This window comes from Hordeum vulgare, chromosome 7H, assembly GCF_904849725.1.
Source record: "Hordeum vulgare subsp. vulgare chromosome 7H, MorexV3_pseudomolecules_assembly, whole genome shotgun sequence".
NCBI classification, from domain to species: Eukaryota; Viridiplantae; Streptophyta; class Magnoliopsida; order Poales; family Poaceae; genus Hordeum; species Hordeum vulgare.
The window spans coordinates 246,549,164-246,621,252 of record NC_058524.1 but is presented as its reverse complement, the minus strand read 5'-3'; the positions used below and the strand labels follow the sequence as shown (position 1 = coordinate 246,621,252).

The 72,089-nt window shown below is 45.9% G+C and overlaps 2 protein-coding genes across 2 annotated transcripts; one reads left to right on the top strand and one right to left on the bottom strand.

The window, feature by feature from the left end:
• Positions 1-14,278: 14,278 nt before the first annotated feature.
• Positions 14,279-53,375, top strand: LOC123411735 (phosphatidylinositol-3-phosphatase myotubularin-1-like). Its single transcript, XM_045104700.1, has 19 exons — positions 14,279-14,522; positions 14,828-14,899; positions 26,971-27,045; positions 27,283-27,351; positions 27,492-27,561; positions 27,901-27,950; positions 28,156-28,427; positions 28,520-28,593; positions 29,356-29,419; positions 29,508-29,573; positions 38,823-38,922; positions 39,016-39,147; positions 39,233-39,396; positions 40,475-40,559; positions 40,965-41,192; positions 41,697-41,756; positions 41,847-41,911; positions 52,053-52,332; positions 52,467-53,375. Exons 1-19 carry the CDS (start codon positions 14,304-14,306, stop codon positions 52,956-52,958), a joined length of 2,637 nt encoding a protein of 878 aa, XP_044960635.1. The 5' UTR covers positions 14,279-14,303; the 3' UTR covers positions 52,959-53,375.
• A 681-nt stretch (positions 53,376-54,056) lies between these two features.
• LOC123411736 (NADH dehydrogenase [ubiquinone] iron-sulfur protein 5-B) lies at positions 54,057-55,619 on the bottom strand. Its single transcript, XM_045104701.1, has 2 exons — positions 55,358-55,619; positions 54,057-54,387 (listed from the first exon to the last, which is right to left on the bottom strand). Exons 1-2 carry the CDS (start codon positions 55,505-55,507, stop codon positions 54,277-54,279), a joined length of 261 nt encoding a protein of 86 aa, XP_044960636.1. The 5' UTR covers positions 55,508-55,619; the 3' UTR covers positions 54,057-54,276.
• Positions 55,620-72,089: the final 16,470 nt, after the last annotated feature.

Below are 72,089 nucleotides of genomic sequence, written 5' to 3'. Positions count from 1 at the left end.
AAGCAAGAGAACCGGCAAAGGAAAACGGCAAAGGGCAAAAGAAAACGGCAAAAAGGCAAAAGGAAACGACAAGGGAGAAAGGCAAATGAAAACGGCAAATGTGAAGTGGGGGAGAGGAAAACGAGAGGCAACTGGCAAAAAAGGTAAATACAAGAGATGAGTTTGTGACACCTACTTGGATAGATCTTGACTTGATCTCTCCTCCCCGGCAACGGTGCAAGAAATCCTTCTGCTACTGCAACAATAGACCTTCCCCGGCAACGGCGCCAGAAATCCTTCTGCTACTGCGACAACAGACCTTCCCTGACAACGGCGCCAGGAATCCTGCTGCTACGGCTACGCCTATAGGGACTTCCTTGGCAAATATGCAAAGGATTTCCCCGCGGCCTTGGAGCCTTGCATTGGTGTTCCCTTGAAGAGGAAAGGGTGATGTAGCACAGCGGCGGTAAGTCTTTCCCTCAGTTTGAGAACCAAGGTATCAATCCAGTAGGAGGAGCATTCAAGTCACAAGTACCTCCACAAACACAAAGAGCTTGCACCCAACGATATGAAGGGGTTGTCAATCCCTTATAGATTGTTTGCAAAGTGAGAACTAAAAGCAAAAAGTAAACAAAGCAAAGTAAAAGTGAAAGTGGAGATGATAGTTGTGAATAGACCCGGGGGCCGTAGTGTTCACTAGTGGCTTCTCTCATGAAAGCAAGTAGACGGTGGGTGAACGAATTACTGTCGAGCAATTGATAGAACCGCGCAAAGTCGTGACGTTATCTAAGGCAATGATTGTATCTATAGGCATCACGTCCAAAACAAGTAGACTGATACTTTCTGCATCTACTAGTATTACTCCACACGTCGACCGCTATCCACCATGCATCTAGTGTATTAAGTCCAAAAGAACAGAGTAACGCCTTAAGCAAGATGACATGATGTAGATGGACAATCTCAAATCTATGATGAAAGCCCATCTTGTTACCCTTGATGGCAACAACACAATGCGTGCCTTGCTGCCCCTTCTGTCACTGGGAAAGGTCACCACACGGTATGAACCCAAAACCAAGCACTTCTCCCATTGCAAGAATCATAGATCTAGTTGGCCAAGCAAAACCCAAGACTCGGAGAGACTTACAAGGATATCAAATCATGCATATAAGAAATCAGCAAAGACTCAAATATAATTCATAGATAATCTGATCACAAATCCACAATTCATCGGATCTCGACAAACACACCGCCAAAGAGGATTACATCGGATAGATCTCCATGAAGATGATGGAGAACTATGTATTGAAGATCCAAGAGAGAGAAGAAGCCATCTAGCTACTAACTATGGACCCGTAGGTCTGAAGTGGACTACTCACGAGTCATTGGAGAGGCGATGATGTTGATGTAGAAGCCCTCCAACTCCAAAGTCCCCTCCGGCAGGGCACCGAGAAGGGTCTCCAGATGAGATCTCGCGGAAACGGAAGCTTGCGGCGGCGGAAAAGTGTTTTCGTGGATGCCCTGATTTTTTCTGCGATTTTAGGGAATTTATAGGCCAAAGAGCTAGGGCAGGGGAGCGCCAGGGAGGCCACAAGCCTGGTTGCCCGGGGCCCCGTGGCCACGGCAACAGGGCTTGTGGGCTCCCTGTGGGCCCCCTGCCTTGGCCCTCAAGCCTCTCGATCTTCTTCTGTTCTGGAAAAAAATATTTCGGGGATTTTATTCCGTTTGGACTCCATCCAAAATCAGATCTGAAAAGAGTCAAAAACACAGAAAAAACAGGAACTAGCACTTGGCACTAAATTAATAAGTTAGTCCCAAAAATGATATAAAAGGTATATAAAACATCCAAAGTTGACAAGATAACAACGTGAAACCATCAAAAATTATAGATACGTTTGAGACGTATCAGTGGCCTCAACGTAGTAGTTGGCATCGTCGGGGTAGTAGACGTCTTCGGCGGAAAACACCATCTCGTCAGCTTCATCATCTGGTCGCAGCAAATGTATCAAGGGGAAAGGGGGGAGGAAAGCAACGTGAGTACTCATCCAGAGTACTTGCAAGATTAACATCAGAACTATGCTAAGTATGCATTAGTATCAAAGGAATGGGGTTATATGTGGAGTGATTGTAGCAATGCGACAATAGAGAGAAGGGACTAGCCCTATCGAAGACTAGCATATTCAGCGTCTTGCAGCATTAGAAGAGAGTAGAGCAAAACACACATATAGCCATATTGTTGCAGAAAATTTAATTAAGTCATGCCCAAAGATTCTTCCTCGACTCCCTGCGAGAAAGCAATCTCGGAGCCAAACATTCCAATTAAGTAACAGTTCTAGTTGTATTAGATCGGGATACAATTCTAAGTCATCCTCTAACCGTGGAAACGACTATTTGAATAGTCAATTTTCATCCCTGCACGGGTGCACCAAATTACCCAACACGCTTGATAAACTCTGGCCGAACACACTTTCCTGGGTCACGCCCGGCCTCGGAAGATCAACACGTCGTAACCCTACCTAGGCTCAACAAAGAGGCCAGGCCACCGATCTAGATCCTAAGCGCGCACGGGTCATGGGCCCATCACCCTTTGCACTCCCGCATGATGCGAGGGTGGTCGAGGTCAGTCCTAACACCTCTTATACAAGAACGATGCTTACGTGGACCACTCGGGCGTGCGCCCCTCCATTGATGACGTCTGAAAAGCTTCGGCTGATACTATGACGTCGAGTACCCATAACTTCTCCGACATGAAGGTTAGTGCGAAAAGGTCTATGACCAACTCAGATCAAATAACCAAATCCCATTAGTAATTTAATTAACACTGTGGGGACGATCAGCAATCCACGATGTGTTGTCCCATCGCCCCGTCTCGAGGATGTGTGGCAAGGGCCAAGAATGCCCAGCCACGCCTCATCACATCCACGCGGGAATCCACCCGCAACACACCTCATCATGTTTCCAATAGTAAGGTCAATTAACTGTGTGGTTGAGGGGTTGCACGATAGAGTCGTTATCGGAGGTGGTGAAGGAGGAGTCACCCTCCGTAAACCACCGCTGGTTAACTACACTACGGAGCTCACGTCAAGAGTATGTATGGAGGTGTCACCCTCAGTACTCGATAGTAGCTGTGCAGCATTGTACAACAAGGGGGTGTGAAGTGACATGATGGGTCTTGGCTCGTCGATCAGTTGATCGAGTCTTCGACGATAAAGTAGGGGCAACTGGGACTAAGGGCTCAATGGGGGGCACTTCTCCACCTATACTAAGCATTTAATATATAGTAGAGTATAACATTAGTGTATCAAAAATAGGCTATGTATGAGAATAGTAGCTATCCGCAACAGTAGCAAAATCTAATGCAAGCATGAAGGAGAAAGAATGGGCGATATAGGAATGAACAAGGGGGTTTGCTTGCCTTGTTGCTCTGCTACAAAAGGTTGGTCTTCAGGAGGGTAGTCGTACCCGACAGCAGCGTCAGGGTTGGCGTCTACCAGAGAGAAGAGGGGGCAGAAACAACAAACAACAACAAGCAGGTGCATCACTATGCATGACATGGCAACATGTAGTGCTAGGCATGAGCTAATGCCGTACTAAACGCCATGGAAAGATCGGAAAAATATTTGATGATACTTCCCTCGTCTCTCGCTACTACCAAACACGCGAAAATGATAGAAAAATTCCATGTTAGCTATGCTAGGGGCACATGACACACGAACGGAGAGCGTATGCGGGTTCGTCTCGTTTTTCTAATTGTTTTTCATGTACAAAATATTTTCATCTAGATAAGTATTATTTTATATTATTTTTTAAAGTTTTATTACTATTCAAAAATTAAATATATTTTTTACTTAAAAATGCATTTATGACATCGACATGATGTCACGCTGATATGAGGAGTGAGGAGTCATGTTTGAGTGGTCAAACTAACCAGTAGGTCCTACGTGTCATTGACCCAGGTTTAATTTCAATTAATTTAATTGAAATAGAGCTAATAAATAGGATGGGTCCCACATGTCATACCGTGTGATTTAATTATCAAAATTAACTTAATTTGATTAGGTTTAATTAACCTAATTAATTAGGTAGATTAATTAATAGTTAATTTAACTAACTAATTACATATTAATAAATAATTAACTAGTTAATTAATCAATTAATTTCATATTAATTTTTTATTTTTTATTTTTTCTATAGTCTTTTTTTTTATTACACGGGGTGGCCCCATGTGTCATCCTGTCGGGGGTGGGGGTAGTGGGGATTAGCCCCACTAACCATATCGGACTAGCCAGAGGCACGGGCACGCCAGGGGGGCTCGCCGACGACCGTGGTGACCTGCGGCGGTGGAGGGGTGCAATAGGGAGCGGGGGTGTGGGGCATGGCGGGCACGCACGACACCGTGTGTGGGAGCGCGCGGGCGGCCGATGGGCATGGCTTGCGGGCGGGGGCGAGCGCGGGCTGGGCGCGAGTGGGCTCACGGTAGGCGGCCGGAGTGGGAGGGTAAGCAGGGGTCGGCCGATGCGATGATGGGGGCTGGGCGCAGGGTGCGGGTGAGACCGCGGCGCGAGCACACGATGGGGTGAGGAGCGCGACGCGGTGGGGCTCGTCGGAGTGGTGTCCGAGGAGGGGAGGTCGCCGGAGTGGTGTCCGAGGAGGGGAGGTCCCCGGAGTGGTGTCCGAGGAGGGGAGGTCGCCGAAGTGGTGTCCGAGGAGGGGAGGTCGCCGGAGTGGTGTCCGAGGAGTGGAGGTCGCTGGAGTGGTGGCCGGGGAGGGAAGGTCGCTAGAGTGATGGTAGAGAGAGGAGAGGGGGTGGCCTCACTATCGGTTGTAGGGGGAGGCAGCGAGCCCAGGGGCGAGGAGGCCGACGAGGGGGCAACAGCGGTGGCCGGTGAGGTCGCCGGAGGCCGGGGGCGCGTCGGGGTGGGCCGGATCCCGCTCGGGCAGGCGTGGACGAAGACAACTGCCAGGGGGGTGGGTCTCGGGTGGAGTGGGGGGAAATGGGGGGTGGTTGGTGGATTAGGTTAGAAGGGGGGTTTATATCCCGTGGATTAGGTGGGCGAGTTGAGGCAGCTACTTGGGCCGAGGCCCAACAAGGGGGGGCCTTCTGTGTTACTTTATTTTCCCTTTTTAATTTTCTTTTTCTTTTTATTCTTTTGTGTTTTTGTTTTATTTTTAAAACCCTTTTGATCTTTGTAACATGTGAAACTTGGTCGAATATTTATGTGGCAATATTAGGGTGTGTCACAAGAAGTTTGAGATTTATTAGGAGTGGTTTGAAACTTTAATAATTTTAAAAATACATTTAAATCATTGTTTTGGCCTCCGATAAATTGTTTTAGAGGCACTAAACACTTTACAAAAATGTGGTTGCAAAATTTAGAAATGCTTAGGGAATATTTAAAACCTATTCATGATTTTAATTCCCGGTTTGCAAGAACTTTTAAATCCACTTTGAAATGAATCTGAATTGCAAGAAAATTGAATTGGAGTTTGATTCGAGTAGTGATCATACTTCGATTAGCAAAATGGATTAGCTTAATCCTCATGTTACTGTAGCTTGATTACAAGGATTATTGTAGCATAATCCGGGGATGTCACAATATGTAGAGAAACAGGCAATCCAAACTTCAAATGATATAAGTGAAGCACATGAAGCATGCTATAAAGCCATACTCAAAAGATATAAGTGAAGTGAAATGAGCATTTTATAAATCAACCATGGACTATCTCATACTAGCATGGTGCATAAAATAAAAGTGAAAACTAAACACAAAAGACGCTCCAAGATTTACGCATATCACGTGAATGAAACGAAGACGAAAACATACTGATACTTGTTGAAGAAAGATAGGATACCTTCCGAGGCATCCCCAAGCTTAGATGCTTGAGTCTCCTTGGATATTTACTTTGGATTCCTTGGACATACCTAGTCTTGAACTCTTGCCTCTCCTCCATCTCCTCATATCGAGACCTCCTCGAACTTCGAACACTTCATCCACACAAAACTTAAGAGAAAACTCATGAGATCTGTTAGTATAATAATGCAAATTACTACCTTAAGTACTATTGCAAACCCATTCATATTTTGTTTTTGCATTATATCTAATGTAATATATCTTCTCCATGGCTTATACCACCGATGCAATCGATATTTTCGTCAAAACTAGCAAAACAATGCATCAAAAACAGAATCTGTCAAAAACAAGATAATCTATAGTAATCTGAACATTGACGATACTTATGTCACTTCACAAATTCTGAACAATTAGGAATAAATAAAAAATTTGCATAGCATTATTTTGTAAAAATTTCATAAACTTTCGAAGTTCCAGTAAAAAATGTAAATTCACGCACTAGAGCCAAAGTTTCTATTTTTTCACCGCACATACCAACAAACAATCTAATCATCCTAAAGGCAAATCTTGGCACATTATTTTTATAATACAATGGATTTGTACAAGGGTATAATTATTTTTATGAGAAACTCATGAAAAATTCTACATTGTTTCCATGAGCATGAACACAAGTGTTCAAGGTCGACCCTCACTTCTCCAATGCATAACCTTCAAATCGCTTCTCTTTTTGAAAAAGTTTTAAGTTCCACTTTATACTTTTTGTTTTGTTTTTAAACCTTTTAAAAGCACTCAACAAAAATAAATGACTCTTTAAAACTTCCGGCTTGTCTCCGTGGCAACGCTTTCTTTAAAGCCATTAAGCTAGGCATAAAGTGCTCAAGTAATGGATCCACCCGGATCCCAAGGTATATCAAAGCCAATTTTGATTAACAATGATTTGTAATTTAGTAGTGAGCAAAAAGCAACATATATCATGCAATGACGAAGTCTAACTCTCTTCCTATGCATCGGCATGTCATAAAAGAACAATTTATGCACATTAAGTAAAGGCCAATACATAACATAAGCAGTTTCTTGCAATTTTATCGTGTTTGAAACACAAAGAGGTGGAGATGTAGTTCCTCTCTCATCATAATTGCAAGTAGGAGCAGCAAGCACATGCATATTATATCCATCAAAATCATCATGTGTAATGGTAAAACGCAACCCATCAATATAATCCTTAATAAGAGCAAACTTCTCCGAAATAGTATAGTTGGGAGAATTCAAAAGGATAATAGGACTATCATGTGTGGGTGCAATCGCAACAACTTCATTCTTAACATAAGGAACTATATCAAGTTCATCTTCACAAGCATAACTCATATTAGCATCTTGGCCACAAGCATAGCAGCATGAATTTCATCAAAAAGGGACATTTCAGAAGAATCAACGGGATCATAACAGTTATCATAGCATATGAGTTAAAGAGTTACTCTCATTAGAAGGTGGGAACGGGTAGCTAATCTGCTATTCCCCCTTTTGTTCTTCACTCTCCTCATAATCTTTTTCATCCAATGAGCTCACAGTTTCATAATTTTCTTCTTCCATAGACTCCTGTAAAATATTAATCTCTTCTTGGACATCAGAGGAGTCCTCAATATATAGTTTAACATAAGCATTAGAAGCATAGTTTTCATAGCAATATTTAAGCATGGCAAAATTTTCAGATTTGTAAGGAGCAGCATCATACTTTTCAATCAAAGAAGCAATTTCATAAGCACCCTTAAAAGCAACAAATTCTTCAATTTGTTCAACATCATAATAACTATGAACACCTTTAGCATAAGAAGGTAAGATTTCATTATTACTAAACTCACATTGGTAGGGAAGGTGTTTCTTAGGGTCTTTAGAACAACAAGTAAAACCATATATTTCACATAAATTCCAAGCATAGCAATGCAAAGTATTAATATGATGCCATAAAAGTTTCCCATTTTGAGATAAGCGGTGTTGCAGATAATAAGCATGCTCATCTAATGATTTTACCTCAACTAAACTAGTTGGGGTTTCAACACGAGCACATAGGGATCGAAGATGATTCAAGTAAAAAGCTTCAGCAGTATGATAGATTTTGGGTGGATCTTCAACCATTGGTTCGGTAGGTACATCTATTTTTTTTGGTATTTTGCGTTTACTACCCATAACTAAAGATATAAAACAAGAACAAAATAAAAACTAATTAGTGATAAATCAAACAAGCACACACAAGAATATTCACCCCACGCTAGTGCTCCCCGGCAACGATGCCAGAAAAAGGTCTTGATAACCCACAAGTATAGGGGATCGTTTGCAGCCCTTTTCGAAAAATAAGAGTATTCAACCCAACGAGGAGCTAAAGGTAAAACAAATATTCCCTCAAGTTCTATCGACCACCAATACAACTCTACGTAGACTCAACGTTTGCTTTCCCTAAAACAAGAATACAACTAGAAGTACTTACTAGGTGTAACAGATAGATTTGCAAGATAATAAAGAGCAAGTATATAAAGTTAGGTGTTGTTTTGCAAGAAAATAAAGAACGTGGAAATAAAAGTTAGGGGTTGTTTAGTAGAAAGTTTTTTGTGTAACACAAGAAAAATATTGTCCATAGGCAATTGAATATAACATGATAGATACTTATCATGTGCAATGAGGGAGAGCATACGCTAACACACTTTTCGTACATGGATCACATGCACTTACGATTGGATCTCTAGCAAGCATCCACAACTACTAGAAATCATTAAGGTAAACCCAACAATAGCATTAAACATCAAGTCCTCTTTACTCCCGTACATGCACAACTCCCTTACTCGGGTGTAAGTTTCTGTCACTCTCGCCACCCACTATAAGAGAATCATGAACATATTGCAAACCCTCCAGCGTGTATCCTTCACGTGTTCGCCTCACGGAAGGCACCTTAGGACATCACCATATCAACACACAACTCATATCAATAACATCATAACACAATTAACCCGTAGGACAAAACGGATCTACTCAAACATCATAGGATAGCCACATATCATCGGGCAATGGTATGTAGTGTTGAGCACCATGTTTAAGTAGAGAGTTACATCGGGAAAAGAGGTGTTACACTGCTGCATATAGGGGGAGAGACTTGGTGTTGACGGTGAAAAAATTGTTGATGTAGAACGTCGACACGCTACTTGCCCCGATGGCACTCCGACGCCACCAGGAGAGAGGGGGAGAGAGCCCCCTCCTCCTTCTTCTTCCTTGGCCTACCCCCTAGATGGGAGGAGAGATCCCCATCTGGTCCATGGCCTCCATGGCGGCGGAGGGGCAGGAGCCCCTCCGAGATTGGATCTCCCTTTCTGTTCTCTTCCGTTTCGCGTTCCTATTTTCTGGCCCTTCACCGTTTTTTAAATCCCCGAAGATCCATAACTCTGATCGGGCTGAAATTTTTTACATGACTTTTTTCCACAAATTATCTTTCTTGTGTCCGAAGAAGAGCCCCAATTGACTCATGATGTGGCCACTAGAGGGCAGGATGCGCCAGAGGGTATGGGTCGCGCCATGGTGGGTAGTGGAGGCCATGGGCCTCCGTTTACGTTGATTCCACCTCCCTAAAATCACATATATTCCAAAATAATTCTCCATAAGTTTTTATCGCGTTTGGACTTTGTTTGATATGGATATTTTGCGAAACAAAAAACATGCAACAAACACGAACTAGCACTTGGCACTGGATCAATATGTTAGTCCAATAAATCATATAAAATGTTGGAAAATATATGTGAAAGTTGTATAATATTGGCATGGAACAATAAAAAATTATAGATACGACGAAGACGTATCATAGATCATTGCAATTGACAAAGAAAAGAGGGAGTGGAAAAACCGTGTAGACTTGAAAGCTAGAACTTGTAGTTGTAGAAAGTGGCAAATTACAGGCCAACCTTGCATACATGCATTGTACTTTATTACATCAATGAGAGGGCCAACCAATGAGTTTGACCAGTATGTGCACCCATATTATTCAATGGAAATGTTCAATAAAACATATGCTGACAACTTGCCTCCAATGGAGGGAAGCAACAACAGGATATTGTTGACACTGGGTTTAAGCTATGTGCTACCATACAAAACATGCCCCTTGTAGACCTAGAAAGACCAGAATTAGGGCAAAGTCAAAAGGTAAAGGACTTGGTGGCTGAAGAAAACAATGTTCTAGATGTGGCAGACTTGGTCATTTTGGCAGTAAGTGCAAAGAATCAGTTGACCTAGCTTTTGGAGAAGAGGATGAGCACTCGGGTGCTAATAACGCACCAGATGAACTTGATGTATCTACACCTGCACCAGCAGATTCACCACACTATCATGATGCAGCACAAGATCTTGATACAGTTGTAGCAATAGAAGAAAGTGCACAAGATCTTGAAGTTGGTGCACCTATAGCTCCTGGAAGTGATGCACCAACTGTAGCAAGGGTTGCAGCAACTACTGCGAGGTAAACTTCTATTTGAACTATTTTCATTAATTTTCCTCTCATTACTAACTAATAAAGATTTTCTTGTTCCATTTCAGCCCAACGAAAAATTAGAAAAGGGCAGCAAATAGAGGTGCATCACGCAGGAAGAAGGCGAAAGGCAATACACTCTCAACTGGTGGTTCTGTAACTAGAAGCAGCCATCTTAGCAGGTCTTCCTCTCCTAAGGTGGCAACTGGAGCTAGGAGCACTAGGAGCAAGTCCAGGCTTTCTTCCAATCTTGGATGCAAAACTAGGAGCAAGAGGGGAAACTACTTGTGAAACTGTGGTCATTCTATTCTGGAACATGTGTGTAATGCTTTTGTGGAGTGTTGTATTGAACATGTGATGTTGTTGTTGGTCATGGAACATGTTTGCTATCTTGTTGTTGGTCCTGGAACATGCTTGTTATCTTGTTGTTGCACTGTATTGCTTAGTGATGTTGTTGTTGGTCATCGCATTTTTTACTAGCTGTTGTTGACCATTGCTTATTACTAGTTGTTGTTAATCATTGATTATTACTAGCTGTTGTTGATCATTGATTGTTCACAACATCACATGCACAAGATTTAGTTCACATCATCACTTCACAATATTTAGTTCACAACATCACAACATCACAAAAGTCACAAGATCAAATTGATGCCCACAAGATAGATATAGTTCACAACATCAAGCTAAATTCAAAGCATTTAGTTCATAGCATCAAGCTAAATTCATTACAATCTCACTGACTAATATGCATTCTTTGAACCAAGCAAATAGGACAGAATGAAAATGCCCACAATTATCATCAGAAATGCCCATGTTTCAATCTGGTCATGCATCTTCTTCAACTCTGACTTTAGCTTCTTCTTTTTCTCCTTGAGATGTGTCACCTTCTTCTTTAAACGATGAGATTTGAGCCAACTTGCTTCTAGACCATCAACCAGTGACTCAAATGCACGCCCAACAAGATCTGGAGGAGGAGGGTCAACCCAAACAACCCATTCACATTGTTCCAGAAGTTGCAGCAACAAAAAAATCATCAAAATTAAATCTTTGCACCAATTTAAAGCAAAGTAGATACATCTCCCCGTGCTTGCTCCTCCCTAGGCCACACGATGAGCGGGAACAAGCCCGTGCCCCGAGCATCGATGCTTGGATAGATCCTTAAGGTCGTAATAACTCGGATTCGACATGTCAAACTTGAACAAGAACTGCACTATGCCGACCCCATCAACCTAACAACGAAAAAAATCCCGAGTTTGAGTTCAAACCCTAATGAGAAATGCACAAATCCACAAATCCCATTTTTTAAAAAGGTTAAAAAACTTACCTCCATAGTGAAATATGAGCCCGAGGACGACATGCCAGAGGTGCACGTCCACATCGCTGGACTCCTTGAGCTCCACAGCGTTGTCGCTCGAGCGTCGCCGGTGAATCGGCTTGCTCCAGTTCCTGAGAAGAGAGAGAGAGAGAGAGAGAGAGAGAGAGAGAGGACATGGGGTCACGAGACCACATGTAAGAAACAAGGGGCTAAAATATACAAGAAACACCCAGATACCTGTCAAACCTCATTGACCCGACGAAAACGACCCAGAGGGGGGGGGGTCTATGTAAGGTACACAGACGAAAGAGGGGTGTTTTTGAGCATACCCAAAAATTAGGGGCAAATGCGAGGTGGTGGCTCAAGTCAGGGGGATAAATGGAATTGTCCCTTCTTATAATAGCTAAAACGCTCCTAAGGATACACATGAATCTCGTCAAGTAAATTTCATCACGATTCATTAAGTTACAATTCATACTTTTATAAGTGTTGTGTGGATGGTCCCGAGCTAAGATACTGTTCTAACTTGAACAAATGCCTATTCATGATTATACCCTCCATACAAGCATGCACAAATATAAGAGAAGTAATTAAGATAAATCTAACTATACCATTAAACAACAGGGTCCAAAATAGCTCCTCCCGGAACCATACATAGAATGGGGTTTAGGTTTCTATCACTCCCGCGACCCAATGTACGAAATAATTCCACAATGCCTTCTTTTAGACCGAAAAGTAACAAAGTGTCAATGTAGTCAATGTTCACATAACACAACTAGAGGAAGAAGAACACAACATATCACCGAAACATTGAACTGTAATCAACTTCACATGGTAATTAGCAACAATAATTCCTCATGTCCTAAGAACAAATGAAACTACTCATAACACATCATATGGATCATGATGAGTATGTATAAATATATGATGAACAATCTGAACTCAACAATCTTTCACCAATAAATCTCCCATGCATCAACTACAAGGTGTAATCAACACATATAAGTACTTCGAGTTACCATATTGAGGTTTGATACAAAGATTGAACACAAGGAAACAAATTTAGGGTTTGAAGACGAGATGATGTTGGTGAAGATGTTGATAAAGGTGATGATTTCCGCGATGAAGAGAGTGTTGGTAATGATGATGGCTTCAATTTTCTCCTCCTGAAAGGAAGTTTTTTTCGTAGATCGCTCCGTCGGAGAGTAAAAGTGCTCCGCCAAAGTCCCGTCTTGCAGGCAGTGGCAAAAAGTTCCAAGGATTTTTTATGAGTTTTTAGGGAAAACGTGAATTTATGGCAAATGGGCATGAGGAGACGAGCCACCAGGACCCCACACGACGAAGGGTAGGTCCTAAAAAATCCCTAGCTGATTTGGATCTCCAAAAATGTGGGTTTTTTGGTTTTTCAGGTCCAAATTTTCAGTTGTTTGGCAATTTCTCTCTCTTTACATTTTTGTAATTTAAGAGAGAAAATATATTAGAATTGCATCATAACATGAAATATATAATTAAAACATGATAAATTATGATTGAAATAGTGACGTAAAATGGATGTATCAAAGCATGGGTCCATCAAATGGTGTGTCGAGTGCGCGAACGATGTGGGACCATGGAGCTGATCTATATCATGCGTTCGAGCCATCCGATGATATCTGACAACTGAGAAACTCAGGAGGAGGAAACTTGGAACGAACTCGTCCATCGGTCTGTGCCTCCATGAAGGGACGAATGTGGGCTGCAAGCCCCAGGGCCAGGCCCGGGGCATGGACTTTTTTAGTTATTACCTAGATATTTTTGAATGGACCCGTGGCTTAGCCCAAAACACAACCAGGGCCTAGGCGAGCCTCTCCATCTTCGCACTCGCATAGAACCTAGATCGTCAAGACCTAGCCACACACGTGAGCAAGTAGCCCCCGCCGTTCGTAGATGACAACATTGACCCCCTCCGGTCTGCCGCTCCCCGGTTGTCCCAGGTCCGTCCGCTGCTCGCTCCGCCCGCTCGCCGCCTCCCCTTTGCACGCGAGCTTTGCTCCGGGCTCTGGCCTCCCGTGCCCTGGTCTTCACGCGTCCGCCACGCCGTGTGCCGCAACCACACTAAAGGGACTGTCAGATTCATAACTCAGGACTGGCCGAAGTGGCTTCCGGATTGGTAATGGACAGACTCACACACATGATAATATGTAAATGTGCATTGTGCTACTGCCTTGCTCTTGCTGTTAAAATTTTATAGATTGAACATTTTTTGTTCTGCTAGCTATAATGTTTGGATTTGCTACTGCACTACAGTATTGTTTATCGTTGTTGTTGCGTCAAACATTCAATTTTTCACTTAAAATGTATTTGAATGTGAATGTTGTTGTTGTTGTTGCTGTTAATATCTATTTTGTTAATATATATTTTGTTCGCAGTTTTTCTCATCTTTTTATCTATTTTGTTGTATCTTTAAGCATTGAGTTTAAGTTTTAATATTTTGGTGCAACTGAGCCATATTTAAGATACTCTTTTGTTTTTCTTTCGCGACGAAATCTTTTTTAGGTCCGGGGCTTCCTCCAATCGTGGATCCGCCACTGCCTCGTGCCTCCATGGTTCGTAGGTTGCCTGACGCCACCGCACACAAACACAAAACGTGCATTCCACAGAGACCGCGCCGTCACGAATGCGAGACGGTCGCCTCCCCCGACAAGCCAACGCCAAACCAAAGCCCACGCGAACGCAACACCCCTTTCTCTCTCCGCCCCTCTCCCTCTCTCCCTCTCTCCTCTCTCGCGCGCGACGACAACGAGAAGCCGCGGCGCTGTCGGGTACCCGCCGCTCCCGCTCGCCGGAGATGGAGGCCTCTGGGAGCTGGGACGCCATCGACTGGAACCAAATCGAGGTACGGTTGCACCCGCCCCCGTCCTCACACCTTCCTCGGCCCCGCGGCCCCTCTCCTTGTACCACCTCGGCCGCGCGCCCGACCCCTCGGCGGGAGTCCGGGCCGTGGGGCTTCCGATTCCCACGCGGCGCGTGTGGCCGCGTCGCGGTCACCGCACGCTGCGAGCGCGCATCGCTCCATTCCTGGACCCGATAAGAACGCGCATGTGCCTGCACCCTTCCGGCGCGAGTTCGTAGGGTTAGGTTGCTGTTGTGGCTGTGTTCTGATGTTCTGATGCGGCTCTGTGCTTTTTCTCTCGCTTTAAGGATCCGAGGTCGCGGAGGTCTTCGCAGGGCATGGAGGAGTTCCTGCTCGAGGACGAGGAGGTTTATGCCCAGGTTCGTCTCCATCCCACAAGTTTAAATTCCTCACCTGTTCGGTGGATTTCATTTTCTGCGAGGTTGGTGAATTCCGCTTCGCGACCTATTGTTATATTTTGGTAACCATATGCAATCTTATGGTATTCGGCGAGCCCAGTGGCGTGGATTGTCATTAACTCTGATATGTATTGGTTGTGGTGGTTCTAGATTAGCCCAATGGCATTGCACATATCTCGAATTCTATACAACAAATGGGCTAGTATACCGTGCAATATTGCTGTACTATATGATTTGTTGCGGTGGGGTAGTAAAAGTCTGATCTCCCATCAACATAGGTAAAGACTTCCATCAGATAATGTGTATTTTCTTTTATTTTGTAGCCTCAACGGGTTCTACACAACTTATTTTTTCAGTTAACACATATATATGTAATAATGTGCCTAAGCTGGATGCAAATTTACACAGGAATAACTTGTGTTTAACACAAATGGAATTTATCACAATAAGCAGTGCTTCCTTCAATAATAAAGTATTATGTACACGAACAATTGATCTACAATAAGAACCGAGTACAGTTGGGCATTTCATTGTCCTAAATGGAACAACCTAACCAAAATACCAAATAAGTTCGTATGAGAAAACTCATAAAAAGTAACTTGATTCTAATTTTGTTGAATATACCATTCATTAGGCGGAACCTGTTAGTTGACCGAACATTCATTAGGCGGAACCTGTTAGTTGACCGAACAATAAAATCTGATACTAGGTCATGGGTTAAGGCCAGCATAGCAGGTCTACAGGCTGTCATACCTCCCACAGGGGAGACATGGAAGTCTCCTGCCACCGGTGAGCCGGCTATCAACTATTGGAATTCAGAAGGACAGAACGTGTGCAGTGGGGATATGAGAAGACTCAGCCAGTTGAGGAGTTATGGGGACGTGCAGCATCTCCACGAGGGGTTTTCACGTTGAACGAAGGGTTTTCCATCTCCAAAACGTATCGCAGCAGTATCCCACGTGTATCAAACATTAGTTTCTTTAAAAAAATCAATAAATCAAAGGATACTCACAGGATATGTGTCGGGCTGTATAGGGGCAGTATCTGGCCGGGTACACGTGTTTTCTGAGATATCTGCACAACGTAGGGCTGTGCTTCCAGCATTCATGTGCTAGATACTGGAGTTAGATCGCAATTAATGCATTCCAAAAGATATGGAGGTTGTACAACAACATATAGCAGGTCCAATGTAGTAATGTACATAGTTGGCTATTTAGTGTCCGAACTGGAAATTCATATGGTCGGAGTGCATGCATGTGTTAATCGATTTGCGAGCTAATATAATCAGTATACAGAAATAATTATGGAATGCCTCTAAAAATTATGTAATAAATGTGAACAACAGACAAATGAAGTGTATTGAAATTGTAGAATCGGGAGGGGGAGAGAGGAGTACCTCCACAAGGGACAAGGCCTCTAGTCTGGTAGCTCCCATGAGTTTTCCTGTCTCGTGTGTGTGGCGGCTCAGACTGAGAACGGGATGGCTTGGAGCCTCCTTCTAGGTCAGTCCCTTTACATGGGCTTGGGCCCTAAGAGATAAGTGGATGGGCTGGGCCCATACTGGTTCAACACTCCCCCTCAAGATGGGTGGTAGATATCTATCATTCCCATCTTGTCACATGCCAAGTTACAATCCTTTGTTCCCAACCCCTTTGTCAAACAATTTGCAAACTGCTGCCAAGAGCTGACATGAGTAAGACTGATGATCCCGACTGTTAGGAATAAGCAACTTGTATTCCCATGAGGCCATAGGCCGGTATATATACATGTACAGGTGATGGACTATATGCAGGAAACCCCTTATATATTTGGATAAATACAAAAGGGTACATGACTTATATTATAACTCTAACACCCCCCTCAAACTCATGGTGGATGAACCACACTGAGTTTGGAGAGATAAAAGCCATGTTGTGCTCTAGTCTGGGCCTTCGTCAGGAAATCCGCCAACTGTAACTCGGAAGGCACATATTGAAGAGCAACAACCTGATCCTGCACAGCAGCGCGCACATAGAAAGCATCAACACCAATATGCTTGGTGAGCTCATGCTTCACAGGATCGCGCGCAATGCTAATAGCACCTGTACTGTCAGATAAGAGCAGAGTCGGTGTAGTGACAGAAACACCAAAATCCTGAAGTAACCACCGTAACCAAGTCACCTCTGCCGTCAAAAGAGCCATCGCTCGCAACTCAGCCTCTGCACTCGAACGGGAAACTGCAACCTGTTTCTTCGTCTTCCAGGCAATGAGAGAACCACCAAGAAAAACACAGTAAGCAGAAAGTGAACGACGATCTGAAGGATCACTAGCCCGCGTAGCATCCGAATAGGCCTGAAGCTGTAAAGAACTGGAGCGAGGAAAGAATAGACGGTGAGATATCGTGCCCCGAAGATATCGGAGAACACGGAGGAGATGGCTATAGTGGACCGATGTGGGAGCAGAGACGAACTGACTCAGAATATGAACCGGATAAGAGATATTCGGACGAGCGACAGCTAGATAAACAAGACTGCCAACAAGATGACGATAACGCGTCGGGTCAGGCAGGGGATCACCATCAGTAGCAGAGAGGTGATCATTGAGCTCCATAGGAGTCTCAACAATGCGCTCATCAGTAAGAGCAGCACGAGCAAGAAGATCCTGGATATACTTTTCCTGGGATATAAAGAAGCCATTAGAGGTAGAAGAGACTTCAATCCCAATAAAGTATCGAAGAGGTCCAAGATCAGATATAAGGAACTGCTCACTAAGATGGGCCTTGACAAAGGCAATATACTCGGGGTCATCCCCAGTGATGACCATGTCATCAACATAGAGAAGAAGAAGAGTCCGACCACGAGGAGAAAGGTGAATAAACAATGCTGGATCATGAACACTGGGTGAAAAACCAGCGGCAGTCACCACAGAGGCAAAACGCTCAAACCAAGCGCGTGGGCTTGCTTAAGGCCATAGAGAGAGCGACGAAGACGACATACCATGCCATCAAGAACAGAATACCCAGGTGGTGGCTGCATGTACACCTCCTCACGCAGCTCACCATTAAGAAAAGCATTCTTAACATCAAGCTGAGAGATAGACCAGTGGCGTGTAGAGGCCACGGCAAGAAGTGTACGAACAATGGTCATATGAGCCACAGGAGCAAAAGTCTCGTCTTAATCACGACCATGCTCCTGCTGAAAACCACGAGCCACAAGACGAGCTTTGTGACGCTCAAGAGAACCATCGGAGCGAGTCTTAACCTTGTAGACCCACTTACAAGTGATGGGACGGACTCCGGGAGGAAGGGAAACAAGATCCCACATACCAGTGCGTTCAAGAGCAGCAATCTCCTCTGCCATCGCAAACTGCCATTCAGGATGAACAACAGCCTGATGATGAGTAGTCGGCTCAAGAACAGCAGCACCAACGGTGGAAAATCCAAAGCGATCAACAGGCGGACGAGGACGAGAACGCAAGCCATAAGTAGGCTGAGAAGAGGATGACGACACATCCACAGAGGCATCCACAGAACGTGAACGACGAGTGTAACACTGAGGAAAAGATGGAACAATGGAAGGAGGAATCGCCAAGATAGAATCGGGGAGTGGCGACGAAGAAGTCACCGGAGATGAAGGTGTAGAATCCGGTGACATGCTAGACGAGGAGACCGTGGAAGATGGTGGCGACAAATCGACTGGAGGTGGAGAAGCAGAGGGATCAAAACGAATAGGCAAAGGCTCGACGGGTGTGATAGGTGTGTCAGGAAAAGTGAGGAAAGAGATATCCTCCACTGGAGAAGTCGAGGAAGATGGGCGTGGGTAGAAGGGACGAGACTCATCAAAAGTCACATCCCGAGAGATACGCATCCGACGATCGATAGGATCCCAACAACGATAGCCCTTATGCCCATCACTATAGCCTAAGAAGACACACTCAACAGACTGAGCGGTCAGTTTGGTGCGTTCGCGGGGGGCAAGAAGAACATAGCAAACGCAACCAAACAAGCGAAGCATCGAATAATCGGGAGAACGATCAAAAAGACGCTCGAAAGGAACACCACCCTGTAGAGCAGCAGAAGGCTGGAAATTGATGAGATAGGTGGAGGTGGAGACGGCCTCAGCCCAAAAATGAGGCGGGCGAGAGGCAGCAATCATCAATGCACGAGCCGTCTCAAGAAGATGACGATGCTTGCGCTCAGCCACGCCATTCTGAGCGTGAGCACTAGGACAAGAGAATTGAGAGAGAGTCCCTTGCTCAGCAAGAACACCACGCAACATCTTAGAGATATACTCGCCAGCGGACTCAGCACGGAACACACGAATGGGAGAAGAGAACCGAGTATGAACCATGACAACAAAACGCTTATAAATGGACAACACCTCACTATGAGAAGTCATGAAATAAAGCCATGTGTAACGAGAGAAGTCATCTATGAAAATAATATAGTACTTATGACCCCCTTTCGAAGCGAAGGGAGCCGGACCCCATACATCGGAATGAACTAAATCAAAAGGACGCTTAGACACTGACTCACTATGTGGATATGGTAACTGAATCTGCTTGTCAAGACGACAACCCTGACACTCTAAAGAGGCATCTCCTGAGACAGACCCCAGAAGACCTCGACGAACTAACGACGACAAACGAGAACCACACAGATGACCAAGTCGATGATGCCACTGCTGGAAGGAACCAGTAGCCGAGGCGACCAAAGCAGAAGAACTGGCGGCAGAGTGGGCAGCGGAAGGAACATGAAGCCAGTCCAACTCCCAAAGACCCTCAGAATCACGGCGGCGAGGACCAGCCCCAACCAGAGTGTGCGTGCGACGGTCCTGGACAGAACAAGAGTCAAGGTCAAGGACGACACGACAACCAGAATCAGCAAGTTGACCAGCGGAAAACAGATTCATGGTAAGTCGAGGAACATGAGCAACATCAGGAACAAAATGAGTGGTAGTAGTGCCTGTACTAACGACAGGAAGGGGAGTACCATCAGCGATGAGGACATGAACAGGAGAATCAAGCGATCGAAGAGAGGACAGAGTGGAAGAATTAGAAGTCATATGAAAGGAAGCTCCAGAGTCTAGAACCCATGGGGATGTACCTGACTGTGTAAGGTGGTTGCTCAGTGCGGGGAGCCTCAGTCACAGAACCAGCAGTACCCGTCGAGGAAGAACCTGAAGCAGCGAGCAGACGCTTAAGTCTCAGAATATCCTGCTCAGTCAAAGCGATGGCGGAAGCTGTCGAGGTAGATGACGAAGTCTCTGTAGATGATGATCGCGCCTTGCGCAAGTGTTTCTTCTTCGTGTAGGAGTGGGACTCAATATGACCATCATTGTTGCAGTAGCCACAATGTGAACGTGGGCGACCCGAGCCTCCAGAAGGAGTGCGCAAGAGCGGCGGAGCACTCGAGCGAGAAGGTGTCGGTGCAGCAGGTAGCGTAGAAGGAGACCGAGCAGCGAGCACCGAGGGAACATCCAGCAAACCAGCACCACGTAAGCAGTCTCCTCAGCACGAATCTCAGAAAGCGCCTCCATGAGAGAAATACGGCCACGAGCAAACAACTGAGCACGTCGGGGCTCAAACTCCTTACGGAGCCGAGACAGGAACTCGTAGACGCGATGAAACTCCAAATCGGCCTGCACAACCTGGCAACAGGGGCAAGTGCGACAACCAGCACTACGGAGAGAATCAAGCTGGCGCCAGATAGCAGAACTCTGTGCGTAGAAGTCATCAACACTAGAGTCACCCTGCTGAAGAGCATGCTCCTGACGGACCATAGAGAGGTATAAGGTATCACCCGAGGGCTCATAGCGCTGACGAAGGCGAGTTCACATCTCAAACACGGTAGGAAGGCCCAGAAACTCAAAGGCAAACTGAGGCAGAACGATAGAGTGAGAACAGCTGCAGCACGAGCATCATCATCAAGCCACTGGGTGTAAGCAGACAGAGCACCATGATACGTCTCAAGAGCCTCCTCATAAGCCAAAGCCTTCTCATCATAAGTACGGATAGCGGCTTCATCAACAAGCTTAGCCGTATCCTTTGCGGCCTGAGAAGCATTCGCAGGAAGAGCCGGTGGGGTCGGCAGAGTGGGAGCCACGGGAGGAACCGGGCATGGCGGACAACAGACCTCGCCAGAAAGAAAACCCCATAGGCGGATGCCATGCATGTGAATGCGCATGAAGCCAATAAACTCGGTGTAATTAGTACCATCAAAGATCACCGGACAACGAGGAACAACAACGTAGCCGGATGAAGCAGACATTTTTTTTTAGTCAACGAACCGCGTCAGACAGCAGGACCCGATTTGGCGATGGGGGAGCCGCCTCGATCTGGGAGAGCAACGAGACCTCGATCTGGAATCGCTCTGGAGGGCCCCTGCCTTGATCTGGAAAGCCTCAGACCAATCTGGGCCAGGGGCGGCGCGATCTGAGAGGAGCCGCGTGAGGGAGCGGCCTTGAGCTGGGGATGGGAACCGCGTCCCAGGAGAGGGAGCGGCCTCGAGCTGGCGCTGGCGATGGGAACCGCGTCCCAGGAGCAGACGATGTACACAGGAGCGGAACCAGGAGCCGCCTCGATCTGGTGAACCGCGTCCCAGGAGAGGGAGCGGCCTCGAGCTGGCGCTGGCGATGGGAACCGCGTCCCAGGAGCGGACGTCGTACACATGAGCGGAACCAGGAGACGCCTCGATCTGGCTGTGGCGATCGCGAACCCACGACGAAGCGAGCGGGATGAGACGAACGGGACGAGGCGGGGAAGATTAGATCGGGAAGAGCACGAGTTGCGCGTGCAAAAAGAACCTAGGCTCTAATACCATGTTAGGAATAAGCAACTTGTATTCCCATGAGGCCATAGGCCGGTATATATACATGTACAGGTGATGGACTATATGCAGGAAACCCCTTATATATTGGGATAAATACAAAAGGGTACATGACTTATATTATAACTCTAACACCGACATCAAGTTTCTCCTTAATGAAGAAGCAATCAATTTCCACATGCTTTGTCCTATCATGTTGAACTGGGTTATTAGCGATGGCTATAGCTGATTGATTGTCACACCACACCTTCAAGGGTCCCTTCCTCAGAAGTTTCAACTCGCTTAGTAGGTACTTCACCCAGAGCATCTCACACAACCCTTGGGATAATGCTCTATACTCAGCTTCTGCTGTTGATCTAGACAGAACCGATTGTTTCTTGCTTCTCCATGACACCAAATTTCCTCCCACAAACACACAATAGCCAGAATTTGATCTTCTATCATCTTGACAACTGGTCCAGTCAAAGTCACTATGGCCATCCACCTCAAGATGTCCACTCTTCCCAAACCACAACCCTTTACCCGGAGTCCCCTTCAAGTATCTCAGGATTCTGTGCACAATGTCAAGATGCCCACTCCTTGGTTCATGCATGTATCTGCTCACCACCCCCATAGCATATGTAATGTCAGGCCTGGTATGGCACAAGTACAACAACCTTCCAACCAATTTCCGATAATCTTCCTTATTCACTAGCTCTCTTGATTGTGCTGTCACTTGCTGATTTTGTTCAATTGGAGTAGGGGCAGTATGACATCCCATCATGCCCACGTCACTCAAGAGATCCAAGGTGTATTTTCGTTGGCACAAAGAGATTCCCTTCTCTGTTTGAGCCACTTTAGTGCCAAGAAAGTATTTTAGGTTACCCAAATCCTTTACCTCAAACTCCTTGCTCAAACAACCCTTCAGTCTCTCTATTTCCTCCTTATCATCTCCAGCCACATAAACAACAAGAACGGTGATCTTTCGATCAGAGTGCTTGTAGAACATCGTGTTGTCATCGTTACACTGACCATACCCCATACCACGGACAACACGTCTGAACCTATCAAACCATGCCCTTGGTGATTGCTTCAGTCCATACAAGGATTTCTTCAGCCTGCATACCTTCCCCATAGTCTCTGAAGTACCAAAACCTGGTGGTATCTCCATGTACACTTGTTCCTGCAACTCACCATGCAAGAAGGCATTTTTGACATCTAATTGATGCAACTTCCACCCAAAGTTTGCAGCACAAGAGACCAATATCCTTACTGTGTTCATCTTTGCCACGCGAGCAAACGTCTCATCATAGTCAATTCCATAAGTTTGACTATATCCTCTGGCGACCAATCTGGCCTTATTATGTTCCACCTTCCCTTCAGGATTCTGCTTCACTGTATAGATCTACTTACAACTCACTACTTCCTTTTCTGCCGGCAATGTGGTTAGCACCCATGTCTTGTTTTTCCTTAGTGCTTCCAACTCTTCTATCATCGCTTCACGCCACTTCGGATCTTGCTTTGCAGCCTTCCAATCCTTTGGAATTGACACAGTTTGAAGGGAGGCAACAAACGCCTTATATGAGGGTGACAAAGCCTTATAAGACACAAAATTGCCAATATCAAGATCATCACAAACATCATCCTTCGGTAGAGCCTTCCTTGCTATTTCACCCTTTCTTGCCACTTCACGTGTAGCCTTTCGCAATGCAATGTGCAGCTCCACTGTGCCAGATGAGCTTGTCTCACTGTCTTGATGCCCCCCCCCCCCCCCCCCCCCCCCCCCGCACTCTTGCCTCACTGCTCCCCCTGCACTCTTGCCTCACTGCTCCCCCTGCACTCTTGCCTCACTGCCTTGTTGCTCCCCTTGGACATGTGGTTGTCGTCGAGAGTATACCAGGGTGTTCGTCTGCCATCGATCCCGAACAGGAAGCTGGAGATTACCAATCTGAATGGAACCCACTGTTGGCTGAACCTGGACCTGCATATCACCATTAGCGAGAGTACCAACCGGAATTGTACCCACAATTGGCTGAGTTGAACATGTACATCCTCATCAGTGTTAGTGCCCACAGAATCATCCTGAGAATGAGATACAACCTTCTCCCCCTCTTGACCATCCTGCATGGAGTGTAAGTGGTCAAGCTCTGCAAACAATAGACTTAGGTCCGTCGGCCCACCATAGAATGGCTCAGACTCCCTGAAAGTGACATCCATACTTATAAATCGGCGTTTCTCAGAGGGGCACCAACATTTGTACCCCTGCTGACTCGAAGCATAGCCCAGAAAACCGCACTTCACTGCCCGCGGATCTAGCTTCCCAACAGAAGGCCGGTGGTCACGAACAAAGCAGGTAAACAAACTTATTTTTTCCAAACAACAATTCACACGGCGATTTCATGCCGAGTATCCTTGAAGGTGTCCGGTTGATCAGGTATGTGGTTGTCGTAACTGCTTCACTCCACAAAAACTTGGGCACATTCATGGTAAACATCAACGACCGAGCAACCTCAAGAATATGTCGGTTCTTCCTTTCTGCCACTCCATTCTGAGGGGGGGGGGTGCCCGGACAAGAAGTTTGATGAAGAATCCCTTGGTCAGACAAGAAGGCACCAAAGGTGTTGTTCACATACTCTTTGCCATTGTCAGTCCTGATCACCTGTACCTGCACCTTAAAGTGGTTCTTTACCAAGGCATGGAAATCCTGGAAACAGCTGAACACCTCATCCCTGTGACGCATCAAATAAATCAAAGTCATATGAGTATAGCAGTCAATAAAGGTAACAAAGTACTTCATTCCATTCACCGACACAACTGGGCTCTTCCATACATCTGAATGAATGAGCATAAAAGGAGATATGCTCCTAAGCGCCTTACTCACATATGTAGCTCTTGTGTGTTTTGCATATTCGCAAGCATCACATGTCAGCTGCTTCTCCTTATCAAACGAGACATGTCCCATCCTACAGTGATGGCTTCTCCTTGTCCTCCATGGTCGCAACACAAACCAAGTCTGACTGCATCCCCTGGTCCATATACCATGGCCACCTACGTCGGGTGCCAGTCCCAACCGTCTGCTTCGTCTGTCGCTCCTGAATCTCGCAACCGAATTTGTCAAGGATCACACGACAGCCTATTTGATCAATGAGAGCACTGAAAGAGACCAAATTGACAGGAAAAGCTGGCACATGTAAAGCTGATGATAGGGAGATGGTCGGAGTACACTTTACTGTACTAACTCCAATGACAAGCTGTTTTGTGCCATCAACAGTTTGTATAGTGCCCGTGTGAGGAGGAGGATGCTTACTGTAAGGCTCGAACCTGCAGGATTTGCCCGCAACATGCCTAGATGCTCCAGAGTCTAGAACCCATTCTGGACCATTCTCATTAGCAGCAAGAGATGCCTTTTCCGGATTATCTTCATCAGTGGAGGTCCAGTGAGCACAGTCTCCATAGCGAGCATTCAAGCCACCAGTTTGGAGCTGTGATATGAAAGCATGAAGTTCCTCCAACTCAGCCCTCAACTGAAAGGTCTGAGCATCCTTCTCACGTGTCACCCCCTCGGCTGTTTCCTTGCCAGCCTGGATTTCCTCCACCTTTGTCTTGAGGCTTTCCACTAACTCCCCGAGCCTCTCAACCTCTGCTACAGTCATGTTGTATTCCTTCTTTGACCCTGCACTGGCCTTCTCTGCACTGTCCTCGCCACTCTTCTCTGGCTCCACATCACCCCCTCTCATGTCATCATTCCCTAGATACTCCTTGACTGCATGGTGAGCACCAGCCCCAGCTATGGTATCACCCATCTCCCCCAGAACAACAGCGCCATCGGCCCCTGCAAAACGCGCCTCGATGGTCACAAGACGGCATCTCCTGCCGACCTCCTGCTCCATCAGGAAGAACCTCTCCTTGAGCATGAGGCTCTCCCCCTCAAGCCCTTCTCCTCTACAATGAGCAGCAGCAGCTCCAACACACAACACCTCGTCCACTTTCAGCAGCAGCAAAAACCAGCAACTCAGATGCCCAGCAGCAACATCACACAGCACACAGCAGCACTCAAGTGCAAGCAGCAGCAACAGCCTTCTCCTCCTTACACTGCAAACAGCTGCAGTGAGCACAACAGACCAGTACCAGCCACCACCACACCCTTCTCCAGCAGAACAACAGCAGTCCGTCACCTCTCCTCCCTTTACCAATCTGCAGTAATCAGCAACTGAGAGGAGAAGTAGCAGAGTCAGCAGCAGCAGCCCTCAGCAACCGCAGCCAGCGGCTCCTCCTCTGCTTCCTCCCGCGCAGCAACAACAGCTTGTCTGCTTCCTCCCGCTCAACAACAGCAGCTCGTCTGCTTCCTCCCGTGCAGCAACAGCAGCTCGCGCAGCCGCACTGGTCATCCCGCGCCAGCCGGGACTCCTCCTAGCCCTGCCGTCGCCAGCCACCAGGTCCCGCACGCGTACACAGGTTGCCGCCCCTCCCGCCGGACCTTGTCACCGTCCGGCGATCTAGACCACCGTCGTCGTCGGCAACCTGGCCTCTGATACCATGTAGAATCTGGAGGGTAAGAGAGGAGTACCTCCACAAGGGACAAGGCCTCTAGTGTGGTAGCTCCTGTGAGTTCTCCTGTCTTGTGTGTGTGGCGGCTCAGACTGAGAACGGGATGGCTCGGAGTCTCCTTCTAGGTCAGTCCCTTTACATGGGCTTGGGCCCTAAGAGATAAGTGGATGGGCTGGACCCATACTGGTTCAATAGAAACAATAAACTGGTTTTTACTGCCATGCGTATTCACTTGCCAGACAGAGAGAACTAGACAATAGCCCCACCATGGTCAACTCAACAGAGAAGAAAGATAAGTCTAAAGGCCCAAGGAGAATCTGTGTTGGGTGAGATAATTCAAGGTTCAGTGGACTAGTTCCTCCCTTTCTGCTATATTTGCTCCCCATACTATGAAATTTCTGTTAACAAGGGAAATAAATGCCTAACTGCCTATCATTGTCAATTTTCCATGTGGCGTATTCTTAAATTGAAGTACTTATTAATCTGTGTGGGGCCAAATCAATTTAGTATTCAAGGTTATTTAGTGACTTGTTTTTTACCTCCATTTTCTTAATTTAATAATAAGGACAAACCACGAGTTGTAAATGATAATGCATTTCCAGTCATAAACCCAAAACCTTCACTGGATGAATCCCATTCCCATGTTCGACTTCACATTTCTCCATCTTGAATTTGATCATCCTTACCTCTCCTTACTTAGGGCCATGGTGTTGTTCTACTAAACACAGATGATGCTGGCATTGTTTCAGTGACAAATTTCCGTCTTCTCTTTGTGGTAAGCAATCGTATTATTATTCTGTTGAAACCGTGAAAACTAATATTACATCGCGTGATGCCTCTTGCACTTAAATAGAAATTCCTTCTGCCATGCGATTCTTCTTTTAATATTGTCCACTTTCTACATTGTGCTCCCAACTTCATTCCATCGAATTGGAATCTAGAAATTTATTGGTTTGTTTTTGGAATAAGAATTTTGTATATTCTGTCTTATATTTTCCTTTCTTTTTTCCAGAGCCAGGCAACAAAAAGCATAATAGAGCTAGGTACCATCCCTCTTAGTACAATTGAGAAGTTAAACGATGTAAGTCTCCAGGTTACTATCCGTGGACACTTTATTGGCTTAAGTTTGGTTTATCTTCTTTGGTGCATGACCACTGTTTGTTTGCTCTAATGCTTGCAAACAATTCTTATGGAATATTGATCAGACTGGTTTTGCTGCAGGATGTAAAGCTTCAATCCCTGCCACGCCAGTATGATAAGAAGCAGCCTCGTGAACTTCTTCAAGTCATTGGTGAGTTTGTACTTCGTAGGGTTGCCCTGAGCACCAACACCTACTTAATCATGAAATTTGACTAAGTCGGGGTGGAAGAATGATACTACTGATGTGAGGAATCTCTTTTACATATCATCCTGTAACTGCATCCACCATTTCTTTAATTTTGTTACCCCGACGACTTAGATTTGTGATTGTTTACAGTGTGATAGTGGAAATGTCTTTGTTCTGTCGCTGCTTCTTTCATTTTTGTTTATGGATGTGCAGTCTATTTCTAGCGATTTTGTTGACCATTTGAAAAGTACAGAAAATACATTTTAATTACCTCACCTTTTACTTGGATACTTTTCTGTTCAGGTAAAGACATGAGAGTTATTGTGTTCGCTTTTCGTCCTAGAACCAAGCAGGTAGATATTCTTTTCCATCCTAGCCAAAAACTATTGCATTTGTTTATCGATTACTATTTTAGCTTATTCTGGAAATATGCATGGCATTTTCTATAGGTTGAGCAATATCCACTTTTGACTTTACATGCACGCGTATTTTGTTATACCAGATTACTACATTAGCCATTTATCTTCAGAGATCTACTTCTGATACTTATCTTTCCAGAAAAATGAAGTGTTTGACGCTTTGAGAAGATATACTAAACCTTCTCAGCTGTGGGATCTATATGCATTTTCTTGTGACCCATCCACTGTTGATAAGAAATCCGATCCAAAGACGCGTCTCGTGAAGGAATACCATCGTCTTCTTAGCGAAGGCAGTGGGTTTGAAGTTGAAAAACATTCTTTCCATGACAATTGGAGAGTAACCACAGTTAATTCGAGCTATTCATTGTGTTCAACATACCCCTCTCAGTTGATTGTTCCTAAAAGCATAAGGTATTCTTTTGCCTTTGGCAACATCATGTGATAATTCCTGTTCTATCAAATACATGCTCAACAAGTCACACATGCAAATATTTTTCTTTTAGTGATGAAGATTTGTGGCAAGCTTCTACTTTCCGAGCCGGCAGACGCTTGCCTATTATTTCGTGGTGTAACCCTGGTATGTATGCTCATTTTTCATTCCTTGCAAACTTTTTTTCCTTCCCCTGTAATTTTTGTACTCACTATATTTGGAAATCGTTCTATGCATGAAATAACCTCAGCCTTTTTTTTGTAAAATATTGTTGGTTCATAGATGGTCAGTATCTCCTTTACTACCGGCTAAAAGCCTGGCATCACCGCAACTCTTGTTAGTATTCTTGTAATGCTGCTAGATTTGGACATGAACCTTCTATTTGGTCTGCCAACCAGTTCTATTTCTGTTTGTTAAGATGTCAAATAAAATCCCAAGAGTAGCTACTGTGAAATGGAACTTTTCCTGGTTCTCTGATCTCCTTATTTCTTTCTAGTTTGATCATACTGTGTGAAATCGTTTTTTATATGTATTTTCTTAAGTAACTTTGAAATTCGAGTGGTTCATTCATGTTGGTGAACACCAAGTCTCTACTCCCGGCATGCTTGAAAAGAGGGCATATAAATTTTGTTTTAAGTCAAATATTGCAAAGTTTGACCAAGTTTGTAGGAAAAACTATCAACATTTACAATACCAAATCATATGCCTTCTTTTTGGAGTTGGAGGGGGTATTTTATATTCGTATTGATCTGGCAAACTACACATGTTTTGGTGATTAAAAGCACTCATCCTTTCAGATGGGGTTATACTGGTAATAAAAAGAACCGTGGAGGAGGCATCAGCTAGCATTTGGTTTTAGTTTTCTTGAATAATATTATGCAGTAAGAAGTGAACTTGTTTGTATTACAGTTTCTGGAGCTGTCTTGGCAAGGTCGTCGCAGCCGCTGGTGGGATTAATGATGAACTTTAGAAAGTGAGCTTACATCTATCTAAATAAATAGCCTTGACACGTGTGCTGACCTGGGAGTGCTGTTGGTCTAATCATACTTTAATTTCTGCAGCAATGCTGACGAGAAGCTTGTTTCTGCTCTCTGCACCCAAAATATTGATGTGAATCTGCCTCCAAGGTAACCAAAGAATGTTTTACGTTTCTATGTTGGTTGTGCTCTCTGATATCATTTAAGTATCGTCTCTTATAATGTGGCTTTGACTCTATGAGCTCTCTTTCACTTACGATGTTTGCAACTTAATTCTTCCATGTGCTTTTCTTTCTCTATTTCTATCTCTACTACTTAAAATGAACAAAAGGTTCCTGTTTCGCTCTTTCCTTTGTCCAAACCTCTACGTACATTCTCCCCCTCCCTACACCCCATTTTGATTTCCCCCCTTCCCACCTCTGGTTTTCTTTCATTGGATTTCCTGAAAACTGACTCAACTTCCCCGTGTCTTGTTGATTTACCAAACAAAATCTTGTTTTCTTTGGTAAGCCAACAATACCTCATTTGGTATCGGTGGTTTTCCAGCCCCAAAGGGGTTTAGGATTGAAGGGGATTTTGTGATCTCCTCTCCTTCACCCAATCCTCTCAAATGATCACCAACCCTAAACCTTCACATCCCCTAATCCCCTTTCTACTATTTGGTACACAGAGTTTTGAACAAGCTGGTGCAGAATGGCAACACTACAATTAAAAGTGCAATCTTTACAACTTCAACAACTCATAAAATAACTTTGCATGCAACAAACGTACAACCAGATTATGCTAAGTAGTAACAAATCAGTTATAGGTATCATTGTTCCAGAAATGAGGAAAATGATTATTGTATAAGCATAGCACATGCCACGGTCCAGATGAAAAATACAAGATGTTTGATCAGCGAAAGTTAACGGTTCATCACAATACAAACACATGTTCGATTGGTGTATGCTCTTAGTCAATTGCTAGCATGCTGACCGCGTAGATGATGTCAAGATGTAGCTGATGATTGTGAGCAGCAAGCAGATGAAGAAGAGAAATCATTAGTGGTTACACTTGAACTACTACCATTTGATTGAACACATCCAGAGGACTACATTACAAACATCTGGTCTACAATTTTAAAACTGGAATGTGTTAAATATCAGACCAGGGAAATAAAAATGTGCAAGTGCATTACTACATTATGTCCTTTTGATCTCCCTTCACACACTCCTCCCATGTCATGTTTGGTCTACCCTGATCTCTCTTGACATTATCAGCACGCTTTAACCATCCGCTATGCAGCGGAGCTTCTGGGGCCTGCTTTAACCGTCCACTATGTATCTCAGTTTAGTTCTACCAAGCCTAAAACCTTTCGGTTCCAAAGTTTGTCTCCATAGCTCTAACTTTCTATTATCCCTTGTCCGACTATCATCAACTAGCACCAAATTATCCGCAAAGAGCATATACCATGGGATATCTCTTTGTGACCTCATCCATCACCAAGGCACAAAATTAAGGGCTCAAAGCTGGACCCTTGGTGCAGCCTATTTTAATCGGAAAGTCACAAGTGTCGCCATCACTTGTTTGAACACTTGTCACAACATTATGGTGCATGTCCTTGATGAGGGTAATGTTCTTTGTTGGGATTTTGTGTTTCTTCAAGGCCCACCACATGACATTCCACGGTATCTTATCGTAGGCGTTCTCCAAGTCAATGAACACCATATGCAGGTCCTTCTTTTGCTCCATATATCTCTCCATAAGTTGTCGTACCAAGAAATTGGCTTCCATGTTTGACCTCCCAGGCATGAAACCAAACAGATTTTTGGTCATGCTTGTCATTCCTCTTAAGCGGTGCTCCGTGACTCTCCCATAGCTTCATTGTATGGCTCATCAGCTTAATTCGAAGGTAATTAGTGTTGAAGTGTATATGTGGATTGCCTAGGTCTTTCCATAAGTTCGGACTTATGCGTTGGCTAGTGCATGAAGGTTAACATGGTATCAGGGTCCAAGGTCTTGAGTTCAAGTCCCGACTTTCGCAATGTATCTAAAAATGCTGCCCCCCGGCGCACGTTCCACGTATAGGCCTTTTGAGCCATACCTCTGAGGCTCTGAGTCTATTCACATGTTGACTTCCCGCATCATGCATGAGAGGGGGTGTTGAAGTGTATATGTGGATTGCCTAGCCCTTTTCATCAGTTTGGACTTTTGGTTGCGTTGGCGAGTGCATGAAGCTTAACAATTAGTACAACTTTGAACACCCCCCTTGTTCTTGAAGATTGTTACTAATATACCCGCCTCCATTTTTTTGGCATCTCGTTTGCCTGAAAAATGACGTTGAAAAGCTTAGTTAGTCGTACTATCACTATGTCTCCGAGGTCTCTCCACACCTCAATGGGGATAAAATCAGGGCCCATCGCCTCGCCTCTTTTCATCCTTTTTAAAGCATCCTGGGTTCGTCGCACAAAACGCCTGCTGGTATCATTAGTGGAGTTGTCGAGCTCAATGGTAGAGCTCTCATTTTCTTCATTGAACAACTTGTCGAAGTATTCCCACCATCTATGCTTGACCTCCTGGTCCTTCACCAGGAGTTGAGCTGCTCCGTCCTTGATGCATTTTGACTTGGTTGATATCCCTCGTCTTCCTCTCTCGGATCTTGGCCATCTTATAGATGTCCCTTTTGCCTTCCTTCGTGTCTTAAGCGTTGGTAGAGGTGCTCATACGGCCGACCCCCTGCTTCACTCATAACTTGCTTTGCAACTTTCTTTGCCACCTCACACTCATGTTTAAGACACTTACGGCCGACCCCTTGTTGTCTGCACTGATATCCATGTGTAGGCATCTGAAACAGTCTTTTTTCTCCTTATTAATTGCCTTCTTGACATCATCGTTCCATCACCAGGTATCTTTAGCTTCGCTTGTACTTCCCCTTGTCACCCCAAAACTCCTCTGTAGCCATCTTACGAACGCAAGTTGCCATCTCCATCCACATATTGTTTGCATCACCTCCTCCCTCCCAAGGGTAAGTAGAGACAAATGCAAAAAAAAAAAAGAAACCCTCAAGTGCAGAAACTTAGAATATGAAGGGCACAAGAGATTCAGATTCTGCAAGTCGCTCTGCATGGTTCAGGGAAGAGATGGCCTGAACTTCTCTTCCCTGGATGTAGCACATGAACATGGTCAAATCTATCGGGCCATCTAGGACTTCCATTTGCACTCAACAGAAAGCACACTCCCAACCCACAGAAGTTCGACAAAGTAAAACATGACATGGCATTAAATTTTACTCTGGCAGCAATCTGAAAACATGAAAGAAGGTAAAGAAACAGCAAAAAAGAAAGAGGTTATGTCACAACAGAATACTATGCTAGAGAGAGTTCAGAGTTGGGGATGAGTTAACATGTTTCTTTCAGTTTCATGTACCACGTCTCAAGCTGTCACTATTCGACATGCTCAGTGCAGTTTACGGAACAAGTTGTTTGATACCAATCTAAGAATTAGATATTTATTTAATATACAGAACTTGGAAGAGATGTTAACACATCCGAAGCTCCCCAGCAGAAAAGTTTCTTTCACCAAAATTAAGCATGGGCATGCATCAATGTAGAATGCTTGCACACTTGTACACACAGGGTAAAATACATTATTACAAGCACCAGCTGTGCACATGTTTGTGACCAAGCTAGTACAAGAACAGAGGCTACAAAGGAAAGCTGGTCAGGATATAAACTTCACCTCAACACCAAATTTTTTGGAGAAGCTTGCCGGTTTTTGAAAGGATATGTAGTAGCATATACTTTACCGTGGCATGCACTACTGCTAGAGACAAGAAAAAATGTTAGTTAGCTACTTCCTTGAGAGCACACTAGTACAGGCAAAGAGGCACGCTAGACTCATCAGCCTCTTAACTTTTATACCATAGAAATTGAGAGAGAGCGTACATATTCAGTTTAGTCCGTTGTTGCATGCTCTCTGCAACAGAACTAGTAGTAGCAACTAAAACAGAGTTATTAGTACAAAATTGGCAACTAAGTGGAGATCCCAGTATATCTCAAAATAGCCGAGTATGTTAGAGTTCCCAGTCAAGTCTGTTGTGAAACAGAAGATGTGATTTTGTAAATACAACATCTAAAACAGAAAATGTGATTTTGTAAATGCAACACCTGCCTAATTAGGTTAGTACTACGACAGATACTAAGTATGTGCTCAAATTAATAGTCATGTACTGCTTCAGACTACTAAACACTAGTACTGTCAAACCTGAACATTTTTGTACTGTAAAACTAAGATGAGCCAGTACTGAATATGTATAGCGTACTGACTCTGGAGAAAAGGCTAGGAATTTTTATGTTATGAAGCTGTGGTATGTAGTACTCTAGAAACTAGATGATACGCCGCACGTTGCGGCGGGAAATTCAACAATGATTTAGAGAGATGTGACAAAGTGAAAACCTGTATTATATGATATTTATTGTAGTAACACATTTCAGCACAAAAAAGTTAATATTGATGCATCTTCTCACTTCATATCTCATCAAACTACTGAAATTGGATTGTACATCTGATGTTATGATGTTAAGCAGGAGAATGTTACAGGAAATAACGCAATTGTGAGCCGGCCAAAACCGTTAAAACTAATTTTCTGTAAGACCAAATGAATGTTTGCACATCTAGAAGAAAATTGTGAAATAGAAATAGGACAATTTATTTGGAAGCATATCTTGGCCTACCCAATTTCTTTGCCTGGCCGTGATAGCAAGATCCTACAATCAGGAAATGGAGAAATAAACATGGGTTAGTGATGATAAATTTGACTGTCCTATTAGCGGACATGAAGATGGGGCTCAACAAATACGTATAAAATAAATATAATAGTCCCAAGATAAGCATAACACGACAATAGAAGACTGTTCTAAACATAATTGCTCAAAAATACAAACAAGAGAACCAATAAACCACAAAATAATCAAGAAAGGAATGGTCAATTCATAAACGCACAAAGTTTTAGCCAGGACAGTTGCTAGTGCTCACCCCTGTTAGGACAAAGTAAAATGAACTGGCATCCATCTTTTTAAGGAAAATATTGGTCTCAACTCTTCGTTTGGTAGTTTTAGTTTACAAAGGTCAAGTGTTAGAAACCAAATGCTTATGAATTCCCTATAGAGTTGGAACTCTGAAGATCAGAGTAATACTTCTATACCACAAATAAACAACCTACAAATAGGCCCTTGATTGGTGTTGACAGTATATATATGATATGTCAGAATCAAAATCCTTGGGAGTTAGAACTCTACAGATCAGAGAGTATTTCTTTTATAGAACAAATAAACACAAAGCAAAAAAGGCCACTGATTCGTGTTGACAGCGTATATAGGATATGTTAGATTAAAATTAAATAATCTGTTGTGATCTGAATGGGCTCGATATAGTCCGCCCAGAGTTTTGACGTTTTAGTTTCTTCAAAGGTCCTCACTAATTTGCATTTCCAAACGATACAACCTCACTGCATTTTTTCCCTCAATTGTGAATTAACTTCTGGTCTAAAGATTAAATAGTGCAAATAAGTAGAAGTTATTTTTCCAAGCTCACCTCCTCCGACTGGTGGAGACGTCAGGTCCCCCCATGTTGTAGCTACCCCATGGATGGTGGCGGAAAAATGGAAACATTCAAAATCACATTGCATAATCTAAAATGGTACCCATTATCTTATGTCCAAGTGAAAGAGACACTTTGAAAAATCCATGTGAAGCATGAAGTGTTGTTAGTCTGGACGGAGTTGTGCGATGCAGAGGCACATATGGTAAGATATATGATCCAGTGAAATGATATGTCTTTGTCCGACACCATCCAAACAAATCGATGGAGAGCAGATTTGAATTGTCGTTTAGTTACTCTAATCACCAATTCTCGTGATGCTGGCCAACAGTTCCAGGAGATGAGCAAAAGCACTACTGAGTTAATGGTGTGTGCTAATACCACATACAGGCCAACGACAGCGAGATGACACTGAAGGAACAAACTGCAAAAACCAGAAAGTACCTGAAATGCTGAGGGATTGATGTCCTGGAAGGCTGGAACGCAATGACCCTGTCATCCTGCACACAACGGAAGGTTCAATGTTTAGCAAGGAAATCGACATATAGCACTTGCACACAAACAGCAGAAGGTCTCCGATATACGTTTATCATAACAGCGTGTATATCAAAGACGGTGGCGGGACGGTTTACAGAACACAGTAGAAGAGAGCGATGGCGGAAGCGGGGGTGGGGTGGGCGATGTTGCAAAACACACAACAGTCCGCCATCTGCCTTCGCCCTTTCCCCTTCACAACAGAGGCATGGAAGCAGAAAGACTTTTTCATGGCCCCCCTTCTTGGACGCAGCGGCCATGGTCGCGAATGCTTGCCGCGGTCGTCGAATTCATCGGAAGCATAAGCTGATTCCACGGCGCACAATTGACGCAACTGCCCCTAGGCGAGGCCCTCCTACTTGGTAGAGAGTGGGTAGAATCCTCAACAGTTATACCTTCGTTGAGGATCTGGGATTCATGGGATCGACAATGGAACAACGGCCCGACCTAACAGTGTTTGCTGCCCGCTGCCAGAGTCCCGCTTCCGCACCAAAAGTTCGGGCCGCCGGAGAAGTTAGAGGCCAGGGCTGCCAGACCTAGGAGATGGCGTTGGGGACAGCCAACTCATAGTTGATGTCCATCTTCAATGGAGGCATGAAGATTTCTGACCGGAGAGAAGACATGAAGATTTCTGACCGGAGAGAAGATGGACGTGGAGACCACTGAGAAGCAGAAGCGGTGGGGGACTGAGGATAAGAGACGGTCCGTCTCGGGTATTAAAGAAGAGAATGTCTCGTGGGTTTCATAATAGTAATTGTCTTGTGGGTTTCAGAAGATAAAAGGAAGAGGAACCAATGTGTAATTAAACCAGACGATTTAAATCGTGTAATTCTTTTGCAGGTGGTGGATTTGCTGAGTTGGATGGATGCATGTCGATGATGATGTGGATAGTGTGCATGTTGAGAGAATTGGTTGTAGTGGGATCAACTTAAGAATGTAAGTTTTAGCGCACATCCAAATCCATGCACCGTGGAAAGCTCATCTAGGAAATTTGTTGCACCCTGGAGAAAGCTCATCTGGAAATCAGTACTCTGGACATATCATCTAAATCCATGTGTGCTAGTACTCTGGAAAATCTAGTAATCTAGGATTTCCATAGTGCGCACACTGGAGGCTCATATGGGATGAAATCAAGAAAGGAGCTCAGGAGAGAGGAAGGGGGAAAACAAGGTGTTATGTTGGGGAACGAGCACGCTGGGGATCGTCAACTTCATCACCTTCTTGGCGTCGATTTGGCATCTGGCATCCTGGGTGCTGGGCTCCAAGAGCCCTACGACGAGTGGAGAGGGACTGTAGGCGGGGCTTTCCGGTTACCGTTGAGAAGGCTATGGCCGGTGCCTCATCTCTTCCCGCGTTGGTGCCCTCAGGGCTTGTCAGCCGCGTGGATGCGAGAGGATCACTGGGATGACGTGTTGGGCCATGAAACTTCGCCTACCAAAGCCCCCCCCCCCCCCACACACAAGCAGAATCCTAGTGATTACTAAATAAAATCAAGTTTTTTGGGGCACAGAATCACATTAACAATAAAGGAAAAATCTAATTGATAGAGTGGGCAGGGCTGCGTTGCCGTGCGGCGGGAGGGCAACGTGCGATTTCCTTTTGATGTTTGAAATTCAAAAAGTTTTATCTACAAAACCGTTAATTCAATCGATGATCCGTTTTCACCATTGACTTTCTCGCGACGAGTTCTTCAAAACTAGATCCCATGTCGATATGTTTCGTCAACTTATTTTTCATTGATACTTGCCACATTTTTTGATCCACTTGCCATATTATTAACCATTTACTTGCCTCAAAAAAATAACTTGATTGCCACTTTTTAATGTTGTTTCGTACAAAAGCCTTGTAACAGATTTGATTATACATGATATAAAAGCATGTCATTTGAGTAGAATTTAACTGATCGACACAACAAAACACTACCACAACTACGTTTGAGAACAATCAAATGTCCTTTTATTACCACACAACATAACAATTGAGGATAGAATTCAACAGATAAATACAGCAAACGCCGTGACAAATATTTTTTTACAATGACTGACAAGTTGTATGGGACAATATGATAACGAGACGTGACAAATATTTTTTTACAATGACTGACAAGTTGTATGGGACAATATGATAACGAGATAGGATTAAAATGACAAGCACAAAAAATATATGTGGCAACTGTGATTTTATAAGCACCTACAAGCTTTATGAGATTACATGACAACTTAGTAGAATAAAAATGACAAGCACATCAAAACATTTTGGGGACTGCATTTATAAGCATCGACAATCTTTGCACGAAACGACATCAAAAAATATGGCAATTAAGTTATTTTTATTAGGCAAGTAAGTGGTTAATAATATAGCAAGTGAGTGGAACAATGTGGCAATTACGGAAGGATAAAAAAGTTTGTCGAAACATGTCGACATGGGATCTAGTTTCGAAGATCTTGTCGCGACAAAGCCAACGGTGAAAACAGATCATCGATTGAATTAACGGTTTTGAAGATAAAACTTTTTAAATTTCAAGCATTGGAGAGAATCTTTACGTGATGCATGTGCATGCGAGCCGCCGCATGGGAGCACCAGCATGCGGCGCCGCTGCATAGTTGAATCCAACAATAAAATGGCAGTTAAATTACGATGATAGCATACAAACTCACTAAAATTTTAATGCACCAACATAACATTGATGGATGCGCAGTCGCGGGCTAAGCTACTAGAATATTTGTGCCTCCATTGCAACACATGGGCAATTATGTACTTGAAAAAATGGATGTACGCAGGCAAATGGTGTTGTGCTGTTGCTAATGCTATCGACTGTCTTATTGCTTTTTTTTTTTTGCGGGCACTGAAGGTCTATCCTCACATACTGAGCTGAGAGTTGTATATTTGTTCTGCTGTCTGTTGATGATCTAGTTCCATAGCTGATGTCATGTCATATATTTTACCTACTTTTGTGTTTAACATGAGCAAGGATTGGAGCATCACCAAAGAACTAGCCATGGATAGGGGTGCGTGGAAGCTTGCTATACATGTGCTAGAACCATGAGTTGGTCGCGAGATCTTATGGGTTTCACCTCTAGCCTACCCCAACTTGTTTGGGACTAAAGGCTTTGTTGTTGTTGTTGTGTTTAACATGAGCAAATTCTAGTTAGTTTAAGCCATTGCCTTTTATGCCCTCCTTTCCATATTTTTTAGCACATATTGACTCTCTGATACGGTGATACCTAACCGCTATGAACAGTTTCAATGCTTTTAATGTTGCAAATTTTCTGCTTCCATTGTAAACAGGAAATTATACATAGTTGATGCCCGGCCAAGAGCAAATGCTTTAGCAAATGGGGCAAAGGGTGGTGGCTCAGAGTCATCTTCTAATTATCTGAGATCTGAGGTAAGAATATATGCAGAGATCGGCTTGTATGTGTATTTATAGAATTGCTTTATACTTTGTTTTATTTCTTTAATTCATTGTATTTGGAACCAGGTTCTTTTCTTAGGAATACAAAACATCCACACAATGAGAGATAGTCTTTCTCGCCTTAGGGATTATGTTGATGCCCATGGGTCAATATCATCAAACGGTTCCTCTTCAGCTGTATCCCTCGTCGGAGATCGGGCAAGCATTTGATTTTGTCACACTGTAATGTCTGCATGTTCGTCGAGAAGCAAACACAAAAATAATATAATATTTTCTCTTTCAGAGAAATCGTGGATCAACCTGGGGTGGAGGCAGTCTTAATAGCATGACACAGTTTTCTTCAATGTTAGGGGAATGGCTAAATCATATCCAGAACATCCTGGTTGGTGCTTCATGGATTGCTGCACAAATTGCCCAGGAATCAGCTTCAGTTCTTGTTCATTGCAGGTATTTTTTTTACTCACCTCAGTATCGATAAGATGTGCTAATTGAACTAATTTGCTGGTTGTTGTAAATGGAGGACATTGATGGTTCTGTTTTCTGTGATCATGCTTATTGATTTTGCATTTAGTTCGGACATGTCATGCATGCAAGTGTCTGCAGGGAAGATTTGCTATTCTCTGCTCATCATATTTGTGCTTATCAATTCAGATAACAAAAGACCAGTTGCGAATAATTATGAAATATTTGTGTGATCAATAGGAAAAGAAAACCATTTGGACCCTCAACTAAGGCAAGAGTCTACTTATGTGGTGTGCATAAATTCATTTATACATTGCATGAAAGGATGGACACTGTTTGCTGTTAAGGTTTTACTGTTTTAGTAGCTGAACACGTTTGTTGAAATAACAATAATAATGATATGTATCCCAAATTTCTACCACTTGTTGTCAACTTGCATAATCAGAACTTGAAAATTTGCTCTTTTTTACTCTTGTGACCCTAGGATGTAAAATAATGGTGAAACCACCTTGAGAGGTTATTGAACTAACATTTGGAGGCAGTGAAGCCAGCCTATTTACACCCTTTTGCTTCCATGCCTCCTTTTATCATTTATTTTAGCTGGGATTGCATGTCACCGCCACTGAAGTGGTTGAACCATACCTTGTAGGTTGCCTTATATATAATTATCTGGTGTTAAATCAGGCCATAAGAACCAAATGCCGGTTGGTAGATCTGTTCATTTTGAGTTTGGAACATGGCTTGTCACCAAAGATTTAGCCATGGACAGGGATGCGTGGAAGTTAGCTATCCATATGCCAGAACCATGACTTGGTTTCAATATCTTATGGGTTTCAACTCTAGCCTACCCCAACTTGTTTGGGGCTGAAACACTTTGTTGTTGTTGTCGTCGTCGTCGTCGTTGTTGTTGTAGTCCTACTAGGAATCAGAGGGACTCTAAATCCTGGCTGTCTTGCTCACCTTTTATACAGTTAATAATGCTCTGTTGGATGTAATCTTAGGGTGCAGATTGCTACAGCCTTGTTGCTCTGATCATTTAATTTCTGATTTTTTTTCTCTGCAGTGATGGATGGGACCGCACAACCCAGTTAATTGCACTTGCGTGTTTGTTGCTTGACCCCTATTATAGAACGTTCGATGGGTTCCAGGTACATTTGCAGAGACCACAAAGTTTGCAATGTGCTCCTGTGGCAAGACAATTTTGTTTCCACTTCTCTTCCATTCCTGTCATGAAACTCTTCAATGGAATATTTAGAATTATATTCGATGTTTGGACGTTTTTGTTGTTTAAATGGGAATGTAATGTAATGACATGCCATTTCCTGGGACTAGTTGTTGCACATGCCTCTTCACATGATATATGGCCTTCTGAACTTTTAAGACTAAAACTGCAGTTCATATTGACATTAAGTCCCCGTGCCCTGCAATTAATCAACATTACGCTGTCTAATGTACCTGATTTCTGATTTGTTTCAATTGTGTCATTTCAATAGTATGAAATACTTGGTTTTGGAACTTGGATATATAATACTCTTTTACCAAACTGTTTTTAGGCCCTTGTGGAAAAGGATTGGCTAGCTTTTGGTCATCCATTTGCAGAGCGAATGGGAATTCCAACAGTCTCCGAGAATGGGGGATCACAGTATGAGCTACTAAGGCAACCATCTTATGGGAATTTAAGCAGTTCGCCGAGCAGAAGCTCTTTAGGAACACCAGGTTCATCCTCTAATACATCGGTTCAATCCCAGACATCAAACAACAGTTCACCCATACTGTTACAGGTAGCCTACAAGTGCTATTTCTCTTTTCCTTTTCTCGGGCAGATTGTATCAATAAATAATAGGAGTTACCTTGGTCTCAGCAACTACCAACTGGTGGCTTTGATGAATAAAATGATAGGCTGTTTCTTTCATATGTTCATATTCAAATTACTTGTTCTATTCAATAGATTTATGGATTTTACCTATTAGGGTGGCTAAAGGCTGCTCACCATTTAGTTAGGCTGTGCGACAGACCCTTCATAAATCATGCCTCTCAGAAGCGTTAAATTTCTAATGGAGTGACATCAGTTAACAGCATGGTGTGCTTTAATGATTATCAGTATGTTTGAGGATTTGAGAACAACACCATGGCTCCTTTTTAATATAATAGGGGCGATCTATCATACAGTTTGGATGTGTCTGTTGTCTTGTTCATGCATTTGTGTTTGTTACGGAGGTATTTGATATACATTTCGTTTAATTACTTGAGCTTGTTCTCTTCTAATACTGCATCTTATGTTTCAGTGGCTTGATTGTATTGCTCAGTTGTTACGTCTGTACCCAGCTGCATTTCAGTTTTCATCTGTAAGTCTTCTTTTTCTTCTGCAGCTGTATGGTCACGCTAACACTAGGTCTCGTCATGGATATGCATAACCTGGACTATTCTTGTTGCAGAAATTCCTAGTTGACTTTATGGATTGTGTGCTATCATGTCGCTTTGGGAACTTCCTATGCAATAGGTATTCAATCTAGAGACTGTTTTGCCATTTTTTTTATGTGTGAATCATCAACAAAAGTGAAGCATATGAAAAAGGGAAATTTGAAATGCAGATGTTTTGTCGATATATTTATCAGTAGGATATCATGTGAGGATTGAACTTCTTTTATGTTCAGATCAATTTTCAGTAGTTTGTATGTATGCATCGAATAAAAAGGAACCTCTGTAAGGAGACATGCCCTCATTCTTCTAGGGTTTTCCATATGCTTTTTGACGTATTAAGAAGTATCCCATTATGGAAAAATAACTAGCAGGATTATTATGAAGGATTGCAATTGATGTATTAAGAAGTATCTCGTTATGGAAAAATAACTAGCAGGATTATTATGAAGGATTGCAGTTGAATTAAGTCAGTAGTCACTGAGCAATTCTGAGGTTTATCTTAGATATCTATTACACATCTGGTGCTCAAACAATTCAAAGTGTCAGCAGGTTGCATGTGTATTATCTAGTGATTAGTTTATCCTGTAATCATGCCACATCCTGTTTTAGAATCCATCATCCACAAATTTTAAGCTGTATAATCCACAAACGGGTAATCCTATTGATTACGTGCCAAAAACCATGATAGTCTCTGGTTAAAAAGATAATGTTTTCTTCGAGAAAACGCAAAGAGCCTTGCGTTTCTTTGTATTGAAAAGAAGGGGGATTACAGCCTCCTAAGAGGCGATTACAGCATTGTTACAAGGGGTTTAGTGGACATCCCAGGATGGGGGCAAGACTACCCTAAGCCCTTTGTCCCTGGCTCTCGCCCAACACCTCATCTCATCTTTGATCCTATCCAAGAGCTTGTCGAGCGACGGAGCAATATGGTCAAAGACACACGCATTCCTGTGTTTCCATATCATCCAGGGCACCAGTAGCGCGGCTGACCTCAGCACCTTGCGAAGCGATGGTGGTGTGGCATCCCTCGCCCTCATCCACCAGTCCTGGATGGAGGCATCATGGTCCGGCGACGGGGCCGGTAGGCGCAGCCAGGATAGGGCCTCGTGCCAGGCCTGCCTCGCAAAAGGGCAGGTGAGCAGCAGGTGTCGGATGGTCTCCGGCTCTTGGTTGCATAGCAGGTAGCGGGTGTGATGGGGAAGGCCTCGGCGAGCGAGCCTTTCCGCAGTCCAACATCGGTCTAGGTTCGCAAGCCAGTGGAAGAACTTGACCTTCGGTGGGGCCCATCCCTTCCAGATGAGCTGCCATGAACGGCATGTCAATGATCCGTGGAAGGTTGCCCGATAGCAGGACCTCGCCGAGTAGACACCGTTGGCCGTCCATTTCCAAACGAGCTTGTCCGGCTCGGTGGACAGTATCGTGTGCGCCACAAGCTGCCATGTCCTCAGGTATTGGCCGATCTCTTGCAGACCCACTACGCCGCGAATGTCTCGTGCCCAGGCATTGCCGGCGATGCCTTCCGCCACCATTCGCGCTCTTCTTCTGTTCTTGGGAATGCATAGGTATAGCAGGGGCGCGAGCTCGCGTATAGACTGCCCGTGCAGCCAGCGGTCTTCCCAGAACAGGGCAGTGAGGCCATCCCCTACCACCATGAAGGTGGAGGCATAGAAGAGGCCGAGCTCCTCGTGGGAGAACTGCAGGTCGAGGCCTTGCCAAGCTCGGTCGGCGCCCGTCCTCGATAGCCAGAGCCATCGGAGTCTGAGTGCGAGCCCCGTGCGCTCGAGGTCTCGTATGCCTAGCCCGCCATATGCGAGCGGCCGGCAGACCGTGCGCCAGTTCACGTGGCAGTGTCCTCCAAGCGCAGCCTCGCGGCCAGCCCAGAGAAAGCCACGCTGGATCTTCTCTAGTTGCTTCAGAGTCTTCTTCGGGGGCGCTAAGGCAAGCATCTGGTGAGTTGGAATCGCGCTGAGGACTGATTTAACAAGTGCCAGCCGCCCGGCCTTGTTCATGAGCCATGATTTCCATGACGGGAGGCGACCAACCACTGCGTCGACTAGCGGCTGCATCTGTGCCGTAGAGGGTCGACGGGGTGGTGAGCGGGATGCCCAGGTAGGTGATGGGCAGGTCTGCCGACTGGCAGCCCAGCGCCTCCAGCAAGGCGGCGCCATCCTCGTCGCCATGCAGGGTCGTGGCCGAGCTCTTGCCGTAGTTGACCTGCAGGCCCGATGCGGTCTCAAAGATACCCAGGATGCTCTTCACGGCGAGCACCTCATCCATCTCAGCATGGCAAAACAGCATCACATCGTCGGCATATAGAGAAATGGCCGGGACGTTGCGGCGGGGGTGCAGGCGCCGAAGGATGCCGGTCTGGAGCGCCCGGTGCATGAGGCGGGCAAGCGTGTCGACTGCCAGGACGAATAGCTGCGGTGATCTGGAGTCGCCTTGGCGCAGCCCGCGACGGTGCCAGATCGGGGGGCCAAGCACTCCATTGAGCATGACGCGTGTGCTGGCCGAAGATAAGAGAATGGCCAGCCATTCCCTGAACCTGTCCTCGAACCCATATTGGCGCAGAACCTCGAAGAGGAACGGCCAGGATATGGAGTCGAAGGCCCGCGTGAGATCGAGCTTAAGTATAATGCACGGCGCGCCCAGGTGATGGAGCATCCGAAGAGACTGCCGGACGAGTATGAAATTGTCGTGGAGCGTGCGTCCGGCGATGAAGGCGTTCTGGTTGCGGCTCACCAGGCTGTCAAGCTTAGGAGCGATGTGCAACGACAGAACCTTCGCGAATATCTTGGCCACGATGTGTATCAGGCAAATCCGCCGGTAGTCGCCCAGCTTGTGGGCATCCGCGCGTTTCGGCAGCAGGGTGAGCAGGGCTTGGTTGAGCTTACCAAACCCTCTCCCTCGTAGCATGTACAGCTGCTCAAAGACGTCCATGATGTCTTGCCTGATGATGCCCCAGCAGGCTCGCAGGAATTCGGCGGTGAACCCGTCCGGCCCTGGTGCCTTGTGCGCCGGCATGCGTCTCACCGCAGCCCAGATCTCTTCGGGGGTGAATGGCGCCTCCAGGCTGCCCAGGTCACCGGGTGCGATGAGCTGCTCAAGGTCAAGCGTGTGCGCCCGGTCCGCGGCGGTGCCCAGCAGCCCATCAAAGTGCATGAATGCCGCGTGAGCCATCTCCTCGTGATCGGAGAGAACATGCCCGTCAACTAGGAGGCTGTGCACGCGGTTCTTCTGACGACGGTACGTGCACTGTCTGTGGAAGAAGCTCGTATTCGCGTCGCCCTTCGCGAGGAAGGAGATGAGGGCGCGCTGCCGCGCGATAGTGCGCTCAAGGGAGGCCAGCCCAAGGTATGCCAACTTGAGCTGCTTGCGCAACCATTCTTCTGGCGGAGTGAGCAAGCCTCTCTCCATCATGTGGTCAAAGCGGGCGATCAGCTCGCGAGAGATGGCCAGCTTGTCCCGGACATTGCCCGTGGACCTGGCACTCCAGCTCGTAAGGGCGCGGGCAGTGACCTGCAGGTGTCGGACCAACCGCTGGAAGGGGTCAGGGTCATGCACCGAGCTCCAGGCCGTGGCGACGGTGTCGTGGAATCCGTCGAGGCGAAGCCAGAAATCCTCGAAGCGGAAGCGCCTGTGGGCCACGGGCATTGGGGAGCAGTCCAGCAGCAGCGGGCAGTGGTCGAACACGACGGACGCAAGGCAGCGGAGGTGACATTCCCCGTGGTAGTCCTCCCACTCCGCGGTGCATAGAACCCGATCGAGGTGCACAAGCGTCGGCGGCGACTGCTCACTAGACCATGTGAAGCGGCGCCCGTTGAGGTATACCTCCTTCAGGGCAAGATCATTGATGGCGCGCCGGAACCTTCCCATCATGCGGCGATTCAGGGTACCGGAGCTCTTGTCAGCGTCGTGGTAGATGAGGTTGAAGTCACCGCAGAGCATCCAAGGACTCGAGCAGGCAGCACGAATGTCACGCAGCTCTTGCAGGAACAGTAGCTTATCGGGGTCACTTTGGGGGCCATACACCGTGGTTAGCCACCACGGGGCGCCGCTGGGCACGCACACCTTCACCGTGATCGCGTTTTGAGTGAAAAGGGGGGCGGAGATGGTGACAGCCCTACTCTTCCAAGCGATGAGAATGCCTCCGCGGGTGCCGTCAGCCGGGAGGTAGGTGGAGCCATCAAACTCGAACCCAAGGGTGTCCAACACAGTCGACGAGCAAATCAACGCCATTTTCGTTTCCTGAAGGCATACAATGGATGCTCGGGTAGTACAGAGCAGCGAGCGAGTAGCGCATCGCCTAGTGCGTGAGTTCAAGCCCCCGACATTCCAAACAGCTATTTGAGGACCTGGATACATGGGAATGAGATCGACTACGGTCACCACCAGGCTAGCGCGCACAGACCCTGGCATCGCCCACCGGGAGGGCCAGGCCTCCAGGGACCGTCCGGTCGACCAAGGCAGCGATGGCCTGCTGTACCGGCAGCCTGATTGGCGTGGCGAACATGTCATCATATGCCTTCATCTCGGCGGGGGTGATCTGCTGGTTTGTGCCCACGATCCCGAGAGTGCGGAGTATCTGTACGACTGCCCTCCGATCCGATGTGCGAGGAGCAATGGCCGGGGCATCGGCGGCAGCAGAGCGCCCCCTCCTGGAACTGAAGTTGAGGGGGGGGGGGCGCTGGCGCTTCCCAGGAGAGGGCAGGACTGCGTCGAGCTGCTTGGTGGCCGTGGACAGGAAGGCGCCGAAAGGACGTGGATGTCGCCTAGAGGGGGGGGGGGGTGAATAGGCGCTTTAAAATAATTAAGGTTTAGGCTTGAACAAATGCGGAATAAAACTAACGTTTAATATGTCAAGCACAAAACCTCAAACAACTAGGCTCACCTATGTGCACCAACAACTTATGCTAAGTAAGATAAACAACTAAGTGATAACAAGATATATGACAAGAGACAATATGGCTATCACAAAGTAAAGTGCATAAGTAAAGGGTTCGGGTAAGAGATAACCGAGGCACGGGGAGACGATGATGTATCCCGAAGTTCACACCCTTGCGGATGCTAATCTCCGTTAGAGCGGTGTGGAGGCACAATGCTCCCCAAGATGCCACTAAGGCCACCGTAATCTCCTCACGCCCTCGCACAATGCAAGATGCCGTGATTCCACTAAGGGACCCTTGAGGGCGGTCACCGAACCCGTACAAATGGCAAACCTTGGGGGCGGTCACTGAACCCGTACACGTGGCAACCCTTGGGGCGGTTACCGGTACCCGTACAAATTGCTCGGGGCAATCTCCACAACCTAATTGGAGACCCCGACGCTTTCCCGGAGCTTCACACCACAATGGTTGAGCTCCGAGACACCACCAAGCTTCTAGGACGCCAAAGCATCCACGAAGAACAATATCTAGGGTACTAAGTACCAAAGGTAATAAGCTTCTCAACCTTCACTTCCACGTATCACCGTGGAGAACTCAAACCGATGCAACCAATGCAAATGGCAAGAACACACGAAGTGGTCAAGTCCCTCACACTCAAATCCCTCTACAACAACGAAAGCTTTGGAGAAATATGAGAGGAAGAACAAGGAGCTCACAAAGAACTCCAAGATCAAGATCCAAGGGGTTCCCCTCACATAGAGGAGAAAGTGATTGGTGGAGATGTGGATCTAGATCTCCTCTCTCTTTTCCCTCAAGAACAAGCAAAAATCATTGGAGGGATTGAGAGTAAGCAAGCTCTAAGAATGTCAACAATGGAGGTAGAACAAGAGCTCAACGAATGGATAAGGCCAAGGGGGAAGAAGACCCCCTTTATATAGTGGGGGAAGGAATCAGACCGTTACCCCCACTTACAGCCCGAGCCCAGCGGTACTACCGCTGGCACTCCAGCGGTACTACCGCTCGGCACTACCGCTGTGCCCCTGGTAGTGCAAAGGCACTACCACCGCCAAGAAAGTCTTCGCAAAAAGGTCCGTCCACGAACAACCGCTAGGCAGGCGGTACTAAGCTCCTGTAGCGGTACTACCGCTGACCAGTGGCGGTACTACCGCCAGCTAGCGGTACTACCGCTAGGGCCAGCGGTACTACCGCCAACTCTAGCGGTACTACCGCTAGGTCCAGCGGTACTACCGCTAGCCACTGAAACAGCCATAACTTTCGCATACGAGCTCCGAATCGAGCAAACCCAAGCTTGTTGGATTCAGGACGACAAGAGCTATCCAAACAGCGACGGGAAATCTTAAGACCATGCAGATATGAAAATGCCAATGATATAGAGATGTGAGATCTCTATGAATGAAGAACCGGCAAAAACTCCAACATCGAAAACATCATAGTAGATGCATATGGACTCCGTTTTCGATGAACTCGAGCTTGTCACGAAGATGACCATAAGCTCTAAAACTCACAAAGAGAAACACCAAACAAGAACCAAGAAGTATGATGCAAGGATGCAAATGGTTTGAGCTCTCAACGAACGATACGATCAAGCTACTCACTTGAGAGCCCCCCTTGATAGTATAACAATCTATCCTAACCAGAAAACCTATCAAGGGCAAACCTATACCTTGCACCTCGTCCTCTTGAGCTAGATGATGATGATCTTGGCTTCCTCAAGATGGATCACCTTTCTTGATTGGGTTGGCTTGATGAAGACTAGTTGATTGCTCCCCCATACTCACTATGGGTGAGCCACTCTTCAGCATATCTTCACAAGTCCATTGCCACCACAATGGAGGCAAGCTTCAAGCATGCTATCTTCGTGCTGATCCACTTGAACTTGCACATCGCAATCTTGATGACGATCACAACTTGACGTCATACTCCATGGGTTGTATGAGATCTTCCCTTTGACGCAAGCCCATGGAAACACACCTAACCCCCACATAGAACTCTCACGAAGACCATGGGTTAGTACACAAACACGTAATGGACAATGCTTACCATACCATGGGATCACTTGATCCCTCTCGGTACATCTTGTACGCTTTGTGTGTTGATCATCTTGATTTGCTCTTTGTCTGAGATCTTGATCAACCATTGATGATGATCACAACTTGACGTCATACTCCATGGGTTGTATGAGATCTTCCCTTTGACGCAAGCCCATGGAAACACACTTAACCCCCACATAGAACTCTCACGAAGACCATGGGTTAGTACACAAACACGTAATGGACAATGCTTACCATACCATGGGATCACTTGATCCCTCTCGGTACATCTTGTACGCTTTGTGTGTTGATCATCTTGATTTACTCTTTGTCTGAGATCTTGATCAACCATGTGTCTCTATGATCATTCTTTGGATAATACCTTGAATACCATCTTGGTCATCATATAAACTCCTTGAACCCAACAGATGGGCTTCAAGAAGTGCCTATGGACAAATCCTATAAATGTAACTTAAGGCAACCATTAGTCATCAAGTACCAAAACCACATATGGAGATATATGCTCTAACAGGGGGGGGGGGGCACTGGCGCTTCCCAGGAAAGGGCAGGACTGCGTCGAGCTGCTTGGTGGCCGTGGACAGGAAGGCGCCCATCGTCCATGACTGGCCGGCGGCGGTGCAGTTTCGTCGTCTCTGCAGGGTGATCGGCGGCGAGGCAAATCGCCCTGGGACCAGCGCGCGGGGGCTTGCGGCGCGAGGCTCTGACTCAGGGCGATGCGCGGGCCTCTGCAGGATCGAGATGTGGCCGCGACATTGGGGCGGACCCGCCTTCGGTCCGGGCTGGGGCGGCTCTTCCGTGATCGGCGCTGGCACGTTAGCCCCGTCAGCGGGCGTGTCTTCGGGCGCGGCCCCGGAAGTCACTACGTCTTCGACCACGGGCCCAGCTGTAGCGACGCCCACGGGCGCGGGACCAGAAACTGCTACATCAGCGGTGGCGGGCCCTGCGGCAACAACACTGGCCGGTGGGGTCGTTACGGGCGCAGCGATATTGGCGGGGAGGGACGAATCACTTCCCGCCCTCTCCTCGTGGGCGCGCGCGTGGGGCCGCGGCGGCTGGAAGGCCTGTGGCGGGGTGGGAGCGACAAAGGTGGGCGGTGTCTCCTTTTGTCCCGATCGGGCTGCAGGTGGGGCTGGGGCGACCGTCCTCTCTCGTTGCTTTGCAGCGCCCAGGTGCAGTGGGCAGTGATCCCGACGGGGCATGGGATCAGCAGCTGCAGTGGCGGGCCCGGCCGGATCTTCCTCGGTCGTGGGCGGGTTCAAATCCCCGGCTGCTTCAGGACCGCGATCAGCGAACAGGAGCCCGCCACCTGGCCCGATGCCATCGGCCGCGCCGTCCTCGACGAGGGGGTTGGTGGCTTTATGCGCTGGGGCCACCGGCAAAGCCGCTTTGGGCATCACTATGGGCCCCTGCCGCCTTCCTTTACTAACGCCATGACGAGGGTTCACTGGGCCTTGCTGACAAGGCCAGGTCAGCATCCCATGGCGCTTGGGACGCTGCCCCTGCAGCGGCGCAGCCAAGGACGGCTAGGGCGCCACCGTACTGGCACCGTCTGAGCGGCCGGAGTAGCCATGGGCGTGCAACGCCAGGGCGTCCACCGCCATGCCATTAGCCCGGCCACTCCGCGCCTCGTCCGTACGTCGGCGCTTGCGACCACGCCGGCGCGCGCGCCCAGGACCAGGGCCATGGCCCTTGCCAGGACCATGCCGCCCGCCTGCGCCACCAGCCTCGCTGCCGCTGGCGCTATCACCAGTGGCCTGGGCGACGGCCGGAGCGGCCCGGACCAGCTCCGCCTTGGTAAGCGTAATGGACACAGGGAACGTTAGCGTCCTGATGGATGGCGCCTCCGAGGGCACGCGTCCGGGTAGCTGCTCGACAATCTCCAGGACTGCAGCGCGCCTAATGTCAGCCGGGTCGTGCGCTCGAGCGCATGGAGACGCGGAAGACCGCCATGTCGTCGCGGGATCGTGTGCGGGGGTGCAGGCGCTCGATCCAGCAGCTTCCTCCCAGCACATGCTCAGCGGTGGAGAGCGGCCAGACGTGGGCGGGGATGCCACGGAGTTCCAGCTCGACGCTGTAATCGAGCCCGCCGGCGCCGGCGTGGGCAAGCTTGCACCAGGGCCGGAGCGACAGCGCAAAGCGCGTCGAGCTGATGAAGTGCTCGCCACGAAGCCGCCGCATGGTCGCCAGGGAGGAGAAGATGATCAAGAAATCCTCCGGATGGTGCTGATGGACAGTGAAGTCGCCCTCCTCGAGCTCCAGGGAACAGAGAAGGAGCTCGGCCACCTCGTCGGCGGACACGGAGGGACGGTTGCCCGTGACGGAGGCCACCATCGCGCGGGCGAGCACCTGCTCGGCCTCGTCCATCTCCTTGGTCTGCGCCATGAACACACGAGCAGGGGTGTCCTGGATCGGCCAGGCCCGAGACAGAGAGGGGGCTGGAACAGGAAGGACAGGGGCAGGGGGGTGCGCCGCCGGGGTAGAAGCTCTGGCAGGGGCACCGCGAAGGGGCCGGGGCTGCGGGTCCGCAGCAGCACGCGGGGAGCGCGGAGGCGCGGCCGCAGGCCGCCGACCGTCACAGTCGCGGGATGTGTGGCTGGAGGCGAGGCAGCGCCGACAGCGGATGTCGTTCGGGCAGTCCCGAACGCAGTGGCGGTGGTCGAGGCACCGGAAGCAGAGGCCCGCGAGCTCCTCGGGGGAGGGACTGCTGCGGCGCGAGGGCGAGAGCTTGGCTGGCGCATCCCGGCGCGGGCGACGGCGTCGTTCCCTGCGGCGGGCCTGCTGGAAGCCGTCGGCGTCGAGCACCGGCCCGCCCGAGACACGGTGGACCTCCGAGCGGGGGCCGAGGCGGTCCTTGGCGGGTGGACGAACCGCAGGCGCGACGCGACTAGGGGCGGCTGCGACTGGCGGCGCTGCAGCGGCCGGCGGGGTGCGGGCGACGTCTCTGTACGAGCGCGCCGACGACTCACTCTCCGAGCTGGACCAGCGGTCCCCGTAGGAGACGCGCTCGCCGGAGAGGGTTGTTCGGCGGTCGACAGGGTCAGCCACCACCGGAACCATGGCGCAGGGCAGCGGGGGAGGGCCTGCCGGCGGGGACGGCGTCAGCAGCGCGGCGCAGCGGCTAGGCTAGCGAGGCGCGGAGGGAGGGCGGAGAGCGGAGCGGAGCGAGCCATCCAATAATGTTTGATTCTTTCTTATCTGCACTGTTTGATTTATCTTAAATCGTAAAATATTCTGCATGGCTAATTTTTTATTCCAATGCAAGCGAGCGGGAAAGAGAGCAATCTGGGGTTACAAGCTCTTGCCATTGCATGTGGACCTACTTGGCTGATCTCCGGGCTTCTGGTGGTAGCTTCCATGAGCACATTAATCCATTTTATGACCGAGAGAGCTATTGGCTCCCCCTTGTACCCCCTGCTGCAGCACTTGCTCCAACTCTATGGCCTCAGTTTTATTTGAGATGGACATGTCCCCCTGAATCACAAGGCGGCGGTCTTGAATCCCATGGGCATTCCATGCGAAAAAAATACGAGGCCTCAGTCAAGGTACTTGTCTATAGCCTTTTATTTTTTATTATGTAGGCTCATATCTATCGTTTTAGTACTTATGCAGTAATACATAAGTTAGCAGACGAAAAATCATGGCCATGTATTGCTTTGTTTTCTCATGCAATGTGCAGTCAAAGGAGATGGCTGAATCAAGATCAAGGGATATTAAAATGAAGATGGAGTCTATGCTGGCAGACTTGCAGAGGGAGAGGCGTGCAAGTAGTTCAGCCTTAGCCATGGCTCAAAGGGTTCGAAGGGAGAATGTCGCCATTAAAAGGGCAATCCAAACTATAGGGTGCACTGTTAATTTCTCGACGAACGAAAACCAGGTGGACAGTTCTGAGGAGATGTCGTATTCATTTCGAAGAGAAGCTGACGCTGTATCCCAGCAAGATGATAATGCTGACCTCTCTGTATCCATCTCTGCGATTGAGGACAGTTTGGTATCGGAGACACCAAGCAACCAAGTTTGTGAATCGCTCTGCCCCTTCCGCAGCAGAGAGGGGTGCAGATGGCCACATGCTGCTTGTGCGCAGCTAGGAAGCCAGTTTGTTGGTTTAAAAGCAAATTTTGATGCTTTTGATCGGCTATCTGTAAAAGACTGCTATTTTCCTAAAGAATAGGCAAGGCCATGAGCTCAAGGCAGTTCTAGGTGCACTTTGACAGCTGCCAGTAGATTTTTTTCCCGCGGCGGCGCCTCTCAGTTTGCATTGACATCAGAAGATATGCGCTGGGAGCAAATGAAGATTTGATTATTTTGAGTTGAAGCTCACGTCTAACTCACAAGTTACTCGGTGATGTACTAATGGTTTCTGCTGGGCAGTTGGTATTCTAGATTAGGGCTTAGTGATTCGTTAAGAGCCACCGGGGACTGAAAAGGCAGTCCTTTGTGTTGTATATAGTTTAAAGCAAAGTAATTCCAGATGCGAAAGGTGGTTCCTTTTCACTTTTTGTTTTCGTTAAAAAGATCATCTGGTTGCTTGGGAATAAGAGCTAATGCATCCTGCTCTGGTGAATAAAATGACAGTATGTCAAAAACATGTACATGTGGGTTACCACATTCTTTTCATTATCACTGTAGCTTTGTTTTGTAAAACTAAAATCATGCTTTGTTTCCAGCGCCGAGGTTCAAGTAATGTCTTGAATTTTATCAGCTCAAACTAATGTGTGCAGCGAATTCTACCTGCATTGACTTAAAATCAACACCAGCTTTATGCCTTTTCTTCATTTCTGTACGAATACCAAATCAACCAACAAACAAGGCTTTATGAACGGCTGAAACACCAAATAAACACAGATACATTCCGTGGTTTTATGAACGTCTGAAACACCAAATTAACACAGATGCATGCCTGTACGAACACCGAATCAAGCAACAAACAAGGCTTTATGAACGGCTGAAACACCAAATTTAACACAGACGCATGCCCACATTATTGCAGCCTGCTGTTTGCATTTGCAGCAAAAACATTCCAAAGAACAATCACACCATGTGCATTAACGTAAGAAAGATCTTCACGTTTTTTTTTTTGCAGGAAATCTTGACAATTGAAGTTCATAAACTGATAATCAATTCACGAGGAGAAAGGTAGGTAGAATCCAAACAATCTCAGTAACTGAAACATGCACAGCCTCAACACCTGAAGTGCAGCTGTGAATCATATTGAACCATCATGTTGCTCTTTCTCGCGTAGAAATGCCATGAAATTACTACCAAGGTATGCAGTGCACAAACATCATGTTTCATGATTGAATCAAGCGTTTATTATCGCTCTCAAACATGCACAAACTTCATGACCAGGGTAGTTTACCAAACTCATGATTTTAGAACAAGTCATGGAGTGGGAGGGGTAGAATGTTTAGGGAATTATTGCCTTGCTCATAGCCGATAATGGAAGCACTTGCAGCAAACAAAAGCATAAGAAAAATCAAAAAGGGACGCTAGTGGTGAGCTGCAACAGCAGGAGCTCCTTCGGCTTCCTCTTTGGCCTTGCGAGCAGCAGCTCTAATCTGACGTTGCTCCTCCTTGTAGATCCTGTTCCTGCGCTGGAACTGCAGTAAAAGAAATAACAAATGCTAAGTTCACGATTTCACGATCAGCTTACGATGATTCATAAAATCACCCGGTACAATGAAATGGAAGTGCAGAATAATATGAGTTCAGACTGCCATGTTATCTAGCACCCGAGAATACTTCAATAACAATGAATGGAAAGAAGCTAGTTCTAAGGAATTCTTTTTGCCAAGAAAATGGTTCTAAGGAATAGGTGTATCATCACTTTGAAACAAAACATAAAATTCATAATACGATCCCATCACGCATGGCAGGATGTAACAGATACTTAAGTATAATTTCTACCTTTTATTTTTTGGTTCTACTAGTCACATCCTAGAATCAGCAATTGCCCTAATTAGTTTATCCCATCACCAAAAGTAGGAAGCTACAGTTTGATATAATCCGGAAAGCAAAATCTAGATAACAGATGTAAGTAGTTGGGTATCTGAGCCACAGTTTAAGGGACCATCCTAAGAGATGATTGCGCAAAAGACTCCGATACATGATCCTTTACAATACGCTTATCAAGGTTGACTGCAACACGCAATGAAATGGAGCATGTAAGAACTCGGACCTAATTTGTCAAGCCTACAATGGTTAAAGGATCCCTGCGCAATCCTATTTTGCCCGCACACAGCTACGTTGAATCGATTCAGAAGGTCGACGGTTCACAAGTAGGCCACATTGACGACGGAACATAACAAATGAACACATGACAGTATTGACATGAACCCTCCAAGTTCGAGAACACATCGAGAACAATCGATTTCTCTCTGTATCGATACTGCCAAAAAAGACCGGAAATGTCTGAAATTCCGGAGTGGCTCGCCTATGATAAGAATTACACGAGGCCCGGGCGACAGATCTAGGTACCCGCCGGCCAGCGATGCGGCGGCAGATCAGACGAGGAAGGACAGATCTCTATCCATCTAAGCAAGGGGAGGAAGGGGGGCGAAGGATGGGTACCTCCTTGGAGTGGTGGAGGCACTCGAGGTAGTCCTCGCGGAGGAGGCCGCAGTCGGAGGGCTGGCGGCAGCGGCTCATACACGAGCTGAAGTCCAGCCAGAAGTCGTAGCACCGCCCCTTGTTCCCGTTGATGCCCCACCCGGACGCCATCGCCTCTTCTTCTTCTCCGCCGTCGACCTTGGCAGCCTCTCCTTTTCTTCTCTCTCTCCGGTGGTCAGTCACGATGTCCCTACGCTGCGCTCTCTCTCTCTCTCTCTCTCTCTCTTTCCGCCTTCCTTCCCCTCACCAGACAATGTCGGCCCACGTACCATTCCCCCACGTCTCTCTCTACTGGGCCTCGCGTGCCGCTCTGGGCCTCCAGTACCCGGGTATCCCCAATTCCTTCTTTTTCTACAGTATCGGATAATGTGAAATCGGAGAGCAACTAGTTGACGAGCTCTCCTCCACGTGAAATGAAGGAATATTTCGCGTGTGCTAGACGCGCGATAAGTGTCACGCGCGGAGTGGACCCCCGAAGACTCCTGGTTTTCCCTTTCCAGTTTCTGGATTCGTACATTTTTCAGCTAACCCTCTGAACTATTTTCGTTTTCAGTTTTCCCTTTCGCGGCAAGGTACGTTGGTTCCCTGCTTTTCTTTTATTTTTTTCCATTATATTTTAGGGAAATTTAGATTTCAGAGGAAATTACGGATGGAGGCTTTCAACACGATCAAATGTCAACTTTCAACTTGGTTGTACAACTTTCAAGTTTCAAGTTTCAGAGCCCTCATGCAAACACAGGAGGTAGGCCTCATGAATATTCAAAGCCACGGTCCATCAATTAATATAGCCACGGTCCATGAATCTTTAGAGGCACGGTTCGTCAATACTCAGATCTATGGGTTCACGGATGCATACGTGGTAGGTCCACGGGTGTGCATGTGCTGGAGGGAAACACGAAGGTTTGGGTTTTTGCGAGGAACTTCGGTGATGTAAAACGAAAACCATGGATATACCTTACGTAGACGCACGGGTGCGTACGCGGTAGGTACACGGGTATACAATACTCAAAGCCATGATTCATCAATCAATATAGCCACGGTCCATGAATCTTTAGAGGCACGTTTCATCAATATTCAGAGCCACGGTTCATCAATCAATATAGCCATGGTCCATGAATCTTTAGAGGCGCGTTTCATCAATACTCAGAGCCATGGTTCATGAATGCTCGGCGTGCAAACGTGGCTATATTAATTGATGAACCGTGGTTCATCAATACTCAGCATTCATATAAATCTTGAAGGGGGGTCATAGGTCGGAGTGCGTGTTTCATCGTGCGGCGTGCAAACGGCGTCTCCGGCGGCACAACACTAGCTCGCTTTCAGCTCAGTTAGCATTCATATAAATCTTGAGGGGGGGGGGGGGTAATAGGTCGGAGTGCGTGTTTCATCGTGCGGCGTGCAAACGGCGCCTCCAGCGGTGTAACACTAGCTCGCCTTTGGCTCGGTTAGCATTCATATAAATCTTGAAGGGGGGTCATAGGTCGGAGTGCGTGTTTCGTCGTGCAGTGTGTTTCGTTATGTGACGTGAAAACGACGCCTCCGACAGGGCAACACTAGCTCGCCTTCGGCTCGATTAGCATTCATATAAATCTTGAAGGGGGGGGGTCATAGGTCAGAGTGCGTGTTTCATCGTCTAGCGTGCAAACGGCTCCTTCGGCGGCACAACACTAGCTCGCCTTTGGCTCGGTTAGCATTCATATAAATCTTGAAGGGGGGGGTCATAGGTCAGAGTGCGTGTTTCATCTTGCGGCGTGCAAACGGCGCCTCCGGCGGCGCAACACTAGCTCGCCTTCGGCTCGGTTAGCATTCATATAAATCTTAAAGGGGGGGGGGTTATAGGTCGGAGTGCAAACGACTATCTAAATGTCTATTACGTGATTCACTCTTGTGCCTACACACCCGTGATTTACACAGTGGCTATCTAAATGTCTATCGGAACCCATGCCTGTGGTGCGACACACTCGTGATTATAGCGTCACGCCCACTGACGGTTGAGGATAAAGCAAAAAAACGCTCTTCACCAATCTTGACGCAAAATTCAGGACGGTTCCATCGGTTCCCTCGCTCTCTCTACTACTGCCTTCCCTCCCCCCAATCGAAAATGTCAAACACTTCCCCTCGCGCACGATCTACTCTTCTGCCTCTCAAGCACGCGTAATTCGAAACCCCTGCTAGCCTCGCCGGTAATCGCTGCCGCGCTGCGCCAACCGCCCTCCACTCCGACACAAGCACTCAAAAGGTGCCCGCCACAAGATCCCGCCGGCGGCGACCATCAGGAAGAACTACGGTCGCAAAAACAACGACGGAGATAACAACAAAGAGCAACGAGATAACGAGCAGATGGATTCGAGGAGTCCCGCACGCGAAATCGAAGGTAAACATTTTTGCATTACATCCGGTTGCACCAGGTCGCTCGTAGTATCCATTTCCCCGCTTTGGACGAACAGAAAACCCTAGCAGTCGCACCAAATCTGTTTTCGAATACTTTGTCTCAACTTATCTAACAAGTAGAAGTAGTGTTTACCCACGATTGTTTACATAGCCACATCTTACGGATTTCAAATTACGTTACCTGATTTTCAAAATCCGTACTCCATGTGTACAAATTACGTGCTTCAAGCATCAAAGAAATCGTGCCTATACAAATTATATCATTTTTTCCACACCATGTAAAAATCCGTGCTCCATGGGCACCTAATTTGCTGTCAAATCCAACTAGGTCCCTCACATCACATCGTTTTACATGTAGAAATGGCTGGTGCGAAGGACTTCGTAGAAAATGAGCAAGAGAAAATAGGTAATTTTGTTGATTCAACTGTCATACATGCACAACATGCAGTCAATCAAGGTAATTGTTATCGTGTTTCTAAGTAACAACTCTTTTCTGTTGTACCGCGATTCCAATGAGATGCTGCATTTCAATGACAAAAAGATGATGCATTCCAATGACAACTCTTTTTAAAATGCTTGCATAGTACCTTATTATCAGCAAAAGGCAGTATATCTCATGTATAATCCATCAGTATGATTTAGAACTCGTAAATATTTTGTCACAAACCTTATTTGCTAACTCGTAATTAAGCAGGGCATGAAAACGTCGATATTCAAACAATCATCTCTCAAATTAATACAGAACTTACAGATAAACACAACATCTCTCCTGGCCAACCAGGAACAAAGACAGGACCAAGCAAGCACAAAAAGGCACCTACCGCCGTACCACAGCCACAGAAAACCACGGTGACTTATAGCAGACAAAAAGCAAAGAGACAACTAGAAAGAACATATGCTACTAATATTGCGGAAAAGACACATAAGAGAAAGAAAAGCAGTGGGCTATTGGTCATGACTGATACCTTGAAGCAAAAACTAACGCCTCTAATGGTAATCCCACCACCTAATCATCAAGCAAAACCATCCGCAAACAAGAAAAAAAGACAGCGAGATGAAGAAGGAAAGGATTCAAAAAAACATAGTTTTAGAGGAGTCCAGTGGTGCCAGCGCCAACACAGAAAGTGACAATGATTTCAATCCTGCATACGACAGCGATGCCGGAGAGGACGACAACGATCATGTAAGAGATGATTTCTCTACAAGTATTTGTTGCTATTGAAAATAGAACGATACTTCATAAAAAACATTTGTTTCTATTTTTCTGAATCGGGGAAATACAAGTCAAAAGAGGAGAAAGAGGAAAAGGACAAGCGGAAAACAATCACAACCGATGATAGCCAACGAAGCAGATAAAACAGAAACTGACGAAAAATGTCAAATCAAGGCTAGAGCTACATTTCTACAGGTCAAGCAAGAATGGGCAATTCTCAAATAATGTCACCGAGAAGATGTTAAGACGGTTGGCTTTGGAAGCATAGAGGACTGCAAAATAACGGGGTCAATCAACAGGAACCTCGCTGCATACATCTACAAAAATATGGACACAGACAACATGACGATAAGCTTCGGTGATAGCGATGGAGACAAGGAAATAAGGATTACCAAGGAAGGCATCCATAAAGTTTTTGGATATCCAAACGGCAACAAAAAGACAACACCAAGGCCAATGAATTGGAAAGAATCAATGAAGGTACTCCAGTCAGACCTTGGCTTCAGAAATACTGAGTTCAAACATTCAGACGTGATTAAGAAACTAAAGGAGCTTGTAGAAATAGATCGAGAAGAGGAAAACAACAAGGCTGTCAAAATATTTTTCCTTATATTTTTCAACAAGGTTGTCCGTGGGACAACCTTCCCTCGCTACAGCAGACAAGCAATAATGCTCAGGGATTTAAATTTTAAAGATATGACGCAGATGGATTTCTGCCAGGTCATCGTCGAAACAATCCAGGCTGGAGCCATTGATTGGCAAAAATGAAAAAGGGTGAAAAAGGAAACCAAGACCACCTTTATGGCTTGGCACAGGGACCAGTAATCATGTACCTTGACTCCTTGCTGTTACCAAACAAAAGAGAAATGAACAGAATATCTAAGAGAATGAACAATACTTCAACGCCCAGAGCGAACTATCTTGACGAGAAGGATCTAAAGAAGATAGCTAAAGAAGACATGAAGAAGGATGGAAAAGGACGTCCACATGACGATGAATTTGGCAAGATAAAGGTATCTCTTTTGTCTATTAATTCCTCATACCGTGTAAAAACACTGTCCATTCTAACAAACTTCGTATTATCGAAACAATGCAAACATGGAAAGAGACAACAAATAGGATATTCTACATGGGTCATGGAAACGTAGGATCACATTCAACTTCATTGCAAGTGGTACCAGCACAGACTAAGAGACATGACCAGCAAACTACAAAACCGCTACTAGATGCACCCAAGCTTAGGTGTGAAGCAAAAAACGGCCATCACCAGAACGAGAAGCGAACATGAGACAAGCACCAGCAAAGGATCTGAAGAAGCCTTCAAAAAGATAAACAAAATGTTGAAAAAGTGCTTGAAGAAGCAACACAATTACCCACGTTAAGGCAGAATGGTGTGGCAGGATGCACTGATGATGAGGCAAATTACGACCAATTAGCCACACAAAGACTGATAGACCAAACGGTGTCACTGATTGATACTTTCGAACAACACGATGCCTATCAGCGCATGTTTCGCAATAGGAACCTGACAACAATAGTGAAAATAGTAGAAGAACCACCAAGAAGAACGAGAAAAATAACTAATGAATAAGAAGAGAAAGTAGAGAGAACGAAAAGAGCCAGAACACAAAAGACGACACATGAAAACCGAGCCAGAACAGAGAAGAAGCAGCCAAAAGTCAAGCAAGACGAGGAGCGCAAGCATGATGATGGCAACAACAGTGAGCACAAGCATCCAAAGAAGAAATCATGTGTCATCTCTGCAGATACGAGAGAACTCAGAAGGAAAGGCTCATCCTCGGCATTGTAACCAGCCAAGAAGTGAGTATAAACAACCTTTTTTCTCTTGTAAGATGGATACATACGTGTTTTACAAGCTAACAAACCTGTAACAAAATGTAGACTCGGCTGGACAAGAAACAACAAACAAGTCCAACAGAGATGGGCTCAAGCAGCGACAGATCACAAGATGAACAAAAACAATAAGAAGAAAAACAGTAATGAGGTGACCTTCCATGACCAACTTACCCACATACAATAGGTCTAAACAAAATGTACCACAAAACTTACCATGTTTCATACCAAGGTATTACAAGAACAGGAAATACTAGAGCATGTTGTGCAAAGCCACAGTCAAGACGAAGTTGCTGGTGATACAGAGGTAGAAGCCTTAGAGATGGTAGTTGATGACAAGCTCGAAACTATTTTTTCTCAAAAATAAAAGCAGTAGATGCATATAAAAACACCACAACGATCGACGAACACGTAAAATCAAACGACAAGAAAAATCCTATCTCAGAGATTTATCCTGGGATTTGGTTTATTTCAGTAACATTTTTTTTATCTCAATTGACACAGGAAATGAAAGAGACTACTGTTGCGAAAGAACGAAAAGAAACAGAACATGTGGAAACCAAAAATTCAGGGGAGCTTGTGAGTACAACAGAATCAATTGCTGTAACACAAGAATAGCCTTCGCTTGACACACAAAAGCTATGAGATATCCCATAGGCACCAATGACCATAGAGGTAAAGTTGGACAAGAGCTATAAGTTTCTTCTGCCAACTGCCATAGGATGGTTCACAAAAGACAAAACTATCGGTCACTACGTGACCATAGCACTCAACATGAAAAAATAGCGCTTTGAGCCGCTTGACTCTATATAGGATAATAGCGAGCCAAGAGAATTCTTCAACATTGTAGCAATAAATTTAAAGAGGATGTGGAAACAAGTAAGCTCAAAGGTTCAACTTTCACCAAGTAACATTGACCATTTCAAGAAGTTCAACGTGGACGTGCCACTTCAGGGACCAAACACGTAAACACTACTAACACCCTTGTTCTTTATCTTTTATCTAACATTTGTTTCTTCCAATCCTAAAAATAGCTCGTTGAGACAGTTTAGCATGAAAAACATAGAAATTATTTTCATACCAAGGGGCCAGCAATATTAACGAATCTTTCTCCCAACTCACAGACTGGACTGTGCGTTCTACATGTACATGAACCTCAAGCACTACTCCCAAGAAGGAACAACCGTCTCATCGACAAAAGAACAAGTCCTTGTGTTGAGGAAGAGAATTCTGTATCATTTAATGAGAAAACACATGGGAAATACAAACCTAATATTGCTAAACTGTATGCCAGGTTCGTCTTTCAAAAAAACAAAAAACTAATTCTCTGTTGAGAGGTAATTTTTACAAGCAAAGCCTCACAATTTTTATCTGTTTGTTTTGGTCGGATAGATATGTTCAAACATAAAGTTGGGATCGAAGACAGAGAAATGAAACAAGTTGAGTGCGGCATGACTAAAGAAGAAATTCCTCAATCTCCTGAGGAAATTGGGGTATGCACTCGAGAGACAGAAGTTATTGAAGTGGTGGACAATGAAGACGAAGAAGACAAACAAGACAACAATACTTGCAGTCAAGAGAAAGGACTTAAGCAATATAGCAAGGAAACTTACACAAAACAACATGAGCAACAAGGTGCTGATTTGTAGAGGGAGCATGGACGCATGAATCCTCCAATAAAATCAGATTGACCCCCGGCCCTACCGAGGAGATGGCTGAAAAAGAAAACATCAACGAGAAGAGAAAGATATCTGAACAAAAGATGATTGAAAAACGGAAACGCGATGCTGCCATGTCTATTCGTAAATAAGCAAATAAAGGTGTCAAGAGAAAATTGAAAAAAAACCCAGCAGTAAGCAACACATCATGCACAGGCCATTCTTTGGACTTCTTACTTCCAAAAACGCCAGCCCCCGAAGAAGAACTGGCACGCTTTCTTAAGGGCCTTACAACTACTCAACTAGAAAGTTACGATGAACTTGTAGTTCGAGGAGAAATGAATTTTCAAGATTTCAAAACAACGTTAACCATGGACAATGAGGACAAATTTAATAAGGAACATGCGGAGCGTCTGGCAAGGTTGCAGTCGAATTCCCCAGATACCTCAACACGTCAGTCATCCGAGATCATGCCAGTAAACATAATATCTATCAAGAGGTCGATAAAACGGTCAATCAGGCTCTACGACATAACTACCATTCCAACATTTGAGCATCAACACTTCATTCACATGGACAAAGCCAAAGCCCTTCATGACTATCTAATGAGCAACGAAGGGCAGGAGGAATGCAAAAAGTAAGCTTACTAACCCGTGACTCTATTTTTTGTGTAAACCTTTTTTTGCTTTGCAGAGCACCCGTGTATAAAAGCGCAAATCGTGAAGATTGTATTACTGGAGAACTCATGTTGGACCAGCTCCAGAAAGGAACAAAGGGACAAATGGAGGCCACCATGTGTAACGCATTGTTCGAAGAATGGACAGAACGGAAACAGTACAACACAAGCGATAAAGCTACACTCACATCAAAATTCACAAATGACTGTAGAACCCTCTCCCACGAAGGCACTTCCATCACATAATCGATCGAAAAATGTTTGGCTAAACGAACACTACTTCTTTATTGCAGCTTGTACTCAGCCTCGAGTATCAAGATGGAGGACTAAAAGAGTTCAACGAGGATGAATAACTACAACAATTTGAAACAATCGTGAAAGAAAAAACCTTCTAGATAAGAAGCTGGTAAGATCACTTCACATCAGTTATTCTCTTTCTTAAGCCTGCATGTTCACATGACATTTGACTCGCTCTGTCACCCAATGTAGATCATAATACCTCATAACACCGCTTCACACCACACGTTGTATGTCCTGAACAAGTATGAGAATAGACTTGACATTCTGGATTCGCTGAATTACAAGTTTTATAGTAAGATGACATGGAGACATCACCATAGAAGCCATAAAGAACTGGTATGTGGGTCTTAAGCCTTGTTATCTCTCTGCTGATAACACAGTATGATTACTTTTCTTAACAATAAAACAAAGATGAAATCATAGATTGAAAGGATGTATGTACTGCTGAGGAGGCATTATGGGGAAGCAACACTAAAAGCCCACGACGAACCAAATTGGGGACAATTAACAACGAGGCCTAAAAGCATTCCACACCAAAACAAAGGGATACACAATGCGGACAATTCATGGTCCAATTTGCAAAATACTTGAACGGCTAATCACTGGTGAAGGACGATGACAAACTCCATGTAAGTTAACAATAGAACAATTTTATTTATTTTAAGCATCATAGTTTCCATGAAAGTAATAAGTATCCGGATATCATGAATGCAACATAGTAAGGTGGATGACCAATGGAAACCAGAGTTCCTATTCACAGTGATATTCGGTAAAAGCAACAAGCTAAAGTGGGACCAACTGCCTGCATGACTACAAGATTTCAAACCAACGGATTCAAACTTTTTTTCAACCAAGGAAGGTAAGATGACTTTTCTGGAACGACACACGCGGACAAGCTATGACCAAATGGTTTGACATAGATTTTATAGCATAGAAATAATGACCATTAATTTTTACCTGCTTTGGCAGAGAGAAGTGGCAAAACAAGGGCAAACAATGAAGCATCGTGACATATCCAAAACATGAAGCACCCCGCTTCGAGCACACGGACGATGCAGTCAAGCTCCTACAAATAATCATGAACAACAGCTGGCAGAATGAATTCAAAAGGTGACTTGTTTACCCATGCACGCAGAAAAATACCTCAAGATACTTTTTATAGACCGTCCCACAACAATAATTCCTTTTTTCTCTCACAACAAAAATCTATATAAGCGGAGGCATGGAGACTCCGCAGAATCAATTTTAACTGGAGCACAACTCAAGGCAGCATTTGGACCAACATGATGACAAAACAAAGCTCGCACTAAAAAGAGGGTGCTCAACGAAATAGCACATATCTGGGAAAGCATAAAACCTTCACAAGAAAGTGATGAAGATAGAATAATACTAGGCCCTTCCTTTGTAGAGGTAAATTTTAATAAAGCACGCACATCCTTCTAAATTTGCACGTTTCATGTCAATAACAGTTTATTTCTTTTTGGTGCAGCATATACTGAAAATAAAGAATCACACTCTAGGCGTTAACAAGTTTAAAGCTAAATTGGATAAAGAGAAGAAACAATTGATTCCCCTGTACCTCAACAAACATCAACAGAAGAAGCTCTCAACAGCAAATATGGTAAAAGCCCTCTCTCCAAGATGTAATCAAAATATGTGTTTTAGCAAACTCCTTCATATAGCATTAAATAAAAAAAAATTATGTGTTCGCAGATATTCTTAATAATGGAGAAGCAAATCCATTACGCCTTATATATGCTGGACAAATACACGAACAAAGTCCACGTCATCGATCCTCATGAAGTATCTCGCAAGGAAATGCAGGAAGAAAGTGAACCAAACTTTAACAATTTGACCGATGAGGAAGCAAATGAGCTATTTGATGTTTTTGATGCAAGAAATAAGAAAAGGGAAATAGACCTTAATGCCTACGACAACCACAAATTGAAAGTTGTAAGTATCCTAAATACAAAAATATCCAATTCAAAAAATTCCACTAGCTGATTTCTTGAAACCAAAAAAAACTATGCTTGCACGTACCTAGGTTTAAAGCAGTTTTCGACGTGGTACATCACAAAGATATGGAAACCAAGCAGAAGAGTAATTGGCAAGTAAATTTCATAGAAGACATTCCAATGGTTGACAAGGATGAATCAACATATGCTGCTCTAAAGCTTGCATTCTTGTACAATGGCATAAAATTCGTTGAAGACATAGATTATTTCGACGTAAGTCTTAATTCACACTATACATTGTGCTAGGAGCATATAAAAAATGGAATATTTTTTACTTATGCACTAGTGCCAAGATTACATATTATTTAATTATTCTTGGTGAATTTTTGTAGGATGAACTAGAAATCTGGAAGGCGGAAGCACTATACATGCTACTACTCGGTGAAGAAAATGAAGTCAAACCTGATGCAATGGGTCAACAGATTCGAAAGATATTAAACAAGGATGAAGAGTAATACTTGTCAAACGACACGGTGAAAGTGTCATCTTAGCTGTTTTCCCAATGCATACATGTAAATATGTAATTGAAAGCATGTAAACGAAGTCCATCTCCATCTGTATATGTAAACGAAGACTCATGAATAGTTTGTCTAGAAAATTCACACACGTGGCTCTGTCGACGGCTTTATCCCATGCCTGTGCAAGAATCCTCCTTTGGAAGATGCACACACATGCCTCCAGAGACTCATGAATCATGTGTCTAGAAAATTCACGCACATGCCTCTGTCGACTCATACACTGTACGACTAGGCGACTGCATGTTGCACGACCAACACGCATGAGCTTTACATAGTGAAGCCTATACATGCACGGTACTGAAGCCTCTACAGCCATGGGTGTGAATCCTCTACAGACACGGGAGTGATGCCTCTACAGTCATGCACGTGGGATTCTCGAGGCACTGGTATCAACACCCTCTGCATACACAAAAGTGTGGTACCAGTGGCATGCGTCGGAATACTCAGTTAGAGAGTTTTCAAGTTTCTACACGCACGGGTGTGCAACCCCTACACGCACGGGAGGGAAGCCTCTATAGACACGGGAGTGAGGCGCCTACATGCACGTTTGTGCAGCCTCTGTAGCCACGTGACTGAAGCCCCTAACATGCACGGGAGTGAAGCCACTACAAACACGGGAGTGAAGCCCGTACAACCATGGAACTGAAGCCCCTATAGGCACGGGAGTGAGGCCCCTACAGGCACGGGTGTACAACCCCTATATCCACGGGATTGCAGCCTTTATAGGAACGTATGTGAAGCCCCTATAGCCACAGGATTGAAGCCTCTATAGGCATGGGAGGGAGGCCCACACAGGCACGAGAGTGCATCCCCTATAGCCACGGGAGTGAAGCCTCTACAGGCACGTGAGTGGAGCCTTCACAACCACGGTATTGAACCCCCTACAGGCACGTGAGGATAGCCTCCACATCCACGGAAGTGAAGCCTCTACAGACACGGGAGTGAAGCCTTCACAACCACGATATTGAAGCCCCTATAGGCACGGGAGGAAAGCCTCCACAACCACGGGAGTGAAGCCTCTAGTGGCACGGGTGTGAAGCCTCCAAATCCACGGTATTGAGCCCCTACAGGCACGGGAGTGAATCCCCTATAGCCACAGGAGTGAAGCCTATATAGGCACGGGAGTGCAACCCGTATAGTCTCGGGATTGGAGCCTCTATAGGCCCGGGTGAAAAGGATCGAGATGGACCTAGAGGGGGGGTGAATAGGTACAAATCCAAATTTTAATAATTACTTAGCAATTTTAGGCAAAAGTGCGGAATATGAGTGTAGGCCTAATAATTGCTACGACAAGGAGTAAGCTATTTAGAGTGAAGTAAGACAAGCGGTAAACAATAATCAAATACAAGTACGTAATAAGGATTAACACAAGTAGAGAGTTAGGGTTAGGAATAACCGAAACTCCAAGAGAGACAAGGATGTATCCCGATGTTCACTTCCTTGGAGGGAAGCTACGTCACCATTAGAGGGGCGGATGTTACCACAAGGCACACCAACGCCACGAAGGCTCACCCTATTCTCCCTTTGAGATAACTCCACGAAGGTGTTTCTCAACCACTAGTGGTAAGCCTTGAGGTGGCTTCCAAACCTTCACAAACTTTCCGGGGGAAATCACAATGGTTTGATTCCTCTCCGAAGACTCCTACCGCCTAGGAGTCTCCAACCTCCAAGAGTAACAAGATCACGGGGATTGCTCAAAACTTGCTCAAATCACAAATCACTTTGGTGGGAAGGAGAAGAGGGAGACGATCTATCTTTTGATTGGAACAACACTCAAAGGGACTCACAAATGCTCTTGGGATCTAGGATTTGGTGTAGACAAGAGTGAGTGAGAGGAAAGGTGTTCTTGGATGTATTCTAGCTGTGTTGAACACTATTTCACGAGGTGGGAGAAGAGTATATATAGTGGGGAGTGAAAAACAGCCGTTGGGGACACTTTAAGTCACAGAGGGTCCGGACGTCCGACAGTTGTCAGAAGTCCGGGGGTCCGCGAGGGGTCGGACGTCCGAGGCCTGTAGATATGACTGAAAATACTGTGAATTGAACAGCGACCAGACGTCCGGAGAGGACCGGAAATCCGAGTTATTCGACTCAACTTCTACTGGTGGGAGGTTCCGGATTTCCGAAGGGGAACGGACGTCCGGCCCTCGGACGTCCGAAGAGAGCCAGAAATCCAAGTTATAGAGCTCATGTTCTTATGGTGCAGGGCTCCGGATTTCCGGGGCTGGTCGGACGTCGGCCCTCGGACGTCCGGAGGGAGCCGGATTTCCGAGTTACATGACTCACAAACTTCTGGCGAAGGGCTACGGATTTCCGAAGCCTGCCAGTCGTCCGACCCTCGGATGTCCGGAGGGAGCCGGATTTCCGAGTTATACGACTCACAAACTTCTGGTGAAGGGCTACGGATTTCCGAAGCCTGCCGGTCGTCCGGCCCTCGGACGTCCGGAGGGAGCCGGATGTCCGAGGCAATAGACATGTTTTGAGATAAGAACAGAGTGGAGAATATGTGGTATTGGGTATGAAAGTGAAGATGTGGTACGAGCAAGTTCATCGCAAAACCTGTGAACCCCTCTTAATAGTGCGGGATCCCTATACTCAATATCAGTAAACTCAAAAGAATAGTCTACATCATCTTTTCTTAATCCCGAGCCTTCTCGAAATATAAATCCCAATCTTCTCAGACAACCTTTGGCACATAATTCTCAATCTACTAAAGTACTTTCCATCCTGAGATACACTCAACAAATAGGATTAGTTTCCTATGTATGTGTTGTCATTAACACCAAAAGTCGATTAGGGGCATAGCATGCACTTTCAATCTCCCCCTTTTTGGTAGTTGATGACAACATATACATAGGTCTCAAAAGATTTAACATATATTATAGTCTAGGAGATATTTAGTACGGAGCTCCCCCTTAGTATGTGCATGATAAAATATCGAAGATCCAATGGATCAAGATGTAAAGATAATAGATCATCATAGAATTAGTGGAGCAAAACATAATAGTCTATGATGATATCATAGCAATCCATAGCAAATCACAATCATTCATAAGTAGCCATACATGAGTTTATCCATTACATTAAATCTCCAAAGACTAAAAAAAAACTAGGATACATTACTCCCCCTTTGGCACCAAGTACCAAAAAGGGAGACACCAACAACACCAACCACGCTCAGAGCTCATCAGCATCATCATCAGCATCATCAGGCAAGCCACTGCCACCAGCCTCGTCAAAGAAATCAGCCCACTCAGGACCAGATGGGAAGCCAAAATCAGTAGGAGGAGTAGCAGGAGGGGCCTCATCATCACTCACATCAAGAGCGCCTGAGGCTCTCAGACGAGCCTTGAGGGCATTCTGGGAGGAGACTAAGCGAGAAACCACGTCATGGGTTTGACCACACTAGAAAGATACGACCTTCATCAAAGCAGAATGTGCCTTGCCAAGGAATTTGGCAATGCGACCGAGAGGAGCGGAGCTAGATGAGGGGGTGGCGGACCGGGCAGCAGTGCGGCGAGTGGATGTGGAGGAGGAGGGGGTTTTCTTGGAAGCATAGTTATCCGCCATGTGAGCGGGAATGACCCACTTGCGATGTGTGTGAGTGACAGCCACAGAGAAATCAGCAACATGGTTAATAAGAGCCTGGATGAAGGGGGCATGAGGAAAGGCTCGCTTGTACTGAAAGCTAGCAAGCCGAATCTCATGCCATAGAAAATGAGGCACATTAATTTTGCTCTTGGGGTGCTCGAACAAGTGAGACATAATGTCAATACAATAGCCACTACAAGAACCCTTATCACCCATCTTGGGATAGATGGTGCAGATGAGACACTGAAAAATGATGAAATAAGGTGAGCGCCAGATGGATACCTGGTTAAGGTCCTTCATGCGTTCATCCGCATCAAGCTCACTTAGTGGTTTGAGAAGATACCCACACGCCTCAATGGACTTATGCGCATGGTTAGGATCATCCCTATGTATTTTGAAGCCGGAGTTGGGGAAACCAAGTGCGGCAACAAATGTATCATAAGTAGCTGTGAAGCGAACGTCAGAGGTGATCCAGCTGACAGTGTGGTTTGGACCAAAGTAGCATGTGGCATATAACTGGTGAATGGCAGCAACATTAAAGTCACGATGAAAGGCAAATGGGGCGGCAAGCCCCGATGCCTCAATAAGCTCAATGGCACCCGGATATTTTGCCGAGTGCGTGCGAATATGCTCAACATCAATATAGAGATGAACAGATAAACCCTTAGGAACTATGACTGTGGTAAAAATGTCCGCCTAGACGTGTGTGCGGAAACGTGAGTCCGTAGAGTCACGTACGACAGCGTATGGATCAAGGTCGCGACGGAAAGTGAGGTATGAAGCCGCGCCAAGTGTGGTGAAGTTCGTGATTGCACGACCTAAAGTAGCAGGAGGTTCTAGTGATATGCGACGAGCTTCACTTGCGGGCTGGGCAGGAGGAGGTGGTGGCATGTAGGACGCCCTGCGAGTCCCGGGCTTTGGCTTGGACCTCCGATCGGCGTGCTGGTCAGCAAAGTCCTCGGCGGCAAGCTCCTCCTCCAAGTCGGGGTCATCACCATCAGACGACGAGGGGAGTTGTGGAGACGGAGAACGCCGGGCAGTCCGTTTGAAGGGACGACGTGGCCCATCCGAGTCCGACCCCGTGCTAGGAGGGGCGCGAGATGATGAGCCAGCCACGGTCTTCCGAGCGGCGTGCTTGGTCTTGTTCATGGAGCACAATATCCTACGCGGATGAAAATCCCAAAAAAGGAATGAACATGGAGATTCATGGGAGAGAGAGAGAACCAAAACAAAAGCGAAAGGAACGGAGGAGCAACCTGTAGATGGATCCCGCGAAGGAAGAGGAGGAAGAAGAGGAGGATCCGCGGAGGAGATCGGCCCGATCTCAGGTCTGGCGGCGCAGGCGAGGGCTCCTCGAGCTGGAGGCGGCGGCGGTAGGGAGGAAAAGGGGTGCTGAGGGTTAGGGCAAGAGCCCAGCCCCGCGCCCAGCTATTTATAGGCCCGAGGCGTCGGACGTCCGACAGACGTCGGACGTCCGGAGGTGATTGTGGCGTCGGACGACCGACACTGGTCGGACGACCGGAAGGAGATTTCCCGCCGGACGTCCGAGACATGTCGGACGTCCGAGAAAGAGGAGGAGGCAGAGGCTGATGCTGGATTTTGTTTGATGATTAGATGATGACTTGCATGGTTTCTCACAAAAAGTACGAACATAGTTGCCTACAAGCATAACATATACTACTTGGAGACAGAAATTGATTTATGCGTACTTTGTAAGCTTAAAAAAACAGAAAATTAAGACTCACTCCCCCTAAATGTATGCCCACATCAAGACACAAACATAATGTGAGTGTGTGTATGTGTGCAAGGTTTCAAGATATGTTGTCAAGCTCCAAGATACCAAGTTCACGCCTAAGTTGACAGAACCTAGCTATGCTAAGTGGCTTGGTGAAAATGTCGGCTAACTGCATGTCGGTACCCACATGGGTAATATCAATGTCACCCTTTTGCACATGGTATCTCAAGAAATGATACCTAATATCAATATGTTTTGTGCGAGGGTGATCAATGGGGTTCTCGGAGATCTTTATGGCACTTTCATTATCACAGAGAAGAGGAACATGTCGATACGTGATACCATAATCCTTTAGTGTCTGCCTCATCCATAGCAGTTGGGTTGCACAGCTTGCGGCTGCAATATATTCAGCCTCGGCCGTGGATAGAGAAACACGGTTCTGCTTTTTCGAGGACCAACTTACCAAGGAGCGTCCAAGGAACTGACATGCACCGGAAGTGGATTTCCGTCCCACTTTATCACCGGCCCAATTCGCATCGGAATACCCAATAAGATCAAACTTAGCATCCTTAGGGTACCATAAGCCTAACTTTGGGGGTGTGAACAAGGTATCTTAGAATATGCTTAACCGCCGTGTGATGGCTTTCCCTAGGGGAAGCTTGAAATCTAGCACATATGCCTACACTTAACATGATGTCCGGTCTAGATGCGCAAAGATAAAGTAGCGAACCAATCATGGAGT

Bases quoted from the DNA above. Each gene is read 5' to 3' on its own strand.
- LOC123411735 (XM_045104700.1), top strand. From the start codon at position 14,304: ATGCGAGACGGTCGCCTCCCCCGACAAGCCAACGCCAAACCAAAGCCC. The intron at 14,900-26,970 runs GTTCGTCTCCAT...CTCCTTACTTAG, and splicing joins ACGAGGAGGTTTATGCCCAG to GGCCATGGTGTTGTTCTACT. The intron at 27,562-27,900 runs GTGAGTTTGTAC...TTTTCTGTTCAG, and splicing joins TGAACTTCTTCAAGTCATTG to GTAAAGACATGAGAGTTATT.
- LOC123411736 (XM_045104701.1), bottom strand. From the start codon at position 55,507: ATGGCGTCCGGGTGGGGCATCAACGGGAACAAGGGGCGGTGCTACGAC. The intron at 54,388-55,357 runs GTACCCATCCTT...CTTTTACTGCAG, and splicing joins GCCTCCACCACTCCAAGGAG to TTCCAGCGCAGGAACAGGAT.